Source organism: Antennarius striatus, chromosome 18, assembly GCF_040054535.1.
Source record: "Antennarius striatus isolate MH-2024 chromosome 18, ASM4005453v1, whole genome shotgun sequence".
NCBI classification, from domain to species: Eukaryota; Metazoa; Chordata; class Actinopteri; order Lophiiformes; family Antennariidae; genus Antennarius; species Antennarius striatus.
This window is the reverse complement of record NC_090793.1, coordinates 11,477,046-11,548,609: the sequence shown is the minus strand read 5'-3', so window position 1 is coordinate 11,548,609 and position 71,564 is coordinate 11,477,046. Positions and strand designations below refer to the sequence as shown.

General features: G+C 39.0%; 5 protein-coding genes across 5 annotated transcripts in view; 3 read left to right on the top strand and 2 right to left on the bottom strand.

The window, feature by feature from the left end:
- Positions 1-15,670: 15,670 nt before the first annotated feature.
- Positions 15,671-33,157, top strand: asic1c (acid-sensing (proton-gated) ion channel 1c). The gene is made up of 11 exons (XM_068340671.1): positions 15,671-16,309; positions 20,669-20,819; positions 21,279-21,406; positions 27,122-27,272; positions 27,384-27,440; positions 27,886-28,039; positions 28,257-28,348; positions 28,684-28,763; positions 29,303-29,374; positions 31,474-31,526; positions 33,079-33,157. Exons 1-11 carry the CDS (start codon positions 15,671-15,673, stop codon positions 33,155-33,157), a joined length of 1,656 nt encoding a protein of 551 aa, XP_068196772.1.
- A 4,643-nt stretch (positions 33,158-37,800) lies between these two features.
- cdk5 (cyclin dependent kinase 5) lies at positions 37,801-44,027 on the bottom strand. Its single transcript, XM_068340271.1, has 12 exons — positions 43,868-44,027; positions 43,461-43,549; positions 43,281-43,348; positions 43,084-43,144; positions 42,947-43,003; positions 41,887-41,982; positions 41,545-41,619; positions 40,810-40,906; positions 40,334-40,403; positions 40,114-40,174; positions 39,936-40,016; positions 37,801-39,733 (listed from the first exon to the last, which is right to left on the bottom strand). Exons 1-12 carry the CDS (start codon positions 43,902-43,904, stop codon positions 39,647-39,649), a joined length of 879 nt encoding a protein of 292 aa, XP_068196372.1. The 5' UTR covers positions 43,905-44,027; the 3' UTR covers positions 37,801-39,646.
- Positions 44,028-45,332: 1,305 nt separating this feature from the next.
- On the bottom strand, positions 45,333-50,703 carry abcb8 (ATP-binding cassette, sub-family B (MDR/TAP), member 8). Its single transcript, XM_068340705.1, has 16 exons — positions 50,525-50,703; positions 49,920-50,250; positions 49,684-49,839; positions 49,272-49,366; positions 49,056-49,161; positions 48,799-48,960; positions 48,119-48,204; positions 47,761-47,858; positions 47,554-47,659; positions 47,393-47,426; positions 47,167-47,303; positions 46,968-47,062; positions 46,750-46,883; positions 46,492-46,639; positions 46,158-46,408; positions 45,333-45,995 (listed from the first exon to the last, which is right to left on the bottom strand). The coding sequence occupies exons 1-16, from the start codon at positions 50,623-50,625 to the stop codon at positions 45,912-45,914; spliced, it is 2,124 nt and encodes a 707-aa protein (XP_068196806.1). The 5' UTR covers positions 50,626-50,703; the 3' UTR covers positions 45,333-45,911.
- A 252-nt stretch (positions 50,704-50,955) lies between these two features.
- On the top strand, positions 50,956-61,113 carry atg9b (autophagy related 9B). Its single transcript, XM_068340762.1, has 14 exons — positions 50,956-51,621; positions 51,747-51,792; positions 51,947-52,009; positions 52,704-52,874; positions 54,238-54,379; positions 54,542-55,290; positions 55,550-55,703; positions 55,927-56,106; positions 56,239-56,484; positions 56,702-56,940; positions 57,034-57,127; positions 57,377-57,461; positions 57,915-58,084; positions 58,250-61,113. Exons 1-13 carry the CDS (start codon positions 51,513-51,515, stop codon positions 58,064-58,066), a joined length of 2,430 nt encoding a protein of 809 aa, XP_068196863.1. The 5' UTR covers positions 50,956-51,512; the 3' UTR covers positions 58,067-58,084; positions 58,250-61,113.
- Positions 61,114-66,894: 5,781 nt separating this feature from the next.
- rb1cc1 (RB1-inducible coiled-coil 1) overlaps positions 66,895-71,564 on the top strand; it is a 16,264-nt gene continuing 11,594 nt past the window's right edge. The window contains exons 1-9 of the mRNA XM_068340711.1: positions 66,895-67,237; positions 68,421-68,524; positions 68,623-68,749; positions 68,846-69,016; positions 69,196-69,398; positions 69,549-69,945; positions 70,042-70,212; positions 70,297-70,481; positions 71,202-71,388. Coding sequence (XP_068196812.1) covers positions 68,454-68,524; positions 68,623-68,749; positions 68,846-69,016; positions 69,196-69,398; positions 69,549-69,945; positions 70,042-70,212; positions 70,297-70,481; positions 71,202-71,388 — 1,512 coding nt within the window. The 5' untranslated portion in view covers positions 66,895-67,237; positions 68,421-68,453. The remainder of the gene's footprint in view (positions 67,238-68,420; positions 68,525-68,622; positions 68,750-68,845; positions 69,017-69,195; positions 69,399-69,548; positions 69,946-70,041; positions 70,213-70,296; positions 70,482-71,201; positions 71,389-71,564) is intronic.

Genomic DNA, 71,564 nt, shown 5'->3' with positions numbered 1-71,564 from the left:
TGAGGAGTGAATGAATAATGGATCCGATGTAAAGCGTCTTTGAGTGTCCAGAAAAGCGCTATATAAATCTAATCCACCATTATTATTATTATTATTATTATTATTATTATTTCTTGCCACCAAGTGCGATAAAGGCAAGAAAAGTCAAGAGAAAATGTGACGTTAATGTGCCTTTTATTTTAGTTTACCGTATTCAATAATTTTTCACTTAATTTGTGTTCCACTGCCTATAGTATGAGTTACAGTACCGTAAACTTCTGTCCAAAAGACGACGGTAACTCGTACATTAGGCTAGTCTGATTTCGTCAATGTTTTTTATCTTTCTTTCTTTATGTGATTAGTGTTTTTGCAAAATGAAATCTTTCTTTCTTTCTTTCTAATGTAAAATTGTAAAATGTTTGAATGTGATTATAGTGTTTTTGCAAAAAAAAAAAATTATTTTACATTTCTTTGATATGTTTCATTACTATACAATTTGAGGTATATATATATATATATATATATATATATATATATATATATATATGTGTGTGTGTGTGTGTTGTGATATATAAATATTAATGAAATTATTAAATAACATGTTGAAAAAAGGTCGTTTTCTAGCGTCTTGGAATGGATTAAGACCATTTACATTACTTGTAATGGGAAAAATGTATTTGGAATTCGAACAAATCGGTATTCGAACAGCCTTCCGGAACGAATTGTGGTCGGAAACCGAGGTTTGCCTGTACAATGTTAGTGTTAGTGCGTTAGTGTTTTTATTGCAAGGTGCTAGTTCCCCTCCTGAGTACTGCTGTGGTGCACTTGAGCAAGGCACCATCTCCTTTATAAATTGCTCATCAGGGCAACCCACTCTACCTCTCACCATCATTTGCATGCCCCGTCTTGGTTGTGTGTGTGTGTGTGTGTGTGTGTGTGTGTGTGTGTGTGTGTGTGTGTGTGTGTGTGTGTGTGTGTGTGTGTGTGTGTGTGTGTGTGTGTGTGTGTGTGTGTGTGTGTGTGTGTGTGTAATGAGACTAAAAAAAGTGGAAAGACAATTTTCCCTATGGGGGACTAATAAAGGGATCTTTAATCTTTTTAATCTTGAATCTTTAACGAACGGTTGCAATTACAAAATTAATATTACAATATATTGTTGCATAGTCACCAAGAGGTCACAACGTTACCAAATGTAAATGTAGATACATATCATATCATTAAAATAGATCAATACCTGAGTTGGAACTTTGCATAAAATCTGTAAAACCAATACATTTAGAGAAACAGTTCCCCAGAGGTTGTTAGAAATATCCAAAATGCAACACGAGTCGAGGAAATCAGTAATCCATAAAATATCTGTGCAACATATTTAAATAGTAACTGATCAACATAACATAGAATGGACTTTTTAAAATATATTTTATGGATGGTTGGCAATGGTTGTGGTTGTAATCTTTGATTTTCTCACAATATCAGTTTTCCTGAATTCTGTTCTGAACAAAGTTGCCTTCAGTCATAACCGATGCACATTGGCATGAACTGAAGTAACCATAGACGTCCAACCTGCAACTATAAATCTCTGTCCATGAGTTGAAATGTATGTCGGAGAATGTACTATTAATGCTATTACAAAACATGATAGGGATGTCGTAGCAAGAAAGAAGATGATGTGTGGTGCAACTTAAAGCATCCATCTAAACACAAGGCAAATAGCCATGTGTTTAGCTGTAGACAATACATGATGCATCCAATGACTTTTCTATGGGTGTTTTTTCAGTTTGATGCATAAACATTTATGTCTTTCATGTTGGAGCTATCAAATGTTATGCAAACAATACTGCTGAGGTGTTTGAAGAAACAGTATCATGATAAATTAAATGGGAAAAGAAACTTTCTGATCCATCCACCACTGGCTGGTGTGGGATCAGGTTTTACTTCCCAAGTGAAACTCGATCTCTTGAATTCAATGTGCTTCCTTGGTTCTCATCGAGGATTGGCCGAAAGCTCTGTCGCTACTTCTCAGCTTCAGATATCCAGCCCCTTTCCATTTCTATCTACTGGGTACAAAGTGGAAACCAGACCCCATTTTCATTCGACCTCCCTCCTTACATTTGGTTTTCATGAACCTGGGACCGGTTAAGATCAGTATTCGGTGAGTCATCACTGCGGCAAGACAAAATCACAGTGCTTATCCTGGAAACTTTGGGGATAATGGGAGCACCAGAGGAGGATGTGCCACGTCCACCTTCAGACATTACAGTGTTTGGGGCGAACTGTACCCTCCACGGCCTCAGCCACATCTTCCTGCCTGGTGGGGTGACATTCAGACGACTGCTTTGGGCTGCTGCATTCAGTTTCTCCCTTTCCATATTCCTTTTCCAAGTGGCTGACCGTGTACTTGAGTATTACCAATATCCTCATGTTACCATCCTGGATGAAATGGACAGTCCCAAAATGTACTTTCCAGCCATCACCCTCTGCAACTACAACAGCTTTCGAAAGTCCCAGATCAGTAGGAATGATGTCTTCTGGATGGCTGGGGTTTTTGGTGTGGAGCAAGCAGATTTTGAAGACTTCATGGCGGCGTTGGGGCAGCCCATAGACAGCAACACTAAGTTTATCCCCAACAAGACTTTCAACATGTTGGAGTTTGTTCAGAGGACCAGCCACAATATAGATGAGATGCTACTTGAGTGCAAGTATAGAGGCATGGACTGTGGTCCTGAGAACTTTACTACAGTGAGTAATACTGCTTCTGTAGGTATAGCCTCATGAAAAATGTCTGGACTACTAAAGGTAGAACCCTGAGAGGCATGAGAGTGCAAAAGAACTATTTAAGTGTTTTACAGTTTATTGGTACAGTAAATACAGGCTAATAAATATTGAGACTAAATCATTTTTAAAAATGTTTAATTAAATTCCATTCTGAAATTGGGAGATATTAAGCAGTCATAATAATAATACTGTAGTACAATCCTTCGTTCAACCCACAGTCAAATGAAAGGCTAGGTTAGTCAGATTATGAGTACCAGGTTAGGGAGTGGTTCTTTTTATGAATTGAGCATTGCATCGAGATTAAATCTTGTGATGGATAGTGTCACCATATTCATTCAAATTATGTTGTGATTTCTGATTTTTTCCAGTAGCTCTCAGTTTTAGATAACAATGCCATGTTTGTGGAAAGATTAAATGCTCTAGGGGAACAGAAGGTATGTAGGTGTAAGTCAGCAAAGATTCCTAAAGAACGCTAATATGGTGCATATCTGTTTAAAAGAGCTTGTGCAAATAGCAGAAACATACTTGGTATTACGGTGATGCAAATATTTATTCTGTGTCCAACTCTTATATTGTGATGATATTAATATTCAAATTTCTTGGAGGAGAATGAGAGGGACTTTGACAAACATGTCCTCAGAAGCATGTAAACTATTAAGGTGCCATATGGCTCACCAAATCTCCACTGACTTCATGCATCATGCATTATGAAGCAAACATATGCTGTTTTCAAGACCAGCAGTTTTTTTTAACAAATTGTATTCCTTTGTAAATACCTGAGATCATTAGCACCAAATGTTCAAGTATTTTTGTCTCATCCCTCAAAATTTTTTCTATAGTCATTTGCTTTCAATTTCTGAAATCCCATTTCCCTCTCATTTTTCAGTCCTCAACAAAGATAGATAAAATCATGTCAGCAGAATTTGAATGGAACTTAATCGTCCTGCTGCAGAGACAGGGCTGAGATTGTATTTCGATGAAATGGGCCATTGATTTGAGTGATGAAAGCCGAGCACCAAGATGGGCTTGCCATGCTGCACACTTTTGTTGAGAACTAGCAGGAACGAAAGTGAGACAGATGGTTTATATAAATTACTTAAAGTTTCTATAGTGGTAATACTATTATTTTCTCTCAGACAATGGTTCTAATTCAAATCTGGCAAATTAATAGAGAGGATCTTTAAACAGGAAAATATAAGTAGGAGCTGTAGCTTCAGGAACAAAATAAGAAAAGAAAAAGGGATATATAAGCTTATAAGGCACTTTCTGATATCAGGTGATCTGTCTATTGACCTTGGCTCTTCTTCATCCCTATGCACAAAGGACAGATTTTTGCTAAATGTCAGAAACCAGAGATGCTCTGAGGGCCCAAGTATAGAAGTGACTAATTAAAGATTCATGGAGCTGACTGAAATCTCCTTTCTTGGCCTGCTGATCCTACTGTGGGAGGCGCAGAGGCAGGTCCTGTCACAGATGAAAAGTTGTGCTGGAATTGAGATTACTCATTACATACTTCAGCAGCATCACTGCATGATGACTCATGCAAGGTCTATAGAACGTTGGATAATTATGCACTTTGCATGTGGAAAATATATACACAAAATCATGCATATGCCTTTTCTGTTGTATTTGTTTCGTTTTTTTGTGTTTTACATTTTTGTAGGGCACTAAAAAAGTAGACCATTAGAAGAGTTCAAGTGTAGTCTCCATTGATAACAGTATGTGATTAATCAGGATTAATTAATATTTGAAAGTACTAGTATTGCTTGCTCGCTGAGTATTGGCAGTGTGTGTGTTCGTGTGTGCGTGCGTGTGTGTGTGAGGGCCTGTTCAATATATACATGCGTGTGAGATTAGACTGGAAATAGTAATTTCCCTACCGGGATCAATAAAGGATAAAGGAAGAATTGTACTTTTGGAGGTTGTCAAATTAAATCCGAATTGGGACCTGGAATGGAGAAAGTAAATTAATAGATTGCTTACAGTCATCATAATGTTTTAATATAATAATGTCTCATCTTAGTTTTTGTTTTTTTTTCTTTCTTTTTATTGATGTGAATTTTAGTCAGGCACAGTGGTGCAGTGGGTAGCGCTGTTGTCACACAGCAAGGCGGTTCCCAATTTGTTTTCCTCTCTTTGCGGAGTTGGGATGTTCTCCCTGCGTGGGTTCTCTCCGTGTTCTCTGGCTTCCTCCCACCTCCGAAAAATTGCCCGTAGGTGTGAGTGTGTGTGTGTGTGTGTCTACATGTGGCTCCGTGGTGTACTGGCGTTGCACCCGGCTTGTACCCTGCCTCACACCCCCAGTCAGCTGAGATAGGCTCCAGCACCCCACGGCCCCTGACAGCAGATGAGTCGGGTATGGAAAATGAATGAATGAATGAATGAAAAAAAATTTTGTCACTGAAAAGCCTTAGAGAGTGCATTAATTGTGTTTGTCAGAGGGCAGGGATATCACCTTACCTTCATGTTTCTTTCACAGCCTTTTATATTCAGCTGATATTTGCTTGACTAAGTTTTGCCTCAACTGTGCTTACTCCACCTTCAATGGTTTGAGAGTTGTATTGAAATGCATTGGAATATCCTGGTGGAGCAAATCCTCGTCTTGATTACAATAGCCATGCTGAAGTGACAGATTAAATGTCCAATTATTTTACTGAAGTTGGCTAAATTTAATTCTAATTTTAATTTAATTGAATAAATTAAAATTGCGAGCATACCCGCTGACACTGAGTATCATTGTGATTACCCTTTCATATGATGCATGCAGGGGCAATGTAGTGGACAACACTGCTGTCTCAAAGGGTTCAAATCCACCTGAGGACCTTTGACTTCTCTGTCTTGACTATCCATGTTCTGTATGTGGATTCCGTCCCGCAGTCCAAAAACAGGCACTATTGGTGGACTGGTGACTCTAAACTTTCTGTAGATGAGAATGTGAGTAAGAACGATCTTGTGCTGAACATGTATCTGTGCCATTGCTAGGTTCTGTGCTGTTGCAGTCATATTGTGAATAATATGAATGTTTTTACTTCAAATTTGTGCTTCAGTTGAAAAGCAGCTCTTTTGACTGACCATGACTTAGTGTGTGTGTGTGCGTGCGTGCGTGCGTGCGTGTGTGTGTGTGTGCCACTCACACTAGCAATTAAATATTATCACAGATGACAGTGGACACTCATGACATAAAAAACTTTTTTTTTTCATATTCTACCGTAGGTTTGTGTGAAGTCAGGTAAAGAATCCATTGCTGACGAGACGCCTCGATTGGAAATACCAGATGTTTGAACTCATGAACTGGATATGGGTGCAGTGAAATAGAGAAATCTTGGAGAGGACCCAGAAGTGCAATTATTCCTGCATAAAGTAATTCAGTGGTTTTTGGGAGTATGGATGGTGCAACCCACTGAAAGAGAATGAGTCTGTGAAAATAAAAAGACAGTGAATGGTAGATGATGGAAATTTCTCCACAGTGCTACAAATAATGACAGAAAACATGGCCTTAAATATACCATCAGTCTTGTGTGTGAGCTGTGGTAATGCGTTTTATTCATTTTACTCTGAACTTCTTCTGCATGTTTTTTATATGTTCAAAGCAAAAAACAAACAAACAAGTTCTGTGTCAGATACTGTGTATTACTGTGTATAACATAATTTTAATGTGAAATATCACCAGAATCACTTCCTGAGTGGAAGATTTATTACATTATTAGAATTAATGCCTTGCTCTGTCATTTCCCTTTATACGTTGTCTGTGAACTGGTTTTGATTTGATTGTCTCAGTAATACTCAAAGCATTGACATTGCAACTCAGTCTGACTCACTGCTGTGGATAAAACTTGCAAGATTGGCTTTCAGTCAATATATCATCTGTCAGTGTGTGTATGCATGATTTATACTGAAGAGATTACAATCGATCACCTGCTAAGGCATTTAGCTGGTTTGCACCAATGAAGAGACTTGATTCGAACACATGTACCCTTTTAGTGTTCATTTTGTTCTCTGTAATTGGACTTCCTGTAGAGGTGTCATCTTGAGTTGAAACCAAAGCTCGAGATACAGTGTTACATTACGGTCAGTCTTTGGTGTTTGGGGATTGTTCAGGGTATACCTTAACAGAAGCAGGATGTAGTTTTTTACTTCATCCACTGAGTTATACTCCAGTGACAAAAGAGAAAGATGAGTAAAGGAAGTAGAATCAGTGAGTTTGGCTGCAAACAGTGGGGGAGATCAGAAAAGAGACATAGGAGCAGAGATTGAAAAATTGTGAAATAGTCTTAAAGGAAAGAGCTAAGACAAAGTGGAAATAGAGAAGAGATAGAGATGGACGAGGTTGAGCTGTGCTTAGATTGAGCTGGGACTGGGACTCAGCAAAGGACTGACACCATCATTGTGATTCGGCCTCTTGTTGGAGTCGAGCCAACTCTGCGAAGCACATTAGAAGAGATGAAGGGAAGAGGTGTGTGAAGGAGCACAAAATTACTTGAGTTACTGGAGTTACTTGGAGCATGGGAAGAAAGGGAAGAGATAAAATAAAGCTCCATAGAGCAAATAATGAAGTAAGCAGATCTGAGGTGGCGAGTGCATGACAGGCTGAGTAGCAAAGGCCTGTGTTTGTATTATTACTAGTGTCTAGTGTATTATTAGTGTCAGTGGAGGCCAGTGTGTTACTGTAAATGCAGTATTGGCAGACTGATCAATAGCTCTGAGGAGGAATATTGAGGGAATTCACAAATAGCAGTTGATTTTTTTGCTGACTTGCACATTGAAAAGCAGATGCTGTCACAGGCAGAGATTAGAGGTGTTGGTTGACATTACCTCTTTAGTTATTAGCTTGTTAGGTTAAGGTACTGGACACCAGCCATGCTGTGCTTCAAAATGCTAACCATTTTACAGCCAAAACAATTGTGTCTTTTTTGTGTCCACACTGACTTCTTATTACAAATCCTTTTGATTTAAGATTGCCTGTCATATTCACAGTTATTCGCTTTTGTTTCCACTAATGGCCCCAGGGAGCTGTATCTTGCTCTATTGATGAGTAAATGCTTTGCCGTGCATCTTTTGAAGTATGACCTCCTTATCTTCTTTCAGCTAAACTGAAATTCGCTTATAATCGATTTTGTTTTTTTTCAGGGGAGGCCAGGTATGTCAAATTGTTAGAAATGTCACCACATTTGTGGATGTAATGGGGAGGATTTAATTCCTCTTTAAAACATCCTTTGCATGTATAATCTGTAATGACATTTCCTTGAATCCTGGGAAGAGATATTGTGTTCAGTCTGGCAAATATTTAGGGGCATGATTTGAATTTAAATTTTCACCTGACACAAGAAAAACTCTTGGTGGGATGCTGCTGCTTGATGGCGTTTTTGGGCCTCTGTCAAGAGCTTACTTTGCTCAATTTCCGGGCAAGCAGGCAAAATGGATTCAGGAACAGATACAGGACATCTCCAGCTAAACAAACAAGATGGAAACAAGTTTTTTCGTAATAAAAAGATTATCCTTGCAAATGAAAGCACCGGTGAGGAAATTTGAGGAGTTTGTAACAAATTGACTGCAGGTTGCTGACTGTAGGCTTGAGTGATGACACACACACACACACACACACACACACACACACACACACACACACACACACACACACACACACAAGCCAAAAGGAAAAGAAGAAGTTAGCTTTCTTTCTCCAGTTAGCCTGCTAACATTCATCTATGGCTTTGCAATGCCCGCCCAGCGCAACCCATGATTTGCCAACACAAAGTCGTTACGTCACCACGTTGATTTTTGACTATGTTGGGTGCGCTTGGTTTATAATACCAATACATTTGTTTTCATATGTTTGGTAAAAAGTCTGATATTATTGATTTATCGTTGAATTTCCACGTGTTCCTTCTAGTATATATACACAATATGTATACATTGTGTATATATACTGTGATTATATACAGTATACTGTATACAGTATATACTCTCTCACACACACATGCACACACACACATACAGGGTGAAATTGGTTTTAATATTTCTGCTGAATCAATTTTATCTTCTAGAGGCTAAACTGAGCTTTAAGCCACTGAGGTATTCCACCATGCTACATGAATAATTTGCTGATCTGCTTCCTTGTAATCAAAAGTTCGACACACCACTTTATGCTGATTACTCTGTTTTATTTCCATGAAGTTTCTCAGTTAACTAAAATGATAGTTAACATCGAATAGTAAAATGTTCAGCGTTCACTGTTCAGCAGTCAAAAACGTGTTAATGTTTCCAGGCCAAAACCTAACCAGGCCAATATCGGTTTCTACTTGTACCAGAGCACCAATTATCCCCAGGAGACCCAATACATCATTTAGCCCCTACAGGGAAACAACCCCAATCAATACCCAACCCCATCAATAATTAAAAAAAATATATAACATAACAGGCAGGTTGTAACAGTTTTCTTACAGTAAGCCAATAGTCACCATGCTGGCAACTTTCAACCTGACCTGTTATATTTGAGCGACCATTTGCATTATGCTAAATTCTCTTGCCCTGTTCGCATGATCAGCATTTATCCATGGTCCTGATGCTCAACGACGCCATCTTCCACATCATGGCCAGCAAAGAAAATTAACTGTTAGGAATTTAGGCTCATAGAACCTTCCATTAATCTAAAAACCTTTTTGGGGGGGTACAGGCCCAGCTGGGATGGGACAAGGGAGCAAAATGAAAGGAGTAGCTAGCAGAATCTGTTTTTTACTGATACAAGCTGCATCAGCCATCCTACAAGCCTGCAAGGTTGAGATATACTCCGCTCATGTTCTGTCACATTTACAATTGTTGCATATTTTAAATAAGAAACATCCCACAGAACGTCCAGCAGCAATTTAAGAATTAAAGCAATCCTAGAAAAATAATATACATAGGTTCATTAATGAAAAACAATTGTATATTCACACAGCCTACCTGTTTTTTCCTTTTGGTTTATTTTTATGAGGCATTTTTAAGTGCAAGCCCCTCTGCTAAAAATCCATTCTTGCTGCCATTGCCTTTCTTAAACAGCATACAGAGCAGGGAGCTGTGTTACTTTACAAGACAAGAGGTTAGTTTTGTTTAGATGGAGACCACAAGATGTCTCCCTTTGCTAAAGAAGCTGCCTATCCACCAGAGTGGCATCCCTGATTGCAAATGCCCTGACTCTACTGCCTATCTTTTATAGAGTTTCACTTCATTTGTCATCTTAAATCAACTCAGAATTGCCTCTCTATGACTCTCGTTGAAATGGTGACATGATTCTAGTGTAATTTATACATGACAACAACAAAACAAGTCACAAAACAGCTTGATTAAATGTCCCACATTATACTCTTTTCAATTAAATTCACACCGCTGCCAGATGTCCAACTACACTGCATTTGAAATGTTAACTGATTTGTAGTCCTCAATGTCATATATTAAAAATTTCTGAAATGGACTCCCTGGCGAACGCCCTATTTTTCTGGGTTGGCCATTAAATGTTAATGAGCTCCCTCTGTCATTGCTTGCTACACGCCCTCATTGAAGAGGTGGGCATGCATCACGTGCACTCACACATGCACCACCGTGCACATGCACTTACTTGCCGGCTCCAGTGCTTTACATATTTATCTCTTATTTTTCCTCTTCTTTTTCGCTATTACTTTTCATTATATACTGTAACTGTTGTTTTTTTCTAAGGTATTCGTCAAGCTACTGTCTCAGTCAGCTGAATGTAACTCTGTAGCTGCTTTGTGTAAGCACAAGATCAGCTGATCGAACTGAGAATGACAAGTAAGCATCAAGGAGGATTTGTGGAGAATAACACACAGTGCTTGCAAATGGGGAAAAAATGAGTGGAGACAACAGGTGAAAATGGAGAGGAGATAATAAAAAAATGTGTTTCCCGACAATTGTCTCGAACAACGAGAGATCACTGGCTAACAAGATGGAGGAATAAACAGGATGCATTCTGATGTTTTTCAGTGAAACATGGTTACAATCCCAGATAACTATTGTAAGTTTCCTCTGAGGGCTTCCAGACAGTTGGTAATGACTGGGATGGCACCAGGAGTTGTAAGATGAAACGGGGAGGTCATCTCTTGTTCTTGTGAACTACATTGAACCCTTGGCTGTTGGGCGCAGTCCCTGTAGTACCTCAGTCTGCTAATCCAACGTTACAGTACATACATACTTGTGTATACATTTTTATTCTCTTCTCTATTCTCTATTTTTTACGATTTATTTTTACCCTTTTTATTCTTCAATTTTCCTGTGTGTGTGTGTGTGTGTGTGTGTGTGTGTGTGTGTGTGTGTGTGTGTGTGTGTGTGTGTGTGTGTGTGTGTGTGTGTGTGTGTGTGTGTGTGTGCGTGTGTGTGTGTGTGTATGTGTGAGTGCGCGTGCGTGTGCGTGTGTGTGTGTGTGTTCACCATGACTCTGAGGACACACAAACGGAACCAACACCGGCGTGGAGTTAACTAGATAGCCAAATACAAGCCGACTTTATTCCGCTAAGCAACTATAAGTAAGATTAAAGTGAGATTAAAAAGATGTGGCGTGTGCGTATGTGTTTGTGTGTGTGTTTTCCATGATGCTCAGGATACACTGTATGCGGACACGCTTGCGCGCACATACAGTACATTCGCAGGCTAAACATACTCAGACCAAAGCAGAGCTAACTAGTTGGCAAAATACAACCTGAGTGAATACAACCTAACAATGAACTAGTTGTTTGTTAGTACCTTATTGACTCTTTATTAATAATAATAAAACACCAACTAATACCTAACATTATATTCCCATAATATCCTTGGCCTTTGAAGTGATTTATTATATGTAGTAGTAACTCAATCAGTAGTCATTCTCCATTACTAACTCTAGACAGACACACAGATAGATAGAAACATTGATAGACAGATATGTTGATAGACCGTTTAAACGTAATTAAATGAACCCTCCCCATACTGAACCTTCTATCTGTATTACCTTGTCCCACACTTATCGACTGTTTAAAGCACTTTTGTGTCTCACCAAAGTCCGAGACTGATGGAACAGAGCGCACTTCCGGATGCCGTCAGCCAATAGAATGCACATACGGTATCACGTGACTGCTTACTAAAAAGCAGCGATGAGGTGGAGTCGCAATCATTGATGTGTGAATGCGCAAGGGCACACTGTTTGTGTATATGTGTATCTTCCCACCTCTATATTTGAATAAGCTCAATTGAAAACTTCACGCTGTCACGTTTTAACTCCACCCACTACCTGTTAATCAAGTGCCCAACCAATCATGGTGCCCAACCAATGACGGCGCATCTGCCAGAAGGAATCACATGAACAATATGGCGTAAGGCATCGGGGAGCGAGGCTTTTTGTTGCTGTTAAGTCTTTCGTCCACATGACAACGCAGATATCCAGGACGAAAACGCTGGTGAAAATGAAGTTTTTTGTAAACGCTAGGTATGCATTGTTTTTTTTTAATCTTCATTTCTGTCCATCAGTGCTGTGTGTTTTTGATCAGTGATGTGTGTTTTCCACTATGTAAGTGTTGAACATTCTCAGTGGCCCTTGAAAGAGCTGTCCTCTTTACTCAGTCAAACCTCTGCTCCTGCTTTAATGAGACCTCTGGGGTTGAGATTGGCTTTGACATGAAAGAGGATGGTTAGTGCCATTCACTGACTTGTCTTAAGGATGACTGGGCTCCTCTAAAACTGAGCAATAAATGTGCAACAACATTTTTTACTGCTGAGCAGTAGTCACTGCCCATCTCATTTAGATGAATGTTAATACCCCACAGGCATCATATCACTTTCTTGATTATTGAGATAAAGATGAAATGTGTCTGCATCCTTAAGAACATAACATTGGAAATGTGTGAGGTGCAAAAATGTGTTTTCAAGAAGATAAAAATTTATAGATGAAATATCATCAACTCTTGCCTGGAATATTTCACATTTTCAAATGACTACAGCACAGTCTGGGGGGCAGGGGCTAATTATTAAAAGGGTCCTATTATGAAAAGCAAATTTTTTCAGGTCTCTGCATATATATAGAAGAATCACAGAAGAATCATGCTTAATTAGTCCCGAAGAGGGGAAATTCTGTTTTCACTCTCCATACAAGGTTAAATGTGCACATATACATATGTATATGATGTATGCAGGCCCCTGAACAAACACACAACACACTAGGGGCCTGTAGGCATGCAGTAAGTACACAGGGGGAGGTAGAGTGAAGGGTCACGTGAGGGATCGCGCCCCAAATGAGTAGCTTGTGGGGTCAGGGGTGCCTTGCTCAAGGGCACCTCGGCAGTGGCTGGGAGGTGAGCTGACACCTCCCATCGTCAGCTCACACTCCGGAAGATATCTTGGCGGGAGCGGGAATCGTACCGCCGATGGCTGGGCGATGTGTGGTCTTCCCTAGTGGTGTGGACATGTACTGTATAAGGTAGATGTTGGGGAAGTTTGATCAAGGCAATATAATTTTTGCCTTGCTGCTGGAAAGTGGTCAAAGCACACTAAAGAGAAATAGCTATTAACACAGTGTTGATGTTGTTACTTTGCATTTCTTTTCCTTTTCAGAAAGTAATTAATGTTTTTAGACAGTTATCACATCACTTTCGGACACGGATAAAACTTCTCTGTATAATATTTCCTTCTCTCATTGTTATGACTTGTAATTTCTTGTATTAAGTTAGCTGACAGCTGTTATTAAATTAAGTTTGTTTTTTCAATCAAGAAATATCTGTTACAGCTTTTTTAAATATTAATCCAGTATTATGAAATACTTTTGGTCAGAACCTTTTCTTCCATTCCCACTTCATTACAATGCTTTTGATAAAAATAAAAAAAATCTAGGAAAAAGGAGAAACTCGTTAATGACAAACAGCACAGAAATCTAATAAGGCCCTGTATGTATGTCATGTCATCAGCCTTAAGTGATTTATTTCCACCACATGTAATTAGTCTTTTATAATGAAAGCTCTTTTTGTAAATCCCCACAAATTTTTTAACATTTGGAGTAGATATTTAAACTTAATCATTTGAAATCTGAATGTTTTGTTCTGGCATCGTTTCATATTTCTGCATTATAACACATTATTTGCAACATTCTGTTATATAAACAGGGTGACTTATTCAACTTATTCATTCATTTTCTACCATTTGTTCCACTTATTGCAGGCCGAGTGAGTTATTTTATTTTAGTGATTTTATTCCTACCAATTATTCAAAATTACATTATAACCAAGTACAAGTACACCTCAGCTTACATCATTAATTCCTTCCAGGAGAGGTAAAGTAAGTCAAAAAACGAGGTATGTCGAATTAAATTGTCTCTGGGCTAAACTGAAGATAACCATTCCCTGTTGTGTACTGTACTTTATTTATGAATGTGTTTTCAATAATATATGGCTACTACCACTGTTTTAAGCTTACAAACAATTCATTTTATTTTTTGATATATTACAGAAAAAAACGTTGCTGTCTCATACGTCACAGTCTTGTACGTCATTGTCTGGTCTTCAGCCACTTCTTCTGCATTGCTGTTACCACATTGTTGTTACAGCCTGATAATATTGTATTGTGTGTACTTATTCTGATTTGTTTTACAGTAACATATTATGTGGGCACCACAACGGCGCAGTGGGTAGCGCTGTCGCTGCACAACAAGGCGGTTCCAGGTTCGAGTCCGATTCTGTGCGGAGTTTGCTTGTTCTCCCCGTGTCTGCAAAGCGGACAAAAAATGAATGAATGATATAATGTACTTTTAATGGCTTGCTGGTGATATTAAAATTCCGATATATGAGGCAGACAGATGTAAAGTGGAGTAAAACGACATAAACTTGATTTTTATTTTTCTGTTGTTTTTTTTAAACCGATGTATAATTGAGAATGACGTATCTTGAAACAACTTAAGCCAACCTGAAGCACCTTAAACACCATAATATAAGCTGGACCCCCTACTTCATGCAGCAGGATTTCAGACTTCGTTATACTGCATTTGCGATATTATATTTGATATTGGCAGAAATGAACAATTAGATACTGTGCTGTGGATAACTCTAACATGTTTTGGAAGTGTTTTGTAATTTTTTCATAATTTTCAAGCTCTTCGCAGTGATATATATATATATATATATATATATATATATATATATATATATATATATATATATATATATATATATATATACACACACACACATTGTCGCTATTTCTACTTTGATTAATACCTCCCACTCCGTGTCTCTATAATGTTGGAGATCTACTTCATCACTGAAGGAAAACACTTTTATCCACTGGCTCCACCTCATTCTCCAGTCAAGTGTGGAGGGGGGCAGTGAGTCTTCTATGCCTTTCTGCAGACTGCTAGTCAACAGACTAAAAAGCATCTCCTCATCTGTGGAAAAAGGGAGGAGTTGGCTTCTGGGCAGCTACTGCACAAAGAAAGAAGCTGCTGAAATCTGCAAGTATTGTCTGGCACTGAAGAGAAAGATGCTGGAGTGAAAAATCTGAGCAACAGGGGTAAGCCACTCTGGATTTTCAAAGTGATTACCGCTGGGGGTGAAATCGTCACTCCCATATATATGCAATTATCATGTCCATTTATCCATTGATGGACTGGAGGTAGTCACGCTTGATAGTTTTTGTCAATGGAGTGACTCGATTTTTTGTCCTCATAAAGGATTCATTATGTAAATCCATCATCCGTCATTTAAGGAGCTCAGTTCTTATTGTTTAGATCTTCACTAGAGAAAATTCTGAAGTCTGAACACGGAGACAGCTCTTTGTTTGGACTACCTGGAATTTGGAATACAAAAGCTTGGAGATGATGTTGAGAAAGCTGTTGCATAATTATTGGATATCAAGGAGGGACTATTAACAAGCAACATTTTGTACTCATCTGCCTTGACAAAAAGCAGTAATGGTTGATGCACTCACGTCTGAATCAACCGCCTTCCATTCACACAAACAAAATGATCCCCAAGAGACGACTCTCAAAAACACAGAGTCCAGCTCATTTAAACCTTGGAAAGAGATCACAGTGGACTTTATAATGAGGACCAAGATTCATGGTTTGAAATTTGTCTTCTCGTCAGACAAATCAAAAATACAGCGGTTCATCTGGATCATGGCCTTCTTTGTTTGTGTCAGTCTTCTCATCACTTGGTCTTTGAATCGAATCCTCTATCTGATGTCCTACCCTGCTGTCACAAAGATCTACATGGTATGGGCTCACAGCATGTCCTTCCCAGCTGTTACTTTCTGCAACAAAAATGTTTTTCGAGTCTCAAGTCTAACTAAGGATGATCTGTATCACAGCGGCTATTGGATGGACCTCATGTATCCCAATCACACAGTTATGGAGACGAGCTTGTCGTTTCTTAAAGACAGCCACAAAAAGAGTCTTCTGAGCCTGCTGGACTTCAACAATTATAGCCCACGCCCCGGTTACCACATCAACACCACTGAGATGATAGGACGCCTCAGTCACCAATTGGAGGACATGCTGCTAGAGTGCAGGTTCCGAGGGGAAGCCTGCACCTACAAAAACTTCAGCACTGTATGTACATAAAAAATAATGGCTTCTGTCAGTGGATCTCAATGTTGTTTTTAAGGTGAATTCATAATTAACAGAAGCAGGCAATCTCTCAGGATTCTTCTTGGTGTTGATGTTTCACAGATCTAAATGACAATGTTCTGTTTTTAGCTGTCAGTCTTTGAAAAGACTGACAGCTTTGTTTACCACAGTGAGGTCTTGATTCACCAGTTCCTTCACTCATTCATTCATTCATTCATTTTATCTTCTGTCCGCTTCATCCGCTTGCTCGGGTCACGGGGAGCTGGAGCCTATCCCAGCTGGTATAGGGCATGAGGCGGGGCAAACTCCGGGCGCGACGCCAGTGCACCGTGGAGCTACACACAGAGACAGACAACCATGCAGACACACATTCAGTCACTCCTATGGGTAATTTGGAACAGCCAATTAACCTGAAGTGCATGTTTTTGGAGGTGGGAGGAAGCCGGAGAACCCAACGAGAACCCACCCAGACACAGGGAGAACATGCAAACTCCCCACAGGGCGGGACTCGAACCCGGACCAGCCTTGTTGCGCGGCGACAGCGCTACCCACTGCGCCACCGTGCCGTCCCTCACCAGTTCCTAAAAAACATTTTTCTTTTGTGCCTTGTGACACAAGTATTAATAAAGACAACTCACAGCATTAATAATTCAGATGGCATGATAATTTTATCCTCTATAATTAAATAACTGGAGCACATGTGGACCTTTATGGTCTTGATTCGAAAGCTCACTGGTTAAGCATCATACAACCATTAAAGGGACGGTAAAGTTAAAATGAACCCTGGGTATTATTTGATGTACATAATTAAACAAGTGTTTTGGTGGCATTATTATTTTGTTTGACCTTGGACAAACAAAATATATCTTAAGTTACAATGCATTTCCTCACAGCGGAAGTGACACAATGGTAGACATCGGGGTGAATCTATATCAGAGCAACATAACAAGCCAACATTTTCACATTTATTTATCACGAAATCATCTAAAATCATGTCATCATCATCAGATACAGAAGAGGAGTTCCCGGTGAACCCAGCTGGGGGTGTAATTATCCCCTATAATTACAACTAGATGTTATAACTGCATTATAACTGCAAACTATACAAGCCCCTATAAGATAAGATAAGATAAGATAAGATAAACTTTCAATAGTCCCACAGTGGGGAAATTTGTAATTACTTTTGTAATTATATGATACTAATCAAGGATTCGCTGTGGCGACCCCTGAAGGGAAAAGCCGAAAAGGAGAAGAAGAAGAAGAAGAAGAAGAAGATGATACTAATCAAGGAGATAAACCCCCAAAATCTGAGGTTATTGGTGTACATTAGGAACAAGCCCCAGGGGAAACAAACCCAATCAATTGACCTGTCTATCACTATTGATAATGGTTATTTTTCGTAAGTGCCATAATTGTATGATAGTCTGGTCATAAAAAGATTTATGCAATACCTCCAGTAGCTCCAGACATTTATTTATTTATTTTTTCAGTTTATTTTTGTCTTTCCGGACATGTTATTACAGTAGACTTCACTTTCTTCAGATTTGGAACATCAGCAACATCCAAAAAAAAAAAAAAAAAGGGTTGATGGTAGAAGCCTTTGGCTTGCAAAATTCCCGTCCCCTTAATTAATTATCCGCTAAACCTTGGGAAGTCAGAATAAATACTATGGGTTGACTGAAAATGATCTTAACTTCAAATCGCTTTCGAAATCATTCGTGGTTAAGTGCTTATGGCAGATTCTCGGATCTTTGGTAATTTTGACCCTGTTTGTTCTTGTTTTCCATTTCTCTCAGATCTTTCTGGAAGGTATTCTGAAGAAAGATAGGTTCTTACCTTTGTGTTTAACTCCTTTGGTGTTGGAACATCCATTCACCTCACAGGCAACCATGATTTTATCCGATGTATTGCTTCATTGTGCTGTAATGGCTGCCCTGACTGATGAAGCGACGGGTGTCGCCAATGACGCACGACCCCACGTGACGGTGCTGCTGCAGCGCAGATTTTAAGGTTTCCTGACACCAGGGATGATGCCAGATATCTGCAAACTGTTTTATTTTTTCATGATGATAAACAAAATAGATATTAATTTAAAATGAGTTTACTGTACCTTTAATATGTATGCAAGGACTGAAGCTGCATATGGGAAATCAATAATGTTGCAAACCATAGGATTCTGAATAATAATACCTTAAAACTGGCAGCTGATAACACCACTGGGTGATACTTTATTTAAAAGGCTGCAAGTAAGAGCTGTGTATTCCATTTCAACAGATCTGAGACTATTGCAGTCTGAATAACTAACCTTTACAGATACACACACTTGAAATGCACCTATGGCAACCTGAACTCATGGGGCAAGTATTAAGCCAAAATATCAGCTGTATCAGCTGTCCATGTCATCTATGTCATCTTCCCTCTTTTGCTCAAATCAGTTTATATTTTGTGTATTCAAAATTCTTCAAAGCCTTCATGGGTATTGACAATTCCATTTTAACAACATAAGGAGCTCTTTTTTTTAATCTAAACCTAAATCTAAGCAATTTTTAAAAAATGTTTTAGCTAGTGTAAAGACCACATTTTACAACCAGCAGAGAGGAGAACAAAAATTATATCTTCGTCTGAGCTGCAGTTGGGCAATCTGGGCATTGATCACTCATTCAGATCTCTTGACATCAGCTTTGGCAGGGTGGTTGAATTTTTGCCAGCTATCCTCGATGACCTGCTGTCAATGGCCTCATCTTATTTTCTCCAGCAGAAATTTCTGTTTAACAAAAGTAATGAAGAAGGACTTTGACAGCCAGATTGTTGGGAGAGCCAAAAAACAGCATCACAATATCACCCCACCATCCACAATTTATTTTCAGGATTATAGAACAACCATAATCATTGTGTGTGGCTTTGCTCTATTTACCAAGGTACTATTTTCTAACTCGAAGTTAGAGATTAATATGGAGGCAGCAGAAGATAATAAGGTAATGATTTAATTTTAAGAGCTAATTAACCATTAGCGTGACCACATCACCAGTTGAGATTTTTATTGAAATTACCACTGAATTTTTTGCATAGTTTGGAGCATTTGTGTCAATTGTTAACCTTTATCATATTCAAACTCGTGAAAAACATCTCTGATGAACTTATCTCTGCAGTAGAATCTCTAGCCTTACTCTGTGTGTGTGTGTGTGTGTGTGTGTGTGTGTGTGTGTGTGTGTGTGTGTGTGTGTGTGTGTGTGTGTGTGTGTGTGTGTGTGTGTGTGTGTGTGTGTGTGTGTGTGTGTGTGTGTATAGAGAAATATACTGTCTAAGTGCATAGTCAGGGTTTCAGCTCTACCATTAGAGAGCATTTTTGTCCCTTTTCAATTGAGAAGAAAATTACCAGCTTTGAAATAGGTTTTCATGTTGATTTTTTTTTTATGTTGATTTTTTTTTTCATATAGGAGCTGTTGAAGTAAAATAGCTCAATAACCTTGACATTATTAGCAACACTGACTATATAGTATGATGTATAATATTTCATTGTAGTCACAATTCATTTATACTCCTTTCTAGTGTCAAATGCAAATATGTATGCACTTGTGTGTGCATAATGTAGTTTTTCATATTTATTAGAAAGCAGGCAGTTTCTTGTCTCAAACTCATGGCTACATTAGAAATTCACTGATTACATCAAGCTGTGGAGAGATTCGGAAGCTTTCTTTGAGTATGTCCAGACATGATACATGTAATTTTATTTCTACATGTTAGATCAAATTAGCAGAGGATAGTTAATTCGATCAATGGATTTTCCAAATCCATTAAAAAGGTCAATCTGTCCGTTATGATTGCTAAAGTAAGACCTGCAGAAGAATTCAGGCCGATTCAGTTACATAAAGCAGACGTGATAACTGAGCACCTACTGTAGTGATTAAACAACAGATGTGAAGTGTAGCTGAGCTTCACAGGTTTGTGCTAAGAATAACTTGAAATACACAAATGTCTTTTACAAAGCCAATTTACAGTTTGTGTGTTTGGAAAGCTTCTACCTCAGATGTTTGTTATGTAATGACAGCAAACTACTACAACCCTAACCCTCCAAGTTACTCAGGGGAAATGTGGAGTGAAATTGGGTAAAGATTGATTGCTATGCTGCTGCTACTTAGTAAAGCTCATTTACTTCTCAAATCAGAGCCAGGTGCCTGTTTTAAGCCCACGCAGCTCTCTCTGGTAATTACAGAACCCTTGGTAATGATTGGCTGTCCTGCACAATGTGAGGCTGACATGTATCTTGTGCAGTTTGCCACGGCACAAAAGAGAGTTCGACTTTTCACTTAAAGTATTCTTTTTTTTCTTTGCTATTCACAGATTTACACACGTTATGGCAAATGCTACACCTTCAACTCAGGATTAGATGGCAACCCTTTGTTGACAACATTAAAAGGTGGCACTGGAAATGGCTTAGAGATCATGCTCGATATTCAACAGGATGAATATCTGCCTGTTTGGGGAGAGACAGGTCAGTGCAACCTTTTCTAAAAATATTTTAAACTTTTTGTGAAAACCTCATTCTTTTTGGATTATTCATGAAGTGTTCCTATTGTACTTCTACTCCATCATCATTTCTATACTGTTAATGAATCACTTGACATCACTAAAACAAAATCCCAACATTTTCCAAGGTCTCCTGCCTCAGCAAGCCTCAAAATGTCTGCAGAAATTACACAGGAGTGATGTCCAGGTCTAATTCACTGTGCATTATCTTTATATGTTTCTCTATGTCTTCAGTTGACAGATCTAAGAAAAGGGGTTCATTGACATTCAATTTATGGCCTTGAACATTCATAAAGTTTACAGCATGTACTAAATTATTAGTTGTAAATCTGTTGAACGCTGGCTCAACACACTAATATATCTCTCTCTCTGATCAGTATGGGGTTTTCTTTTTGTTACATTTTCTGGCGTGCTGCACCCACAGATGAGACCTCCTATGAAGCAGGCATCAAGGTTCAGATCCACAGCCAAGAGGAGCCACCCTTCATTGACCAACTGGGATTTGGTGTGGCCCCTGGTTTTCAAACTTTTGTGTCATGTCAGCAGCAACTGGTACCTAACGTTCAGCCTCCTCCCTTCCAACCATGATCATTTTTGTTTTGCTTCATGCTGTGTTTTTACCTAAATTCTCACCAGCCAGTGCCCATTACCTCTCTATGACAGAACCAGGAGCAACATCGCATCACTGTTTTACCTTGAGAGAGAAATGTTCAGATAAGCCTTTACACACATAAGGTTTGTCTTGGTGTGTAAAACAGATCAAGTATAGCAGCCAAGGTGTCTTGACAAATCAGGGTCAGGCAACTATTACATTTAAGCATAGGGGCTATTACCTGTGCCAAAAAATAATTTCACAGCATGTTAAAATCTCTGGCAGCTCAGTGTTTTTGCACCTTTTGTATTTGAGTCATCAACACTTTTATTGTGTGAAGAATAAATATTCCTTATTTGAATGCTGGTTTGAATTGTCATGTGCCAGCTTCAAAGTACAGGCAGAGAAGAACTGTGAGGAGGACTCAGTACGATACAATACAATACAATACAATACAATACAATACAATACAATACAATACAATACAATACAATACAATACATCCATCTTCTTCCACTTATCCAGAGTCGGGCCGCGGGGGCAGCAGCTTCAACAGAGAGCCCCAAACTTCCCTTTCACCAGCCACATCCACCAGCTCTGACTGGAAGATCCCAAGGCATTCCCAGGCCAGTGTTGAGAAATAATCTCTCCACCTAGTCCTGAGTCTGCCCCGAGGTCTGCTCCCAGCTGGACATGCCAGGAACACCTCGATAGGGAGGCGCCCGGAGGCATCTGCACCAGATGCCCAAACCACCTCAGCTGACTCCTTTTGATGCGAAAGAGCAGCGACCCTACTCTGAGCCCCACCTCAGTCGCCACTCTTATGGCACTGTCCCAGACTTCCACATTAAAGAGGCATGTCATCCATGACAGCCCCTCAACACCCAGAGCCTTCAGCAATTCTGGGCAAATCTCATCAACACCCATCAACATCTCATCAAATCTCATTGCCACTGTGAAGTTGTTTAACTACCTCGGTGACTTTGCCCAGAGATTGATTTGAATCCCCCATCATCCTCCAGCTGTGCCTCTGCAACAGAGGACGGGTCAGTTGGGATAGTTGGATTCAGGAGTTCCTCAAAGTTTCCCTTCCACCAACTGACAACCTCCTCAGTCGAGGTCAACAACGTCCCATCCTTGCTGTATACAGCTTGGATGGTCCTCTGTTTCCTGAGGCGTAGGACAGTCTTCCAGAACAACATTGGTGCCGTCTGAAAGTCCTTGTCCATGGCCTCTCCAAACTTCTCCCACTCTGTTTTGCTTCCTTCACAGCTGAAGCTGCAGTCCATCTGGCCTGTCGGTACCCTGCAACAGCCTCAGAAGTTCCCAGGGACAACATGCCCCTGAAAGCCTCCTTCTTCAGTCGGATGGCTTCTTTGACCACCGGGGTCCACCGGTGGGTTCAAGGAAGGGCTACTGGCCCTTGAGGCACCCAAGACCTTGAGACCACAGCTCCCAGCTGCAGCTTTAGCAACGGAAGCTTTTAATATCGACCATTCTGGTTCAATATCCCCAGCCTCTACAGGGATGTAAGAGAAACTCCGTCGGAAGTGTGAATTGAAGGCCTCGTGGACAGAGTCATCCTTCAGACGTTCCCAGTTCACCCACACTACTTTTTTAGGCTTATCAGGTGTATCTAAAGGTTTTCCCCCGCCAATGGACCCAACTCACCACCAGGTGGTGATCAGTTGACAGCTCTTCCCTTCTCCTCACCTGAATGTCCAAAACACAGGGTCAAAGGTCAGATGATCCGATCACAAGATCGATCATTGACCTCCGACCCAGGGTGCTCTGGTACCAGGAACACATCCTTGTGTTCGAACATGGTGTTAGTTATAAACCCCAACACAGCGGCACCCGGCCGGGGGATGTGAGTATCCCCACGGCGCCTCACGCCTGACGCAACTCCAGAGTTAAAAAAAGGTCCAACCCCTATCCAGGAGTTTGGATGCAGAACCAAGCCTATGCGTGGAGGTAAGCCCCACCAGATCCATCTGGTAACGCTTCACCTCCAACACAAGCTCTGACTCCTTCCCTGCAAGTGAGGTGACATTCCACGTCCCCAAAGCCAGCTTCTGCGGCCTGGGTCTGGTCTATTGTAACCCCCTGTCGTCACTGCCACCCATATGGCAGCGCACCCAACCCTATCAATCTGTCCTGCGGGTGGTGGGTCGACAGGGGTGGGAAAAATCCATCTTCCCTTTTCGGGCTGAGCCCGGCTGGGCCCTGTGGTAAACCTGGCCACCAGACACTCGCTGATGGGCCCTCCGTCCAGGCCCGGCTCCAGACGTGGGCCCAGGCTTCCACTGGGCAGGGTCACTTTTTTCCTTTTTTGTTTTTTCATGAGATCTTCTGAGCCATTCTTTGTCTGGATATTCATCTGAGACCTTTTGCCTTGAGTGACCTTACCAGGAGTACAAACTCCTGAAAACATAGCTCCCAGGATCCTTAGGGCACACAAACCTCTCTACCACCGTAAAGTGATGGTTCCTTGGAGACGACAACACAATACAATATAAAAAAATGGATAAAAAATGCAGTGTTTGCATAGCATGAATATTTGTGTCTATTTTCAGCATTCAACCAACATGACACAACTTTAAGACTAAGTAAAGTAACTGCACTGCATGTTACTGTTTTTTAGGAATAGACGTAGACATTGTCACCATGTTTTCCATCTAAAGCTAACTTTTTGAGGATTTCTAGTGTAGCTGTCATCATAAAAATGATGACAGGTACACTAGACTCTCTGATATTTAAACCCTCATGATGACCCTCTGATATTTAAAAGTCATACTTAAACTTGATTTAGAGATACTGTACAGTAAAATGAGAGATTTAAAACAAGACATCAAGGGAAACAGAGACGGTAAAGAATACGTTTTTCATCTTTATTTCTATGCCGTTAATCAAGGTTGATAAAATAATCTATTGGCAATCCTGTGTGCATGGTCTCTCTCTAAATTTTGTGGTATTTGATGTTACCAAAACAACAAATTCATGTTATTTCCAGTACATGATAGCTTTTGCAATAAAGAATTGCAATGATTAGCTCTTTGAACAAGTGCATTTTTGTATCATGCTCCAGGATGAATAAAATCTCTACCAGATAATTAGCCCTCTTGAAGTTCTGATGTAATGGATACTTGTCAAGCCTTAATTGAATGATTTTGCTCCTTCAGTAAATGGCCTCAGTAAGTTTATGAGCATGAGATAAACGATCTAACCCTGTTTAAGCAGAATAACATGGGATGATTGAGGCAGAGATTGGTCTCGTAAAACAGACACTTGGACACCACAAAAATGACATATTATGTATTTGGGAAGCTGTTTGGAAAAATGTTATGTTTACCTCTTCATTCTCTTTCTCTGTTCAGCCGTCTCCAAGGAGAGAATCCGATTTATAAGTCACAACATTAAATTTGAGCATGAAGCCTCTGATAATCATTTTTTATTAAGACATGAGTGCCCACAAAAGTGACAGCTACAACTTGTTTACGACCTGGAAAATGTACTGAATTAATTAGACTGTCAGTTAACTCTGGCCAACATCAATTTCAGTCAGTCCTGGATGACTGTAGTGACACTTGCTCTTTGTGTCTCTTCTCTCTGCATTTATAATTTCAAGGTGTCTTCTATTGAGCATCATAAGATTTAAGTTTCCAATGTGACGTGTGTGCTCAGAGAGCCATGAAGAGGATGCAACCAACTTCTATACATGAATCGTGTAATAGCTGTAAGCTGTTCTCACTCCAGTTTGAGTAAAAGAGAATGGCTGAATGACAACCCACCAGCACAGCAATGTGGTGCAGACTCCTCACACACCGCTGGGAGTTGGAGCCTGTTTCACTCTTGTGCTGATGGCAGTCTTTCTGTCCGAAGGGTTTGGCCACTTTCTCTCCCTTGTCTTTCTGTTGCTCTTATTATTATTTTAATAATGATGTCGGCCGGTTTTCCCTCAACCCCCGCCTTAGATGAGACATCCTATGAGGCCGGCATAAAGGTACAACTTCACACTCAGTCAGAGCCTCCTTTCCTCCATGAGCTGGGCTTTGGGGTTGCCCCCGGCTTCCAAACGTTCGTTTCCACCCAAGAGCAGAGGGTAGTGTATTACTGTCTGGGCTTGCTGCATGCCATGCAAATTGTATTATTAAACAACTACACCCATCATTAAGTTTTTCACTTTCATCTGCCGTTTCCCAACTCCTTCCCCCTCCCTAAGGAATGGACCCTTCTTCTCCTCCTTCTGTGTGGCTGAAGCAACAACATGCAACGTCTGTTGTCCGTCATTGTTGTCATAGTTTCCTTTGTGTTATACTGTAGATGTCGATAAAGAGCAGTGGATTTGTTTCATTATTTCCATATCCGCATCAAACTCAGCTTTACCCTTTCACTGCCATACATAGTTCTGTTTACATTTCTTTCTGTTCTTGGGGCAATCCACTAGACCACTAGTTTAATGCCATCTTGAGGTTCCAGACAATGTGATTTATTGGGTTTTTGTTTACCCTGATGCAACACTTTATTGCACTACAGCTTTATCTCCAGACTAATTCTATTCTGAACTCAATAAAGGCTTAATTATTTTTCGCAGTTTAAGCCACCCCTTCAATGGATTTCACTCCCTTCCTTTCACCTTCACTTTTTATCAACTAAATGGCCAGCAGATTGTCAGAGTTTGCCTGGTTTGAGCCGGTGGAGATTACTGAGAATCTTAATTTGACAATAGCATTATCAAGAATCCAAATGAGCCTTAAAAGTTGGTACAAAATGGAGGGTTTTTGAGGGAGTTTTAAAAAGATGATGCACACCTTCACACACATTCCTATGCTAACCATGCATACACATAAGCACGCACAGAAGCATCGCTGCAGTTATAACATGAGCACAGGGGGCTGATATTTAGTGTGAACCAAAAACTTAAAATTCATGTATTCAGTATTCCTCATTAGTGAATTCATATAAAATTCCTTGACTTACTCATACATGCTCTTGACTTTTAATGAGAGTTTTATCTCTAATGAGACCCCAAAGTTAGTCTTCTACATCTTCACTTCATTGTTATATTCACAGGGCCATGCAGTTAGAGTCATAAAAACTCATGGGCTCAGATAAGAAAATCTTAGTAGTTAATTGACAATAAAATCTACATTTATAGCCTCTGGAGAGCAGTTTATTAATTTGAATATTTTATCATACTTGCTGTAAAATAGGTGTAATGCCCTGTGTAATGTCTGGGTCCAATTCATGTATTTGTTCATTCAAAAACTGTAAAATGTTTTTTGTTAGGTTTTCGGGGTTGCAAAATTTGTCCATTGATTGTGGTGTCCTGTCTGAAACTACGTATTTTACAGATTTATCTTGAGCTTGCCTCTATTCCCATGGTACCCTGCTTCCAACCAGGAACTAAGCCTGCATCAGTAATGTTCTGCATGGTGTCTGCTTCCTGCTACATGAGCGATTGTGTGACTGGACATTTGGACCGCTATCCTCTTTTTTGCACATTTTTATTTACTTGGCTCCTATATTTTCCTTTTGATTTTTTTAATGTATGAGCAAGTGTTGGGTTTTGTGAGCTTGTTGTCCTCCAGCTGTACTGGGCTTGCATTGTGTTATTTTTTGTAATCCTATGTGCAGACACACTGAAGGAAAACATGTGCTGTTTGCTGTTTCAGCTTCAGTACCTCCCCCCTCCTTGGGGAGATTGCAAGTCGACTCCCATAGACTCTGACTACTTCTCCACATACAGCATCACTGCCTGCCGCATTGACTGTGAAACACGTTACCTTCTAGATAATTGCAACTGCAGGATGGTTCACATGCCTGGTATGATTTTTTAAACTCCTGATCCATTAAAAAAATGGAACCATGTGCACATTTTGGGTTTGCTTTTACATTTAAGTGTAATCATATTCACTTTTACACTATTCCAAACAGGATCCTCTGCTGTTTGCAGTCCTGAGCAGTACAAAGACTGTGCTGACCCAGCTTTAGGTGAGCCAACACATTTTACTGCATGATTATAAAATGTTAATGTGATAGTTGCACATTAATCTCTAAATTCATCCAAGTGTTGAGCAGTAGAGTCGTGAGACTATTCCATCATTTATATAATACCTCTAGCTTTAATTCAGAATTGCTTTAATCTCACATGGTGCTGAAACATAATTATAAAGCAAAATTATTATTGGAGAATCTCATTAGTAAGATTTGTGATGTGTCTGTGCTTCTGCTTTCAAATGAAACCTGCAGAGCTTTTTTCATCCTATGCATTATAGCTTCATAAATTGCTTTCATGGAAAGTGAACGATGGTAGCAAATGTAGTTTTTCTATTGTGTGAAGTGATAATTTTAATGAAAACTGAGAGCCTCTGTATCCAGGTTTGTTTGATTCTCCGCAGTGATCTCTATATTTTTAAATCACTTTGATCATTCACAGACTTTTTGGTAGAGAACGACAACGATTATTGTGTGTGTCAGACCCCCTGCAATATGACTCGCTATGGCAAGGAGCTGTCCATGGTTAAGATCCCCAGTAAGGCATCTGCTAAATATCTGGCTAAGAAATTCAACAAAACCGAGCAATATATCGGGTAAGTACTGTTTGGTAGTAGTCAGTTATTCATATTTAGTTACTCTTGATAGATTGGTATACTGTTGCATAGCATAATTTTGGGTCTCCATCGTTCACCTTCAATGTAACAACATTGAAAGATTGTCACACAGGAAACAGGATACATAATTTTGTATGATATATATTCATCAGAAATAAAACTCTCTTGGGCGTGCTCTTGTTTCTCCTCTCTCCAGAGAAAATATACTGGTCTTGGACATCTTCTTCGAAGCCCTAAACTATGAGAAGATTGAGCAGAAGAAAGCCTACGAGATTGCAGGTCTTCTCGGTAAGACTCTCACAGTTTTTAAGCTTATTGTGACAGAAAATGTGATTGTCCTCCGGCATCGAGCGCACATCACTTATTTCATTGTCTGTAACCCGGTGCATTAATTTTTATCTTTGAATTTGTGAAACAGAATGAGCATATTATCATAATCTGATGCTCTTGGAAAGGCAATTGAGTTGGCTCTGAGAGAAGTTGGTGATGGATAGGAGACTTTGACAATTTTGTGTAAATTACTCTGAGAGAAAGTAAATTTGAAGCAACAGCAAAAGAGAACTGTTTCACTCATCAACGTTCAGTTACTAGACATGCTTATATCTGTTCATTTCTTTTTCTAGGTGACATTGGAGGTCAGATGGGGCTATTTATTGGAGCCAGTGTTTTAACTATTCTGGAAATATTTGACTACCTATATGAGGTCAAGTGATTCTAAATTTTGAACTTTATAAATGTTTCAAAATATTTGAATTTGCATATTTGCCATATGTAGTAGTTTAATTCTGATGTAAGAGTTCAACATTTTGGGAAAGAAGCTCCTTTAGCTTCATATTTTTTATAATTATGAAGCTGTACATAATCAGTTAGTTTAGCTTTGCATAAATACCTGAAATGAGGAAAAGCAGATTTCTTCTGTTCAAAGATAAGAAAATTCTATGTACCAGACTACCTGTGGTAGCAGTGAACACTTGTGGGAACTTATCTCACTAAGAAATAATCCAACACATAACCTGCAGTAAAAATACATCTTCAAATTTTGCATGGATTAAATTAATAAACCATACATTTTTTAATTATTCCTGTATCTCCGTTCCTATGAAGAGCCAAGCTAAATGGATGCTATCATTGTTAATTATCTCCACTTTGCTATGAAATATAAATTTATTTGTAGTGGTAATGCTCTCTGACTGTGATGTATCACATTGGTGTATAATGTGTATTTGCTGTTATTGCATTTAGGTGTTTAAGGATAAGGTTTTGAGCTACTTCACACGCAAGAAACGACCTCAGCGTTGTCAGAGCGACAATCTGGTAATTCTATCCTCTCTGACTGAGTGAAATGAATGAATGTGATTTAAGAAGAGCTTGGGAACAACAGTAGCAACAAACACGTTTGCTTACACTGGGAATGCTTTTAATGAACAGCACCAGGGAGACGGGAAAGCCACATTACATTATGTCATCATTACCAACTACATCCCGTACAAAAAAAGATGCATTGTCTTGGAAACTATCACCGTTGCTAATGCATGGACATTCTTTGTATTGCAAAGGAAGGCACATTCAGATCTACATACACACATACATACTCTTTATTGACATGAATATTTTATACGATCAGAACAAAGTATTCCTCCACACATAGACTTGATTCACACTCAGTCATCCAATTATGGTTTACTGTACTAAGAACAAAACAAAAACCTTTTTTTTAACTTGCATTTTATTATTCCTGTCTGTCAGGACGATGAGAGCAAATTCACAGTGGATTCATTTGAGTACAGAAGAAAGAGCTGAAAGCAGAACAACATTGAGAGGTGTGGGGATTTCACTGACAGCTGATGATCAGTTTTTATAAAGTACATTTCATCATCAAACTGAATACTAAACTGAGCATTTCTAGCCTGCCCAGAACTGCAGCAGCTTATAGTGGCTTATAGGTGCACTGACTTTGCCTGCAGACTTTTTAAGCTTTGTGCAGAGCCATTAAGCAATTATTCATGTCTATAAGAAAGATATATTGTATACACAGACTAGATGTGCATGTTTAACATCTAAAGCTGATCTGACACAGTAATACTAATATTCCTCTATCAACAGCATGTGAACAATCTGGAGTCCTTGAGCAGTTCAACACTTTAAAATACATTGTGATATACACATAAAAACGTTTTTAAAAAATTACACATTTTTCAAAACAAAACAAATCCAGTTATTTCTAACTCATGGGGACAACTAATCAAATCTCAAGTCAAAAAGCTAAAGTATTTAGTTTTCTCTGGTGCTGTTTTCATCAAAAACATTTTAGATTAATTTTCTTACTTTAAGGTTGAAAAGTTTTTTCACTGAATACAGTCCGTGTTTGCATCAATTCTTTTTATCAAAATATTGAAAATGCAGTTTCTCATTACACCCCACTAAGCAGTGATGTATTTTAAGTGTCAGTGTTTGTGTGTTCATCCGTCTGTCTGTCCACCAAATATTCAAGGAGGCAAGGGGATGAAAATTAGATCACAACCTTGACCTTGAAAAACTAGGTGATGGTCAAATTTTCACTTTTATACCTTTTTAGGTACACATCTGTGAAACCTGATGAGATATAATCACAAAACAAAAAGCAAATTTTTCAGGAAGTCAGAGGCACAGAAATGTGACGATGACCTTCACCTTTGGAAAAATGGATCAATGTCATCTTACCACTTTTGTATCTTTTAGGATGCAAAATTCTGGTGACGGACGATAAAAACTGAAAATAATCAGAGTTCAAGGAAGCAAAAACAATATGATGACCTTGACCTTGGGAAAACTTAAAAGATTGTCTAATAATAGTAGCATGTGGCGGGATGTTGCAGTCTCTGACTGCCTTGTTGTTTATGTGGCTGACAGACCTTTTCATTGGTAACATTTCAATATATGAAAAAAACACCTTTTTTTCTTAAAATTGGTGAAAAAGCCATCGGTTTATCTTTGCATGTCCACTGTGTTAGTGCATGCTTGGTTGCCTTTAATTGGGTAATTGATTTTTGTGCATGATTATTATTTAAAATATGGCGGAAGAAGAACCATTGATTTACTGGGCTGATCTTGCAGTATGTCAGACTTTCATTGGAGTCTTATGTAGAATATCTTCTGTTTTCTTACGCATTTGTGTCATAAGTTCACCTTTTTACAAATAACCATCTATTTGTGTTTCTTTTCTCATTTTCAATAAACCCAATTTAACTAGTCATTTGTCTCATTGCCACTCATTTTGTTTTCCCAGCCTTTTTAGAATTTTTTATTTTGGATACCCAGGGATAAAAAAACAAACAAGTTTCTCTTAGTTTAGTTTACCTGTTGACATTTGCATTGTGTTTTATTTTCATTTCAGTCACCCTCATCCATATTTCTTTTCATCATGTCTATTCCAGGAGTTTCCAGAGAACCCAACCAGCCTTGGTGTCACGACTAATCATGCCCCCAGGTAGCAAACCCCATTGATAATAGATGCTCCCTCCCATGCTGTCACTCTCTTTCATACATTATACCATTTCCTCAGTCCTTACAGATGATTTGTTTGGCTTTGGTAGACAGTCAGCAAGTGGTTACTGCCTAAATGCAATGTGCATTTTAATATTGGGTTGTGTGCTAGTTTGGTATTTCTGTATTTATCAACTCAACAGAAGACATGAGTTGGTTGGTTTCTCTCAGTAAGCATAAAGGTTTGCGTTTCTGCACTTGGCACAAACTTGCTTCTTCCACTGAATAATGATGCTTTCTTTCCTATGGGAGAAAGTCCAGTACTCCTGTGAAAACAAATTATGAATTTATTGAAATTTTGTTCAAAACGTTAAAACTCATAAGATCTCATGAGATTTTGAGGGGCAGCAGTGGCTCAGTGGTAGAGCGGGTCGTCCAACTTTTTAAGATCAGTGGTTTCTATTCCTGCTACCGCCAAAAAAACAAACACCCGGTGTGTGAGCTGACAGTGGCAGGTGTCAGCTCACCTCCGGAGCACTGCCGAGGCGCCCTTGAGCAAGGCACCATCCCCCTTTACAAGTTGCTCATTTGGGGCACTCCACAAAGGGCCTGCCTGCCACTCTACCTGCCCCTGCATGCCTACAGGCCCCATCGTGTGTGTGTGTGTGTGTGTGTGTGTGTGTGTGTGTGTGTGTGTGTGTGTGTGTGTGTGTGTGTGTGTGTGTGTGTGTGTGTGTGTGTGTGTGTGTGTGTGTGTGTGTGTGTGTGTGTGTGTGTGTGCTACAGGGGCCTGTAGAAACTGACATGTATGCATGCATTTAAAGAATTTACTCACTAGAGTGTGCTCAAAATTTCCCTTTGGGGATCAGTCCAGTATATAAAATTAAATTAAAAAAAAAAAATCTATTTGTGCCCCTGCAGCAGTGCTCCATTTAACGGCAGTACGTTTGAGGCTCGTGCCAGAAAACATCACTAGATGCATTGCTTTGTGATGTTACCACAGGTCTGCATGCAGTGAGTTTGCACAAAATATAAATGGTTCTTTGTCTGCTGAAATAGCCATCCTGCCAGTGGGACTGGCAGTGCTTGTTAACCACATGTCAGCAGTGATATACTCGTAGTGAACATGCAAGGAAATGCAGACTCATGTGGATATTTCCACTCCAGTTAATACAAGAGTTTGACATGCCAGTGTATAAACAGGACTAAAATATGTTTTCTTTCTCTTCTCCCTCCTCTCATTTATCTTCTCTGTTGTATTCCTCAATGAATCATTTTCCACATTTGTTACCATTTATTTTCATTATTATAAATCATATAACCGCATCTGATACGTTCATAATGATGAACCTCATTTTTGTCTGTTCACTTAATTTGTTTTTGCCATGCACATTTCTCTTTTACCCTCTACACCCCCCCCCCCATTGTTTTGTTTTTTTTCCCCCTGTGGGTCATTTTTTTCCCAACATCAACATCATCTTCATCACTCCTTTCATCGCCCATCCCCTAACCTTGTTGAACTCGTCTTCCCTCCTTCCCTCCCGTCTTTTTTGCAGAGCACCTGTGACACCCTCAGGAGTCACTCGGACAGTCTCGGATTCACGCCGAACATGTTACCTCGTCACCCGACTCTAGGCAACTTTGAGGAGTTTGCTTGTTGACAACATAAAGTAGGGGTCGTGGATGGGGTGGCACATCTGGGGACTTGACAGCAAACTGTGAAATGTATCTAATGTAAACTGTTGAGAGTAGATCTCAAAACCATATAGTAGATTTTATCAATGCCTGAATAGAAATAGAATACTATCATCAGAAGAAAAAGAAACCACTTCCAGAACAGTACTCAGGTTTACCTGCCATGTCAGAGCATCAGTGTTAATTTATCCATGTTTTATTTTGTATATAATATTTTTATTCTATGTGGTCGCTTGAGAGTACAATCAGTCAAGGTAGATGTGTCCAAAAAAGGGTTTTTGACCTCCGTGGAGATGAGTTCCAGAGTACTGTTGTAATAATTTGCTGTACATCAATCACAAAAACAGTGGATTGATATGTGTAGCATTGTAGTTTCTGATCAGTGTTATATCTCCAGCTTGTAACCAATGCTGTACTGAGTGACCTTACCTGTCACTAGTTTGAACAGGAGAGCCCTTTATGAAATGTGCTGGATCGATTGTCGATTAAGAGCTGCTCACACCTGAGTCATAACAGTAGGCAAGTGTTTCATGTTGCCTTTTGCTAATATGAGGCTTTGCCTCATCAATTATGAGACTGTGCTTATTCATTCAAAACCAGAAAAGGAACTTGATTATATGTATATAGATACAAGTATCTAGTTTTCTTCCTTGTGTATCCCAGAACAACAGAAATGACTGAATTGGATGTTTTAAGTTGTTTTACATCGCAAAAGAGAACCAAGAGGCTGTGAAAAAAAACCGCTGTTTGTATACACTATTTCTATCTTTATGAAATTGATTTTTATTGTTTTTTCGTCAGTGTTATTAGCATGCACCTTGGTGTAAAAATTGGTTCTAATTACATTGAATTACTTACAAAAGAAAACAAAATTCACCTTCTGCCTTTTATTTGATTCTCAGTTTCTTTTTTTCATTGCGATGACTTAAACATTTCCATCTGAAAATTACCCATGATAGTAGTCTGTTCTCTATGGAACACAGTGCGCCCTCATTCCTCGTGGTTAATGCGTTCCAGGAACCACACGAGATTAATGACTTCCGCAATAGAGCGACAAACTATTTATCTTATTATTTATGGTAATGTAAACGTTTATGAACCCTCCCCATACTGATATTAAACCACCTCCTACCTGTGTTACCTTTTCCCACACTCTTATTGACTGCTTCCGGATGCCGTCAGCCAATAGAATGCATTTGTGGTATCACGTGACTGCCTAACAAAACTCCGCAGAGGTGAAGTCGTGAACGTTGATTCGTGAATGGCCGAGGGCGCACTGTATACGTAGAGCTGAAAAGGCTTGATGGTGACATTCCCTAACAGACAGAAACCTGTAAATACCCATAATCTAATGCCATGAAGAAATTCTGTACCACTCATGTGAGACATCGGTCAAAATATATCTATCTACAGTGTATATAAATAGAGATACAGAGATTTAAAAAAGTGTTTCTTTATCTGTTCTTAAAAATTCATTAGAAATAATATGGATTTTTTTATCTGGGTGGACCGTAAGTGTCTTTGAGTTTTTGGTGATTATAACATGACTGGAGAATTAATAGACTTCATAAGATACAAGAGAGTTGCCTCAAAGCATCAAAACCAACTCAGCCTCATGCAGTTCAGTTGATTTAAAACAGAAGTGCACTGTAAATTTTAGCCATAGTGTCTTTTTGTTACTATCAATTATTATGAATATCCAATATCATGTTAAGTCACAAATAACAATTTGTGATGTATTAATGATCAAATATAATAAACACTATATTTACCCATCTAACTTACATACACAACTTTTCTTCTTACCTTTGTGTGGGTTTACTTCCTCTATTGTAAATGTTCACTGTTCTTTAAATTCTTGACTCTACATTTCTGGACTTGTGGTTACATATTCTCTCTCTACAAATGCACACACATAGACATTTTTTTTAATTTGAAATATTCAAATATAATGCCTATTAAGTGATTGGTGTTGATAACACTGTAGCTTTATTACTCTGTTGTTGTGTGTTAGATGACTGTTTATGTGAAGCACAAACCCTGGGAGATCAGCCATCACTGAGTGCATGTTTAGAAAGCCAAAAGACTGGACGTCTTTGGGTGTGACTACGTTGAATGGATAAAATCATTAATGGTCAACTAGTCATCAATACATGTCTGTGCTTTTATTGTTACATATAATAATGTTGAAGTAAATAATTTATAATAAAAAACTGCTCAAAAATGCTCAAAAGACAAATAGAAAAGGGGTAACACAAAAGAACAAATAACAAATTGCCTTCCCATGTTCATATACTGTACAATCTAGTAAAAGCTAGTGGGACATTGAGTTGTATTGTTGGCATGTGAAACATTATATTTAAAGTATGTATTCAGTTCTGGTCTCAAGATAAAACGAAGAGGTAGGTATTTAAATATTTCTGCCTAAAATTTTCCAAACAGGTTTCCAGACAAAAAGCTCACCTGAGTTCTACGTATTGGAGATATTTTGAAGAAATTAGTATCAATTAGACTTACAACCAGTCTACATAATGTTATAATCCTAGAAAATCATAATTTTATAATAATGTAATCCTAAAACAAAGGAAATTTGGACTGCAACTCTGAAATAAACATTTGCATACAAGTCAGTCAACTGTGGTCGTAAAAATGTAATTTAGTTAAGAGACAAAGAAGCATTAGCTGCTGCCATCAATCTATGAACCCCCTCCTCCAATCCACTCCAACATATCAGATATCAGGGATGGTTCAAAACACAGCTGTAGATGTGGCAGTCACTTTCTTTTTGTATCATCTCTCTCTCTCTCTGTCACACACACACACACACACACACACACACACACACACACACACACACACACACACACACACACACACACACACACACACACACACACACAGCAGTTTTTTAATGTGAAATATTTAAGTATAATGCCTATTAAGTGATTGGTGTTGATAACACTGTAGCTTTATTACTCCGTTGTTGTGTATGATGACTGTTTATGTGAAGCACAAACCCTGGGAGATCAGCCATCACTTGAAAGCCAATGACTGGACGTCTATGGTTGTGACTACCTTGAATGGCTTAACTTCTAACAACACACCCTACTAGACACAGTGCTTTCACTGCCCCATCATTAATGGGACATAAGCATGTATTCCACCGGAACCAGAAATCATTATGATAAGTCTGTATCAACAAGTTGAAAATTTACATTTCAGGAAAAAAAGGTGAAATATCTCACGAGAATGAGTGCACTGAACTACATCAAATTGAACTGTTATCAAATTGTAATAAATAACCAGTTTGGGGCCCCCATTTTCCATGTAGACTAAACAGCTGTCTGCTGCAACACTGATGTACAGTATGATTGTATATTCACCATCATAAACCAAATAAAGGGATATAAATGCCAATCCATGTTACCCAATGATGCTATTCTAATGATGCTATTGCCATGATAATTTGAGTGTGTGTCAGATTTACAAAGAAAAAACACACACGCACGCACACGCACACGCACACACACACACAGAATTTTACCGCAAACTGTGGACGAGGACTTTGTAAAACGCCTTGAGTCTTTACCTCTCTTTCCCCACCCCCTGCCTTACTACAGGTCAAAGAACAGCAGAGTGTATGTGGACTGGCAAAGCTATTACTGAACTGTGCTCATTAGGTCTGTGTTCATCCGTCACTGATATTTACTGCATATATATGACCTGGTGTGAAACAGTAGTCTGTATATTTCTGTCAACTAAACCCTTAGATTTGAACAATTGTATTCTTACAGATAAAAATGTCACATCACCTCATTTTCTTCTTGCATGACTACGCTTGTTCCTATTATCTCTCGATGTAAGCTTAGCCATGCTTTTCACTTTGTAAGGTCCTAACTGGAGTTTTGGTGCCAGGTGAATCAAAATTTAGTTCTCCACATCATGTGATCAAAGATGACATTTTGAATCCTTAACTCCAAAAGCCCTCCTTTAACTAGGTTTGGGACTGTGCAACACTCAAAAACAAAAGATAATCTGTAGATGTGGAGAAAGTATCTTTTTCTCAATTTTTATGGGTTGAATAAACATGACTTGAAAAAAACCTAAATTGTGCCTTCATGACTGATTCTGACAGGTAACATTGGTATTTTCACTCACACAAACATCTGGAGAACAGAACTTGCTTCATCTGGCTCTGAGAACTTTATGTGCATCTTATTGTAGACTTGCAATTTTAATTCTGAACTGTAAATTAAATTGTTAATACACACTAGACTATGTCTTGACTAAGTCTAAACAGCCTCGAAGTGTCATAAACCAGAGGACAACCCTCAAAACACCGTATATGTCCATAAACTACAGTTAACACAGCTTTGGTCATTTTATCTGCGATCTTCATCCTCTGATGAAGATCGCAGGGCTCCAAATGAAAAATGAGTTGTCTTCCTTGAACTAATCAGAAAATGGCAACAGTCGAATAAGAATCTAATGAGTTGCTGTGCTGTTTATTTTAGTCCTGAAGGAATACATTAGCTGTATGTTACCATCTCAGAAATACTTATTTTACAGAAAATGATATTTACTGTAAAACCTGATGTTAGACATGGTGCCATGTAAATGAAACTCAAACCAAGAGTCTTAGTATCTGTTCAGTAGTTGTTCTGCAGCGTTAAAATGCTGCCAAGTTCAAAGATGAACTTCCAATCTCTAGAACAAATGTATTTATTTATCTTATTAGCTGAAATTTACACAGATGTCCATCCAAAATTCAAACAAAAGCAAAAAATATACTAGCAAAGTGCACAATTAACTTTCCATTGAAAAGTACATTTACGCTGTATATATACTCGACAGCAGTTGGTCTTAAATGTGATGACACAAGATGATGGAATATGCTTTTTTTTCTTCATTATAACTTAATCACACCATCTCCTAACATTAAATCCTAAAAACAAAAAGTCCTAAAAATAAAGCCCCATAATCAAAGGAGAGTCTTACTAAATCAAATTGTGCTACATTTGAACAAATGAAAACAAGCATGAGCGGACATCCCACCATTAATAAATACATGCATCCATTATCTTTCCTTATATCAGCAAAATGAAATATCTTTTCCCTAAAGTCGCTTCAAACAGTTCATGGTGTAAGGTTTTATGTATACAGTAGCACCATAACAATCTGGAGTAAAATAACACTGCAAGCTGCTAATCATGTTAACAGAAGTAGCCAAAATGGAAACAGCTAATGGTGCAAAACAATCAGGAAAATTCAGATTATCAGAGGGTTTTCTTAATCTACTACAAGAGACAATAATGCTAAACCCATTAATGGTCCATGAGTCATCAATACATGTGTTTTTTGTTGTTACATTTAATAATGTTGAAGTAAATAATTTATAATAAAAAACTGCTCAAAAGTGCATAAAAGACAAATGGAAAAAGGGAAATACAAAAAAAAAAGCCTTCCCATGCTCATATACAATCTAGTAAAAGGTAGTGGGGCATTGAGTTGTGTTGTTGGCATGTGAAACACTGGTAAAGTCTGTATTCTATTCTGGTCAAGAGATAAAATGAAGAGGTAGGCCAAACATTTTCCAAGCAGGTTCCCAGTCAAGCTCGCCTGAGTTCTACATATTGGAGATTTTTTAAAGAAATTAGTATCAATTAGAATTACAACCAGTTTACATACAGTAGTTTTATAATCCTAAAGAAATATGTTAAAATAATGTAATCCTAAAACGTGGAAATTTGGACTGCAAATCTTAAGTAAACATGTGCAAACATGTCACCAGATATCACAAGAGATGAATCAAAACACAGTTCTGGATGTGGGAGTCACTTTCTTTTTGTATCATCACTCAGGAGGAAGCAGGGATCTATTTATGGCTGCGAGGCTACAAAACTAAGTTCCATTAAATTTTAACTGATGACACCCACAATGTTGACAAACCACCGGTCATTAAAATGAGCCAAGGGAATATGCTGATTTCCTTCTGCATGATGATATGGCATAATTCATTTGAAAGAAAATAGTAACTGTGTGCTACATTGATCACCACAGATTCAAAGGAACCATTTTCATTCACAACTTTTAAAAGAAACTGCATAATATCAGTCTCCTGGTGCAAAGTGACATCTGGTTGACAACAATTTCCACAGGTATAAAATTTATTCAATGCAATACATAGTGCACCCTCCCACATTAGAGTTAATTAACTGGGAGGCATAAATTATATAGCAACTTAAAGGAGCCTCAAACCTTACAGAGCCACTAGGACGTAATTCTATTCAGAGGCACAGCAGAATTAAAGCATGGGGAGGTGTTTGAAGCCAGTGAGGCATATGCCTTGTTGGGAATGGTCCTAATGACCTAACAGATGAATATTTGATTCTGACAGCTGAAGTTGAATGAACCAATATAACGTAGCATCTAAGGTGGACAGAAGTCGGCAAAGTAAGGGTGCTGCAAGGCCTCCTCTGCAGAGATCCTCTGGACAGGGTTACATTTCAACAGGTTCTGAGTGAGATTAAAAAAAAGCATCAATATCCAATTTAAAGTAAAGAAAATCTATCTTGAAAAGAACTAGCAAGTCACTTACACTTAAGTTTCTACACCACCATTCAATATGATGTTTTCATTTTGAAATGCACAGAGTAGGTGCATATAGTAAGTGCCAGACAGGAGCACAGACACATTTATTCTGTCAATTTAGAAGTACCTGGAGTAGATCGCGGCCCGTGTTGCTTAGTTTGGGGACCACATTCACCAGTGAGGTGGTGGCTGGATACATGGGATATGGCTGCAAAAGAAAAAGAAATGGTAAAGAATATTTCAGAAGGGAAGAAAATAACAGGACTAACACGAGATGACCAGTGTAACCTATGAGGAACACATACCTTGTAATCAGGGAGTTTTGTCATCGTCTGCCACTGCTCTTCTGTTGGTGTTCCCAGCAATGTACCAGGAGGTTAAAGAATGACTTTTTTGGAACAGAAATGTGCTTCTAACGTGTTGAATACTTAAAATTAGATCAGTGGCACCAATTAAACTTCTGGGTTTTTTTCTAACAAGACCCATTTTGTAAATAACTACAAATGATTTTTAAAAAAAAGATATCTGAAGATTCTTTTCAACTGGTCGTCCACATCATTCCCAGGGAACAACGGCCTTCCAGCATTAGCCAACTCTGAATGGGGCAAGAAGTCCATATGAAGCACAGTTAATACTCAATATGTTATGGTCACATGTTTACCAAAACAAAACAAAAAAAGACAAGCTAATTCAGTAAATAATAATCATGGAGAGTATTAAACAATTCACTAAAAATGAAATCAAGGCATGACAAAATAAGTACATTAAAAACCTGACCTACCTCATTCTAAAAAAAATTCTAAAATTTAACTACTAAATAACCACACTTCCTCCTTCTGTCTAAACAAATAACATTTTCACAGATGACTTTATAACTTGTAGAATATAAACTTGTTTTATATTTAAAAGAAAATGACCATGTTTACTATTAGTTTTAATCCCACATGAAAGACATGAATTGATTGAACTTTAATCCTTTGCATCAACAAACACAAACAAACCTGCAAATATGCAACCAGCAGACCACATATCAATTGAGGTAGAATAAAGTTTAGCACCAAATAGCACGTCTGGAGGTCGGTACCACAACGTCACCACCTACACACAAATCACAGTAAAGAACTAGAATTAGACCAATTACCCCAAGTATTATAGCCAAGCTGCTTTATTAACCCAAGTACCAGGCACTCAGTGTAATCAACATTTTCTGTTATGTTAGTGGAGTGGATCCTAGACCACTGTGTTTCAGAGCCACCACCCACCTGTGGGTCAGGGGAGACTTTTATATTATACAAGTGAGCAGTTTTATGGATCACAATTTTCACACCGTAGCGAGGAAAATGCATAGCATTCACATCAACCTAACAGCTTTTTTATATGTGTTATCCAGAAATAAAACACAGCATCAAAATTTTCATCACAAGTTCAAAATACATTGCTTCATGTTCCCGAACAACGAGCAGGAAAAACTCCCACACCGTTGACGTTTGTAGCTACTGCAGCTAATGCTTCTTTTCTCTGTGTGTGTGTGTGTGTGAGCAAGACTGCGCAGTCAGTTACCAGTTACATAAAGAAAAAACTATTTCATCAATCAGTCTGCCAGCCAACCTCTCTTTGCACCTTGTTTGGTTTTAAAAACAGAAATTACAGTAATCATTTTAAAGCACATGATAATTCTCATTCGATATTTAATGTGTCATGTGTCAGTAACACCTGATTTGCTCAAGAAGGATTACCTCTGCTGAGTAACACCTCACAGGAATGCCAAAGGCTCGAGCCAGACCAAAATCTGCCAGCTTCAATTCCCCATTCTAAAGACAGAGACACAATTCATCAAATCTTTCCACATGATAATACAGCACACAATTAATTAAAGCCTCAGATTTAGCCATATCTCTCTCTCATTCACATGCCGCGTGCGCGCACACACACACACACACACAGATTTCAAGTTTGCGTGGCTTGTTTCTGTGTTTGTCTTTTGTTGTAAAACAAAACAGTGGGACAAAATCATTTACTTATACACCTTAAAATATTTCCAGCCTTCAGATCAAAAACCAATGCTCCTGAACACTCACTCTGTTTATGAGGAGATTCTGTGGCTTCAGATCTCTGTGAAGAACATTTCGACTGTGACAGAAAGCCAAGCCTTTCAACAGCTGGTACATGAATGACTGCATTGGAGAGAAAACTTTCAGATTTAGAGAGAAGAAAAAAAAAAGTTTCATAGAAAGAAGTTCATTCAAGATTTCATCGAACATACTGATGATAATCAGAAGGCAAAGTGGATGTTATTACATCCCATTTCAAAGCGGTGATGTATGTAATTGTCAGAGTTTGTTCGTCTGTCCGTTAGTATGTTCACCAAATATCTTCACAACCGTTCCAGATAGAAAGATGAAACAAAAAGCACATTACTCGGGCAGCCAAGGGGATGAAAATGAGATGATGACCTTGACTTTGAGAAAACTAGGTCAAGGTCAAATTTCAACTTTTGTACACTCAGGAACTGAATAAGATAGAAAGATGAGGGAGAACGCCAGTGTAACACCATAGATCAAAGCACTAGTTTTGATCTATGTTCAAAGCTAGTGCATGGGTTTGACCTTCCCCTGAAAGGTCAAAGCTATGCACTTGTCAGGTAATATTTATTTTTTATTTTATATACTGATAATAATCCCCGCAGGGAAATTAGTAGCACACTCTAGTTAGTTCAAATCAAATCATGCATATATATATGTGTGTGTACAGGCCCTGAACACACAAACACACACCCATGGGGTCTGTACGCATGCAGTGGAGGTAGAGTGGCGGGCAGCTCCTTTATTGGTGCGCCTCAAATGAGCAACTTGTAAGGGGGACAGTGCCTTGCTCAATGGCGCCTCGGCAGTGCTCCGGAGGTGAGCTGAGACCTCCCACTGTCAGCTCACCTCCGGGTGATCTTTTTGGGCGGGAGAGGGAATCGAACCGCCGATCTTTGAAACATTGGATGACCCGCTCTACCGCATGCTCTACCACTGAGCCACTGCCGCCCCGGGTATTCTGACCTACCCTGGAAGTAGGTTAGGGCAAGTTGTGGGATGTTGCTGTCTGACTGCCTTGTTTAAAAATAAGAGTGTAGTATCAGGGATTTCTGACCTTCACAGTTTCTGCATCTAGATCACCATTGCAGCTGTCAAAATACTTCTTCAAATCCTGAATAGAATTAGAGAAATGTGTTAGTCTAATAGGATATACATAAAAATATACAGTGGTATTTGGGACGACTATCTCACCTGATCGCAATATTCAAAAACCAAAGTTAACTTCTTGTCACTGTGCAAAACATCATGTAGCCTGCAAGAGACACAGGAGCTTCAGGTTGATATCGGGTGGTATCAGGGCTATATACCACCCACTTTTTGTATTTTTTTTACTCCTTGAAGTAAAAAAGTAAAATGAAAACCACAGAAAGCGATTGTAAAAGGCTGACCTGACGATGTTTTTATGCTTCAGCTCCTTCAGAAGACAAATTTCTCTCAGGGCAGAACTTGGCACCCCCTGTCAAAAAAAAAGAAAAGTATATATATATGTATGTATACCCATCCTCATTAGCATCATCCTGCTAACAACTTGCTAGTGGAGAATGAAATCAATAAGAGCATAACGTTACCTCGTCGTCATCGTCCAACCTGACCCGTTTCAAAGCCACGATTTCATGTGTTTCTCTGTTTTTTGCCTTGAAAACTGTCCCGTAAGTTCCTACAGAGTAAATAAATCATAGTTGTGGGATGGATACGCGGCATAGCAACGATATGCTGTCCAAACATTCGCTAACGCTAGCTACCTTGCTAGTCTGAAAGTCGCAAAAACTGGCAGGCAGAAAATGTGTGACTAAAGAAATCACTAACAGAATTAAGCAGAATAAAGAAGAATGTAAAACGAGTCACATAAAGCCTGGTAATTCATTAACGCAGCCACAGAGCAAACAATCCAGCTAGCGGTAGCCATGAATGCTACTGTGGTAAACCTGGATGGCTAATACACATATTTTTTACTTTTCCAGAGACGGAAACTTACCCTCTCCAATTTTTTCAAGCTTTTCATATTTCTGCATGTTTGGCCAGGGAAGCCAACCTCTAATAAGTTTTACAAATGACTTACTGGAGTCACAAATGAGGAGTTAATGTTGTGACAGCTAGCGTTTGTTGGAGCTACAGTATCTCCAGTCGCTGATGCCGCTCCTCCTTGCAGTGTTGCCAGATCTGAATGCAAAAACAAGCAACCGGGTAACAATCCTAAGAAAAGCGATTCTGCTCTTGGTGCCATTTGATTCATTTTTTAATGTGAAATTATTATATTCTAAACCGTGATGAATGAAAGAAAGCAACAACAAATGGTGCCTTTTTGTATTTGTGTTCACTCCACAACAAGTGATCCCTTTCTGGAATGCGCTCACTGCATGATCCTCCCTGCAAAAACGCCTGACTGGGTATTAGTATACAATATTAGGGGAAAAAAAATAAAGGAATGTGAAAATTCAGGCACTATATACTATATACAAATATCAGAATAAGTAGCAAGGATTTGGAACTTTATTTGAAAGTACTGACTTTATCAACTCACTTTCCTTGCATCAAGAGGAGGAACAGAATGGAGCTGGTGTGCGAAGATGGTCATCTCCAGCTCCAGCACCATCTGATTTTGTAGCGCTTTTGACCAGTGCTGGCTTACTTATGAAGTGTTTTTGAAATGTTTATGACCTAGGAAGAGCATTTGATTCATGCCTGAGAGTCCTGATTTATCAGTGAGGGCCCATCAACCTTACATTCTGTCCTTGATGCCCAGGAAGAATCACCCAGCCATTTCTGATCATGGCAAAATTATTGTTCGCTTTTGTGATGATGGGCTGAGCTGTGCAGATGGCAAGCTGTGGACTTTTACAATGATTTGGAAAGAAGCTTCATTTATTCAAGCATTCATCTTTCAGACGTTTATCCGAAATATGAGTCACGGGTTATGCGAGTGAGAGGTGGGGTATATCCTGGACAAGTCACCAGTTTATCACAGGGTCACACATACATTCACAGTCATGTTCACACCTATGGACAATTTAACATGTCCAATTTGCCTAAGTTGCATGTTTGTGACGGTGGGGGTAAGTCAGAGAACCTGAAGAGAACAAATTCAGGCATGGGATGCACATGCGAACTCCGCACAGAAATGCGGTGGCTTAGAACTTGAGGCCTTCTTGTTTTGTGGCAACAGCATTACCCCACTGCCTGCTGCCCGGAAAGAATCTGGCAAGAGTAATTTTAAAAAGTATGAATTTTGTTGTTCCACATAAAAGTAAGCAATAAATTTAAACATTTTTTCTACAGGTTGATGTCTGCTCTTTCACATCGTCAGAAATAGAACTGACTCATTTTAATCACAACAAGGTGTCTATTTCATTACCACATAGTTTGACTGTCACTGTTTTATATTTGACTGTCACTATTGAAGGCTGTCTATAAAATGTTTGTTGTCTCCAACAGCTGTTGTAACAGATTTAAGTGACACCAAGTTGCTCCAAAGCTTCACTTCATAGATAATTACAGTTAGAGGTAGAAACCAGCTTTTACATACAGTTAACACACATACAAGGAATACTGGTGCCAGATCAGCGGTTCATCACTAAACATCATTTCTAAACATAATGGACAACAAGGGAGTAATGAAAGCAGTGTAGAAATTACTTTTTTTTTGTGTCACCCTGTGAACAAAACAGTTTCATCTATAAATTCATAGCAAATAACTACAGATTTTAAGATTTTTTAGCTCTGTATATGTGTAAAAAAAAACACCCCCGAAAGGAAAAACACAATATACACTATTATCTTTTTTTCACTTTACTATTCATCATTCTTTACATATTAAAAAGTTGAATGTAATTCTTTATTACTTAGACATTGCCCAGTACTGTGGTTTCACATGTTGAACCAGTTGTTCCACTAATAACTTTACAAACTGTACATACATTTGGGTTGTTTTTTTTGTTTGTTAAGACTTCAGTTCTTTCCTAAGAATTACACTAAAAACAAATTAGATTACTCAGTGTAGAGGTATAAAGGTTTAAGAGCATTTATTTTTGCCCCTCTTTCCGTTGTCTGCGAATAAGGTCAGAATAAACTCCTCCTTTGCTTAGCAGCTCCAAGTGAGTCCCAGCCTTGAGAGAAAAGAGAAGGCTATGAGATGTACTGTAATAAAATAATTGAGTCAGTAAATTAAGAATGAAGTAACCATTATGCCTAGCTGTGGTAGTCTTAGTGTAAAAGTAACCAAACCAAGAGGACCTTAGAGTTCCTCCATTTTTCTGAATACTCCTCACCTCCACAATGCAGCCATTGCTCATGACACAGATGAGGTCAGCCCCTTGAATTGTGCTTATCCGGTGTGCGATGATTAGTACGGTGCGACCTCTTGTGGCCCTGTCCAGAGCCTCCTGCACCACCCACTCCGATTCTGCATCCAGGGCACTAGTGGCCTCATCCAGCACCAGAATTGTGGGGTTCTTGATCAAGGCACGGGCAATAGCAATGCGCTGTTTCTGACCACCAGACAACGTCACACCCCTCTCACCTGATTTTACACATACATTACTTAGTATTTAAATAGAATACCGATTTTAACATGTTTAAAAAAATGTCGTCAAAGACACATACCAACCACAGTGTTGTAGCCATCTGGGAAACCTGTAATGAAGCGGTGAGCATTGGCTTGCATGGCTGCATTAATGACCTCAGCATCTGTGGCCTCTGGCTTCCCAAAGCGGATGTTCTCCATGATAGATGATCCGAACAAAACTGGCTCCTGTAGAAATACAGGGTAGGAGAAAACATAAAACATAAGTGAGAAACTATGAAAGCTTAGTATTCATATCTAATTTTAAGGACTTGGGAAAATCTGTGATTGGTCCTTACCTGATTGATAAATCCAATAACTTGTCCCCTCAACCAGGACAGATCCAGTGTTCGAATATCAAGTCCATCCACCATGATGACACCACTGGTCGGATCATAGAAACGCTCCAGCAAGGATGCTACAGTGGATTTTCCTAAGATGTATGAGAATAATCTTTATAGTCTCACCATCACATTATTTAGATATTTACAGTCTGAGTGAGTAATGAAGATTTTACCTCCTCCAGATTCTCCAACAATGGCAACAGTTTTACAAGGAGGCAGGGTTAAGTTAAATTTCTTCAAAACCTGGTGGCCAGGTCTTGTTGGATATCTGCAAATAGAAAACAAAAAGAAAGCAATCAATAGTATCCTCTGATATTAATCTTTAGTAAATACGTGAGAAGGTATTGAAATCTACTTTTCTTTTTAACTCACCTGAATGAAATATCCAAGAAATCCACTCTTCCCATCAGAGAGTGATACGGGATGCGTCCTCCTCCAGACAAAGAAATGGTGGGTTTCAGAGCCAGGTATTCAAAAACCCGAGCTCCAGAGCTTAGTCCCCTCACCATCTGTGGTATAGTAGAGACTGGTTAGATTTTTAAGGCATTCACAGAATAAAATGTCAGCCAGATGGTCCAAATGATCATTTTTCACTTACCTGTCCAAAAAGGGTAGAGATACTGGCCAATGACCTAAGTTTAGAGAATGCATGGAATTATTTCAGGTACATTCATCCTGATAAATGATTGTGTAAATGGTTTCAAAAAAAGAAGAAGAAAAAAAAGAAACACAGATTGAAGAACAAGGAATGACTTTCACCTCTGAATAGTCTGAGAAGCAACTAGGAAAGACATGAGGTCTCCGGGAGACATTTCATTGCTAGCAATTAATTTCCCTCCAGCAAAGATAGTTCCAAGGACAATGCCTGTATTAAAAGCACAGAACATAAAAACATAACTATACTGGATATCATGAGGTAAAGTAGTGTTTACATTTATATATAATGAATATGTAAAATACACTCACTGTTCAGGGCAACGTTTGACAGCCCTTGGAAAACTGCTATTCCTGAGCCGAGATTTTCATTCATTTCACACGATTTGTCAACTTCATATGAATATAATCTAGAAGTAGAAAATTTCAAAATTAAATTTTATTATCTCCTGCATCATGAGAACACACCTGATTCAAAAACATAAGATGCTGAATAAAAACAGAACCTAATCAGTTGTAAAAATAAATAAATAAATAAAAAACTACTAAAAAAACAAGAGAACAATGTATTTACTGAGAATAGTTATGCAGTAAAACAGAGCCCATATGGTAACAATCACCTGATTGTCGACTTTAATTGAAATGTGTCATCATAGTATTTCTCACTTACTGGACCTCCCACTCCTCCATTGCAAAAGCCTTCACTGTCCGTACGTTTCCAAGGGCCTCATCTGCCACACCCGTAGCTTTTGACACCTTAAATTAATTCAACATTAGTTCTAAAATTGTGCTTGCTACAAGTACTGTATCAACAGAGAAAAGGAGGAACCTGACTTTTCTGTATATTAAAATGTGTATATTTCATGGTAGCTGTGCAAAAAGTAGTTGAAAATATGAAACTAAAACAATTTATGTCACTTCTGACTTCAAGTTATTTTGAGTGTAACTAATCATAATATCTATCGCTCATAATATAAGCTTTAGATAGAAATATTCTCCCAAACAACTGCTACAAGTCTGGAGGTAGAAGTTGACATTCTCTTTAGTGCATACCTCCATTGAGGATTACACATACAGTATGTATTTGGCTTTCCTGACTTAAGCACCATCTCTTCACAAATTTTTGCAGAGGTATGTTTGTTAGATTTTTGTGGATATTTCTGGATAGGTCCAGCAGTTTTTAGCATAATCCATCTGTCAAATAAACCAACATGGTTTGAAGCATAACCTCCTTGGTGGAAATAAAACAAGACTGTTATGTTATTCAGCTTTCCAGAATTATAGTCAGTCTGACTTTGCAGCCCCTTTTAATAGTAAAAGCTTTACATTAAAATGAAAACGTTACTTTACCTGTTCCTGAGCCAAACGGGATAGTTTGCGTAGGAAAGAGCCAATGAGAGCACCTGTTCCCACGAGACATGGAAGAACGATGACTGTCAAACCTGTCAGTTTGGGAGAGATGACGTAAAGGGAAACAAAACATCCAACTGTCTGAGTAATACTCCGCAAACCCTGCAATAGAGCAATGAAAATTAATTAATAGGTAACACTACAGACAACTGAATGTTCCTTATTACTTTTTTAATACAAATCACGAAACTCTGTACCTGTGAAATGACCAACTTGAAGGATGACTTGAACTCTTGAACATCAGCAGTCAAACGATTCACCAGGTGCCCAGTTCTAGTGGCATCAAAGAAAGCCACATCCTGCCTTGACGTAAAAACATAAACATCCTCTGAATTCAGTAGTTGTGCAGTTTTCTGTTTTTTGACCATTGGTTTTGCTGCATTACTTTCCCCATATGTTTTGGAATTATGTACCTCAATAAAGATGCAAAGAGGGTTTTCCTCATGTCAGCTGCCACTCTCTCCCCGACTCTTGAAAGAAGTAGGATGTAGCCACTCGTCAACAGGCCCTGCACAAAACAAATTATTAACCAGTGCAACAGATCTTTGTAGATTTTTTTTTTTTAAATTGCATTTCTTTAGGTAGTCAGGCATACGTTGACTGAATTGGACGGTACTTCATCTTCCAGGTTTTACTACATGTACCCACTCCCTGCCTTTCTTCTCAGTGACTATACATAAATGCCCAGTTATGAATCCATTTGCAAATAAACACCCTGACTGAGTAATTACAGTTATATTGGACATCGAAATTGACTGTTTTGAAGCTTTGGCCTACTGTTGTAAGTAACTGCTTAAGACATTAGTAGAGTTATTGTGTACTTACTTGTAGACCATACAGTCCAAGTAATTTCAGTGCAGGACCTCGTATCTTTTGGGCATAATTCATAGTCTGTTCTCTCAGGTAATGTGCCACAACATTTACCAGTTCCCCAAGCATCAAGGGGATTTTAATATTCAGGATAGCTGCACCAAATGCAAGCTGAAAAAGAAAACACTCACGTAACATCCTATTTTATTTTCAAAATTACAGGTAGGTAATGTGATTTGCTGTAAACTTACCACAACAGCACCAATGAGTGCAAACATCTGAGGTTTGACAAATTCCCACAGGATATGCCATTTGAAGTCGGGTATCTCGTTTTTGGCAACAACTTCCAAAGAGTTGTTCTTATTCACATCTGCCTCACAGTAAGCCACATGAGAGAACAATCGTGCTGAGACAGTGAGTACTGCTGGTCCCATGATAAACTTTAGAGCCATTCTAGGAGATTTGGATGTATGAGCAGTGGACCGGCACACGGCTCTCTGAGTCCGGCTCCAAAAACGGCTGACGGCATTTCCAGGCTGCTGAGAAGAGCTGTATGCACTAGATCCTGGACATGTGTACCATCTGCATATCAGAGAGAAATATGAATACAATAAGGTAGTCATTAACTAAACAACTGATTAAAAATATAAAATTCCCACAATATTTATTAAACACAAGCATTGTTGTTCTACAGTTTTTATGATCGATTAATCGTTTGTTTGTCTGTTTCTAAACATTAGTGGAGACCAAATATGTTAAAGTTAACCAATAATAAAGCCTTTAAAGTCAGGGTTCATTGACTGATAAGGTCGCCAGTCATTAACTAGGATAAACCGGTTACTTATAGTGATCTTACCGTGAAAGGTCCCTGATTGTTGTCTTGTAACATCGCGGGTGTAATGAAAATGACCGCACGGCAGCATCGATGCTTACTCTACAACAGAGAAACTGAAACATGGTTTACACTTGTTTTAAATGTAACAAGAATAATTGTTAAATTCCATAGTAATCCTGAGCCAATCTGTAGGTTGCCATATTGACTCTGACCCACAGTGCATTTCCGCAATCGCTGCTGAGTATTATTATTATTATTGACGATAGACTTTTTATTTAATGAGAACAACTGAATCATGACCATTTAGAAATCTGTGTAAGACTACAAATAGAAATTCGACAAAAATTACAGACTTTCGGAAAAAACTGATTACTAATAATAGTAATATCCGGAAATGACGCAATGAATACCGGAAGTTGTGCATGTGACGTTTTGTTGACATCTTTTGCGAAACAAAAAAAAAGAGAGAGATTACAGTATTCTTGGAAACCAACTCTCGGACCTTGATGTACACTTTGGACTTTTGTATCATAATTAACACACAGTTTGTATGAAACGATCTACGGACACGTTTGGACTCTGAAAGGGAAGAAAGCGCATCCACATCTGCAGATGGAGCGACTGAGTCGGGAACAAAACAAACCGAGTCACCCCTGACCGCCACAGGCTGAATCATTCATGGCTAACTAGCGAGCAGACAGTCGAGTTAAGTTGTAAATTCATTTCTAATATTTAATGTAGGTAGCGACATTTCCCTGTTAATCGTCTTGCCAAACTGATTTTTACGAAGTGATTTACTTGTCACTGTCGGAGTGTAGTTACACGATCGTCTGTTGGTCAAAACAATTAGCCAGCAGCGTTAGCTGCAGCTAACGTTACGTTAACCTGAACTGCTGAAGCGGTCATAGAACGAGACTTTATAGAATGTCGTGAGAGGTGACAGGACTTAAACAAAAACCGTGTAGTATATGTAGCTCATCATTTGAGAGCGATGCTAATGTGAACCACAATGGCCAACTTTGAAGTGTATCAGGAGTATCAGAGAATTGAGGACTTTGAGGAAGACTCGCCACCCGGGGAGGAAGATTTACTGGTGCATGTGCCCGAGGGCCTGAGAGGTAATTATGTCACTATGACAATGTAGCGTTTCAAGTCTAACAGAGCACGAAATGTTTATAAAGCGACACAAGGAGGCCAGTGTTGTGCAGTGTTTCTAGCTCCAATGCTGTCCTTTGTGTTACAGACTCATGGCACCATATCAAGAACCTGGATAATTTCTTCACAAGGATATCCTTTGAAATTGCAATGAAACTAACCATAGACTTCCAGTAATAAGATCTATAATTTTAATTATTGATTACTGTATACTTTTATAGTGTTAATAACGGGGGAAAATGTTGTCCTGATGGTGTTTTATGCTTCACCTTAACCAACTGTTCACATCTACCATTTTCATCAAAAGAATGGCTTTGCTTGTATGATGTTGACCGAGTTCTTTGAACTTGTGTGAGTATGTAGTAGAACACACCAGGATCACTAGTGAGCACTTGTTTTTAATAGGCTGCTTGTTCTGAAGTAAACATGATTCGTATATGTCTCTGTCACAAGCACTGATGTTGTGACAGTTACGCAACAGAGTAAATGAAGTGTGCCTCAGGCTTCAGCGTGAACAAGTTTAGCCACATGATTTCAGTTCCAACTTCTCTTGAATTTCATGAAATAACTACTCATTCAAACACTAGAATTTCAAAATTCATTTACTATTTGTTGTGTTAGAGTTGAATTCATATTTTTAATAAAATATGTTACATTCTTTCTCTTCCCATAATCAGTATTATTTATTCTGTTAATTGTGCCACCAGGTCAGTGGCATTGCAGCGTTTTGTTTATTTACCACCTCTGCAACCAAAACGTCTGGATTTGAATGCTAGAAGGATTTTTTTTACTAAATCTACTCTGATCTGCGTAGGGTGGGAGACCATTTTGCAAAGTGGAAACAAGGTTTATAGGGATAAAGTTTAAACATCAGTAGTGTCATTATTCTATAGCAGTTAAATTGTGCAATCGGCATTTACTTCATAATAATATAATAAATCAAAAATCCAGTTGAGTCTTTTTCATCTACAATTGTTTTCGGTGGTCTTTACTTTTAAGGTTAATGCGCAACCCACTTTTCTTTTTTCCCTTGTCATCCTAACAGTCAGTTTTTGTTTGTTGTCACCTTCACCACCTTCCTTGTCAACTGTGTGGAGTATGATGTCCTGTTTGCCAATCGAGCCGTCAACCACTCCACTCCAGGCCAGAACCCTTTTGATAGAAATAAAGTTACTCTGCCAGATGCCATCCTGCCGACCCAGCAGTGCACACAGAGGTACTCGTGTTTAAAGTGACCTTGTGGAAATGCTTTTCCTACGGTGGTGAAATGAGCGGAGAAGTCATGTTGAGTTTTATAAAAGGTCTATACAGAGAAATAAAATGATGCCTCTGTCCTTTGGATTGATTCTAAAGCAGATATGTCAGTATTACAGCCTTTTTAAAAGCATTTTCAGAGGCATGTACTTTATTAACAGTATTCTGTTTAGTTGGTGCCAGTGAGTTTCTTTATGTATCCCAGATATTTAAATGAACTCTCTTGCATTTATAATGTCAAGAAATTAGCCTTCAAGAGCTTTGATTATCTATCAGCACTCAGCAAATATTAAAGTTTTACTTTGGATATTTATCAGATTGTGAGCTTGAATTAAATTTAGATTTGTTTTTGTAAACACTTCTATCCCAGTATTTACTCAGACTTCTCTCTGTGAAATGTATTTATTTCTCAGTTTCATTATTGATGTCTGCCAGAATTCCTACATGCCTTGAACTGTTTGTTATTAGGAGACTTGGTGAGGTTAAAGTGGCCTGATGAAATACTGACAACTTGGCTACATAAACAAGATGACAGGATAGCCCCTTTTACCAAGATTTACAGCTTCTGAATGTTTTCTTCTACAAATCAGTTTGACCTGCTGTCATTTTGCACTGGTATTGCAAGTTGCACAATAGTTACTTATGTCAATATCAATGATGTACAACTACCTGGAATTCTAATTTTGGAACAGCTTGTCTCGCAGTGGACCGTCTCTGCCCTCATTATACCCCTTCTCTAATTTCCCACCAAAAGCCAAATGCTTTTCTAACAGTCTGGTATTTTGTTAATAATGCCTCAATGTGACCCTTAGTGAAATTATATTTAAAATAAATTGAAGGAGCAACAACAGTTTTACTTATTGGCGGTGATTCATTATAAATTCAAGTCTGTACAAAGTAGTCTGATTTTTGATATTTAATGCTGTGTTTGAATTTTCTGTCTCTGATCTGTGTCACTCACAGCCTGTAAACAGGACCAGTTTAATTACAGTATACACTGGAAGGGGCAGTTGCTGTTTGTCTCATCTGCTGTTCATGTTATAAGAAAAACACTGAATAAATTGACTAAACCCTTTGTCATAAGAGCTGATCGGATGTCATGTCTGTCTCTGAATACCTCAAAATTACAAAAATCCTGAGTCCCAAATGTCAAATCAAGTAGTTTGCTATGTTTCCAAAACTTTTCAAATGTCACATGAACATCTTGCCATTTTCTGTAAATGTCTTTACGACCATTTCAAACATTTGCGTTGTCTGACACAAAACCATAGTTATCAGATGCCTACGGCTGAGAGTTTCTGAAATGACCTTTTGTTTTTCTTCAGTATACAAGAGAACAGCTGGATTATTTTCCTCCTCATCATGGCGGCTATTTTCTGGATTTATCGACTTGCCAAAGTGTTTTGCAATGTTCTGAGCTACTGGGAGATCAGACAGTTTTACGTCAAAGCACTCAAGATCAGAATGGTAAGTGATGCACACTGGTATCATTCAAGTAAATAACTTCTTTGTGCTTATGTTTATGAAATGTTATTATCAAACCAACCACACATTAAGTGTTTGTCATGGATCGTTTGGATAATACAGTACTAGTCAGTTAATTTTGTCCTCCTTGCTTTCTTGTCCTAGGATGAACTATGCAATGTCACATGGCAGGAGGTCCAGGACCGGCTCATCAGCCTGCAGCGAGAACAACAAATGTGCATACACAAAAAAGAGCTAACTGAACTTGATATTTATCACCGCATTCTGCGATTCAAGAACTACATGGTGGCCATGATAAACAAATCATTGCTACCAGTGCAGCTTCAGCTCCCCTTGCTGGGCAATGTGGTGTTCCTCACCCAGGGCCTCAAATATAACTTTGAGCTCATCCTCTTCTGGGGTCCAGGCTCTTTGTTTCAGAATAAGTGGAACCTGCATCCCAAGTACAAGCGGAGTGGAAACCGCCTAGAGCTCGCACAGAAGCTTAGTCGAGTCATCCTGTTGATGGGTTTGGCCAACCTTCTTCTCTGTCCCTTCATTTTGGTGTGGCAGGTGCTCTATGCATTCTTCAGCTATACCGAGGTAATCCGCAGAGAGCCTGGTAGCCTGGGTGCACGACGCTGGTCCCTTTATGGTCGTTTATACTTGCGTCACTTCAATGAGCTGAACCACGAACTCCATGGACGCTTGGGCCGTGGATACAAACCCACTTCCAAATACATGAACTCCTTCACATCACCGCTTATGACTGTGCTAGCTAAGAATTTCGCCTTTTTCTCTGGCTCGGTCTTGGCTGTGCTCATTGCACTGACAGTGTATGATGAAGATGTTCTGACTGTGCAGCACATTCTGACTGCTATCACTGTGTTGGGGGTCATTATTACCATCACCAGGTGAGCTATCAGAGTAGTTTTTATTTTTCTTAGGCCAACATTAGGTGTATAACATATTGCATGATTACTTTGACTGTTAAAAAAACAAAAAACAACTTAAACCATCCTTATCATACTTTGAAAAACTTAATGTCACCATTGTTTCCTAACAGTCATAGATTGTTCTTGACAAAGCTAAGCTGGTTTCCTAATGTGCCCCATCTGTACAGGTGTAGTTCAGCTGATAAAATGTCTATATTATGTACCTGTTCTTCATTAGATCCTTCATCCCAGATGAGCATATGGTGTGGTGTCCAGAACAGCTGCTGCAGTGTATGCTGGCACACATTCACTACATGCCTGACCACTGGAGAGGCAATGCTAACAAGAGTGAGACCCGTGACGAGGTGGCACAGCTGTTTCAGTACAAAGCGGTGAGCAACGGGGAAATACACTTCAAAGGAACACATTTTTCTTGCCAAATTTAGATTATGGATGTTTTTTCTGCTGGATGAAGCTTTCTATATGGGGGTTGGTCAGTGATGAGCTTTATTAGACTGGATGCAGACTCTTTGTCCCAGCTCTCAATCTGTATTTAACTATATTATAAGTTGGAAGTTGAATATATGCAATTGCTGTTGTTTCTGTCCAAATCAGGTGTTCATTTTGGAGGAGTTGCTCAGTCCTATTGTCACGCCATTCATTCTTATCTTCCTGCTGAGAAATAAGTCCCTGGAGATCATTGATTTCTTCAGGAATTTCACTGTGGAGGTGGTTGGAGTCGGAGACATCTGTTCTTTTGCACAGATGGACATCAGACGTCACGGAAACCCAACAGTACGATTGGATATACCACATTTTAAAAGTTCATAATGTTTTAGGTTATATCAAAGAAGAAAGATTATTAGATTATTAGTGTAATGGTTAATAAATGGATTGTTTATAAGATTGATCTTGAATGTTTTACAGTGGATGTCAGAGGGCCAGACAGAAGCTTCCATATACCAACAAGCTGAAAATGGCAAGACAGAGTTGTCTCTCATGCATTTTACCATTAAGAACCCACGCTGGCAACCACCACAGGAGAGCTCTGTGTTCATCAGCCACCTGAAGGAGAAAGTGCAGCACGATGCCCTGGGCGGGCCCTCCACCCAGCTTCTGCTCTCCGAGGTTCCTCTCTGCACCTCACTTCAGTCCAATGAGTCTGCAACTGGGGTAAGAAAGCTTCAGGCCCACAAGTCATAATTAGATCAGTTATCATATGTGAAGATGTGTCTAATATATGAAAAAGAAATACATTTTACAAGAGAGGAGCTTTTTAAAGGTAATACCTTAGAACTACAAGATAATTAAGTTATCCTTCATAAGGGAGTACTTTTGGAACTACAAGCTACTTGCTCTCTCAAAGAGTGGTGCATGCTAATCTCTCCAGCCTGATGGTCTGTTGGCAAGTGTCCTGGCCCACCCCATTCTTACTGCGTCGGGACTGCAAGGGCGAGATCATTGTTTCATCCCACCGAGCACCGCCGCGTCTGCTGCTGCCAGCGTCCTGGCGTCTCTCTCCGCCTCGCAGCTCCCGCATCATAGCCGTGGGCGCCCACATGGCCTCCTGCCTTCATCCATCCACCCAGAGAGCACCATGTACCGCAGCGACCGCACCATGATCGACAGGTACTTAACCCAAACTACATAAACATATACTGAAGTTAATGGAAATCAATGACTGCAGTCGATTGTTTTTGCTGACGTGCTTCTTTTTTTCAGTTTGACTTACAGTGATTCTCGCACGCGGAGCAACACACTACAGTCAGAGTTTGCCTCAGCAGAGATGAGTCTCCATGCCATCTACCTGCATGAGGTAGTTTTCTGACCATGAGCTGTTTCCTTCAACTTTAATATAAACATATTTTCTTCCTATTATACCACCCTCTTCCCACCAAAAAAGCTTTTAAAATCTTTTGAAATGATTTCAGACATACATCCCTGGGAAGATCTTAAAAACCTTGTAGTTTTGTCAATCTGTTAGCTATACTTTAGTATTCTCAGCATTTCTTCTAGATTTTTCTAATGCTGTGTTCCTGTATACACTGAACATTTGTCTCTCCAGCTCCACCAGCAGAGCTCCCAACCACAGAGAACTCTGCAGCCCCGGCAGAATCCTGTACCACTGAGAGATGTGCATATAGCCACCGGTAATTATTAAGTTGTTTTTCTATATTGATGCTGAATAACCTTCCAAAAGCTGTACAGTCAAAAACAAGTGATAAGAACCTGTTAGGAATTTTTGGTGAGTTTGATGTTAGACACACTTTTAATTGGCCTTAATATCACCGGTAAATGAAATGACAATGTACTATTTAAAAAATTCCTTGGAGAGCTGACATCATTGTCTTGACCTACATCTGCAGCACATAATTACAACTTCCAGGCTAATCAGGAACTAGAAACTGAGCAAACTATTAAAATTATTCCAGTTAAATTAGAATGGTTTCGGACGCAGCATGTTTACTGTGTTAGTAGAATGTTTGAAATATATACTACAAGATAATGCAGAAATTGAATATCAAATATTGTAAGCATTTATATGTAAACACAGGCTGATAATTAAATCTGAATTTTACTACAACCTGATGTTGTATCAACAGGATCGGGATTCCAGCCTCGTAGTCGCGTTGGTTTCAGCACCTCAATGCCAAATCCTGCCCTCCTTGGTCACTGGCAAGTGGAGGAGGAATATGAAGATGATCAGGAGATGATCAGTGGTTCTACTCTGAAACAGGGCCCTGGGAGTAGTTGAAATGCCTTATGTCATAAGGTATATTCCCTCTTATTTTCTAAGATTGTAATCTAACATATATCTCTAATGCATACTTCATGGTTCTACATTCTGTGAAATTGTTGAACCTTAAAAGAATAGCCTTTTATACTACAAGATAAACATTGTCATGATAATTTCTCCTTTCTCTTTTTTTTTTAATAGTGTTTACATTTTAATTTCTTCTATGAACATCGTGGCCTTAGATGATCTTTATGAAGAATTTAGCATGGACCTTTAAAACACCATTAAGAACAAGAGGGACTCCTATTTTAACCACTGTCACTGCACACCTCTTCGCCTCATCCTGTCGCACCAAACTGTGGCGTCAGGGAAACCGTGTCTTCCGTCCTTTTCGTCCTGATGTTGTTGCTAACTCGTACAGACAGATTGTGTGTAAAGTGACTGACAGTTTGGTGGATTCATGGTATCACTGTGTGATGGTGGGTGTGGCAAATATTACTGCAGAATGCAAAAGGCACATACTGACTTCTGCTGAGTCTTTGCGTGCACAGTTTAAGTATTTGTCATCACAAAGTGTTACCACCAGGTCTAACTGAAGTTGTTGATCTGTCTCACCATGACTGCAGACTGTATTGTAGCTGTCTGAACAATTTTGATCAACTAAGAAATGTATCAAATATTTGAAGTTGTGCTGCTTTAACAAGTTCATTTGTAAGTACACTTTTACATCCTACTTGTCCTTTAAAAAGTCCTGATTTTATTACCATTTCTAATTGCTGATATAGATACTAGTACTGCTATAAAGAGCTGAATATACATTAGCCATATCATTGAAACACCATGCATACTTGGCAAAAGCCCTATTTGGCTTGACAGGACATGTCTTTAAAATAGACACATAGACATATACTTTGATGCTGCTGTCTGTGTTTAGTAACACACAGATTTCATTCAGTGTTAAGAGTATTTCCACAGCTGATGTATCCAGACAATACTGAAAAAATGGGCTCCAAATATACTTGGCATCAAAATCTGATGCACCTTTAAGATGTCTTTTTAAGTCTATTGAAGGTAGACTTGAAGCTTTATGCCTTAACACCAGTAATAATCATATTTATTTTAAATCCTAGTTTTCTGCATTACCTCAGCAGTAGGGAAGAAATAAAATACTCCAACCAATACCTCCTTGGTGTAAATACTCATGTAAATATTTCTATACTTTACATATATGTTAATTTGCATTGTACAGGTGTATCTTAACTACATTTTGATTTTATTAGCAGGTGTTAATGAAGGCTGTTTCAATTAGTGGATTTTTTGCCCAGCAGATGTTTTGAGTTAAACATGAATACTTTTTTGTTTGATTTGTTTTTAAACAGGGTGGTATTTCTTTTAACAAATTGTGATTTTGCAAAAGAACATCAATATGTCTTCTAAATTTTTAAAATGTTCACATGAAAATTGAATTTAATGATAAGGACTGACTTTTTAGTGTGCATCATTGGGTTTACGTTACAATATTTTAGCACAGCTCTTTCTCCTTGTGATGGCTGTTTGATTTCAAAGTAGGAGCAAAAAGAAAAAAGCCTTTTCCAAAGCAATCATTATTTCTTAGGTTTAGGTTTCTTTGGTTTATTTATGTCCCTCCCCACATATATTTAATTGATACAGAACATCTAGATTATTTATTTGAAAATAAAATAGGCTGATTATTGTGTTAAATCAGTGTCTTCATTTAATAACAGAAAACCCGTGCAACCCCCACTGAGCATTTAAAAAATATTTTGAAATTTAATTTTTTTTTAAACTACTGCAAGAATTAAATGGGCATCAGCATGATTATGAATGAGATTTACTTTTACACTAAACTCTGACTAAATCTGCTTGTTGATTCAGTCAAAATCTATTTCTGCTCATTTCTTTTATTGCCTTCTACATATATGACAACCATCCTCCATGGCTGCAAAACCTGAGAGGGCACAAATGTGTCTTTGTCCTCTTGCATGTTTCATTACCATTTCTGATATTTTTGAGTGTTTGTGAAAGGAATTTTTTTCAACACCTGTGTTAATATGGTAACATGAACTCAGAATGTTTGCACTGAAAGAAAGGCATTTTTTTTATATGCGTGCATATCGATATATTTAGTCCTTGCAACAGCTGATATTTCAGAAAGGGCAAATCTCAAAAGGGACTCTGACTTAGTGTCCATCTGTAGTGATCTCTTCTCTTTGTATATATGTAAAGCTTCGACTCACATTCATCTATCATTGTCCACAGCAGACAACCAGAAAACACTGGACGAATAACAGAAGGTCATTTTAATTCTGGTCGGGGAAAAGTTCGACTTGCTGGAGATGTGTCTCTGTCAGTGTTAAATATGCTTACATCGGTATTGTGGCCACTGTCCTTTTAGTACAGTGCGTTTATTATTGTTGAGACACTGGAGCTCACCTTTGTGCACAGGGTTGATTTTTTCTTAGTGTCCACTTTTTCAAATCATTGTTATGTTTCTCATTTTGTTTTACTCAGCGCCTTAGTGTTAATTATGTCCTCTTTATAACAGCCATGAGAGTTCCTTTCAGAGATTTAGCACCACAGACTATGTACAGAATTTTTTTTTTTTTGCAAGCTCATCTTTTGTTCGCCTATCATGTCTGGCAGCACACTTGTTTCTAATATTCTACATTTGAACAGTCCTTAGTGTCCTACGAAAGCAAGAGTATGGCTTGTATTTGGTAATGTCATGATAGCCAGACATTGATCTGTACTATGTTTCAAATACACTATACAACAGTCAAAAAGTCACAGTGACTGGAACAAGGTGCTAAGTTTTTGTCTTGAAATGTTCGATATGTTTTGAGATGCGTTTTTCTACATTTCTGTGTTTTTTTATGTAGATTTAACACTAGTTGCAAATTCAAAACATGCCAAAAGACCTTGTATTGGGCACAGCTTTATGAAATGTGTTGTTTTCTGTGTGAGTAGGGATGCAAAGAAATCTTATTTTGAGTGTCTTTAATCATTTCATGTGTGATTGTTTGCAAAATAAACTTGTGACTTGATATGTTTTTATTGCTTTTTTGTTTCATCATCTGTGTTCTGTTTTTAATTATTTACTTTTTTAAAAGGACATTTTTAAGTTGTATTTTGTTTTTAGATTTATAATGTCTGTCCTTACAACAGTGTATAGTTTTCCGTCTTACTTATGTTTGTGAAAGAACCTGCTGCTGGCATTGCTAGTGTTACTGCCCACAATCATCATTTGCCCAGTTTGCAGTGAAAAGTCCACATCATGCATCCGGAAAGGTCCTGGCTCAGGGAGCAGAAATCAATGCTGGAAAATAAATCTGGACGCTTTGCCCTCATGGTTACTGAAAACTTAACACTTTCTAATTATTTGAAATTTGTGTTCAACTGCACACCGGGAGAGTAGGATTTTTTTTTATGTACAACTCTGATTTATTTTTCTTTCAGTTTACTAACACTTTTTGAAAAGTGTCTATGAGAAGGTCACATTCATAAAAATGAGGCAGGCCTTTAATGACTGATTAATGTTGCAAAAGACATAATAGTTTTACATGTCAGAAAAATGTATACCAAATAAAAATAATCAAAATACTGTTTTTCCAAAAGTTTTCATCATCAAAGACCGGTAGTGATGATGGAGCTTCATGAAGCTTTAAAGCCTTTCATCAAATTGGTTCAGTCCAGCTCAAAGTTGCCTCAGGCTTCATTTTCCTCTAGTAGGACATCTACTGGACAAACAAAATATCAGTTGGCATGAGTTTGGAGTGTGTGTGGCATTTTGCAGAAAGCCTGTGAATAAAACTCAGCAAAAGAAAGAAGTAAAAACACATTTTTGTGATGGCAGTGCGCACACACACACACACGGGCACTATGGAAAATTATCATTTGGAAATGATGGAAGTGGAAATTGGTCATTTACAGTCAGGTGAGGGGGGTTGTGGTATGGACAGTGATTGTTCTTTTGTAATGTTGTGTGGCCAGTGATTATGGTTTAAGTGACACATCATTGGTTTTTATTTAAGTATCTCTAAATCTATTCAAACTGTCTCAAAACCACACTTTGAATGGAGCCTGACGGTTTGTTTGGGGTTTTTTTCATTCATCTTTTTACCGCTTCATCCGCTGTCGCAGGTTGCGGGAGGTGGGTTTTTGTCGCTGTCAAAACTCCCGGCAAAATCCAAACCACTTCCTGGATCAGTCAGCTGGGCAGCAACATTCAGAGCTCATCATTTTCAGCTCCTTCCCTAAATGATTCAAACCTCAATACACACGTGGCTGATGTATTTTAATCCACTGCTTAAAATTTCCCAGAATTGGTGTTTATATGAAAACAATGAGTACAGCAACATGGGAGAAGTACAAGACACTCATCAGGAGGATGCTTATATGTTGCATGTTAAATGTGTGTTTTTATTTATTCTCTCACTGTCATTCTGTCCTGAGCCGAGACCCCCATATGTCTCTGTTTCAATTTCTTCCCAAGGCTGCCAGTGAAACTTACAAACCATGAGGAGTAAGCTGCTGGAAATAGACTCAAGCATTTTTATGTAGACACTGCTTCTCTGGCACTCATCTTGTGATATTTTTCATGCAGTTTATTGATCAAGCTTGATAAAATTCTGTCAATATTAAGAAAATAGGGTGCTCTGCCCAGCAGAGCTTTCTCTACATTGAGGTGTGGTCCATCTAAGGAATTAGTAAGCTAATTATGGCCTTTTACACAATAAATGCTTCGGCCAAAAAGGAAACTCTTATATTTGCAATGTCCATCCGTTTGCGAACAGCAGGGGGTGAAAACTATTCTAAATGGTGTCGTACCGTTGTCAAAAAAATGGGCAAAACTCAACTGAAAAGGATAAAATCAAAGCTTCGTTTTGCACGTTTATTAAGTTTCCTTCCAGCCTTGCTCAAGTACGCAATCAACAACCAATCTATGGTCAAAACAACAACATCATCAGACCGTCCAGTTGTGTTTCTGCTGTACACTCTTGAGTTTATGAATGCTCATCCGATGAAGACTAGCTGAATCCCAACTGTGATCTCATTCTGTACAGATGATTTTGAAAAGTCTCTCCACCAGATTACAGACTCAACGGAGGTCAGGATGGCATCGGCACCGTAATGGACATCCTGCTGATTTTGGTTCCTGGTGTCCAATGATCGCAACAGGATGTTTCCAACTCTGGAAAAGTTACATCATCAAAAACTTCAACTTTTAATGTTCTAATAAAATGTAGAAATCACTGTTCAGGTAGTAAAGTAAACTAGAAGGAATATGCACTAGCATACATGACATCACTGTGTCTCACATTGTGTTGCAGCAAAAGGTCGACTAGCATCAGTTGGCTATTGTTCAGCTGGAGCTCTCCACGTTAACAGTGTAGCGTTAGCTCCACAGAACACGGTAGCTATTTAATCTATTCATATGTTTGGTATGAAGTCTGATTTTATTGTTTTATCGTGGAATGTCCACGGGTTCCGTCGTGTTACAGTTCATGTCTGTAAAGCAACTGCTTTTTCAGACATGAAGTAAATAACATGTATCTTCTTTGTGTCTGAGTAAATTAAAGGATGGTGCAAGCCCCTATCTTGAACCCTTATTCGACAGTTATTATGCCTCATGTTGTGACTGTGGGATAGAGTTCTTCATCCTTCATAGTTACATACATTTATTCATATACATTTTTTTAAAAATTCTGGACAACTTCAATTTTCACACTCTAAACCTCTGGTCTGATTGATGATGCTCAAACTAGCGCAACAAATAACAGTTACTAACACCACGCACTGTTAAAACATTGTTTTATGAGAGAAGAGAAGGAATGGTTTTATAAAATACAAAAATACATTTATTTCTTAGGGCTCAGCTTCACTTGTATTAGATTAAGCGTTTCTTGAGCAAACTCCATCTTTTGAAGGAGGATGACAGAGGAATGTCTAATAATTGTCTTTAATACGTAGGCACTCTCAGATCCCGTCCACATACTCAGTTTATACAACCATGTAAGGATGCAGTCAGTGCCGTAAACAGAGTCACTGGACTTGACAACATAAGGCATCCCAGAGATTTCAGATAGCCTTTCCTCAATAGGTCCAGTGACCTTTTTGCTAATTCTGCCGCTCAGGTTGTTGGAACCATTTCAAACACATTGACCTAAATTCAAATTAAAGGTCATGCAGTGTGTTTTCAGCAAAACAAAACCTTTTCACAGTGTAAACCCAAAGCGTTCCGAGAACAAGGACATTGCTATGTTTGGAAGAGTTTTTGTGTTAGCTCGGACGTGCTGTGTTTGTTACAATGCTATTTAGCAACGGCATGTTGCTAAACAGCAACATGGAAAAGGTTAGTACACTGCGGCAACCTCTAAACTCCTGTCTCATATTTATATAGACTAATGGTATAGAATTAAAATGAAGATTTTTGAGCAATGAATGCTAATATCACAATTTTATTATTAAATCTCTGCAAATAAAATGCTTTCTTTATAGATTAAGGATCATGTCCTGTCTTTAAAAACTCAAAAATAATACTAAATCTTTTAATAAAACATGTAATTAATAGTAACATCTCCTTAATTAGTAGAAACTTAAAAATCACCTCTCTACACAGTAGCATTGCAGCAAAAAGAAATTGATACGGTATATCACTTATAGTGTATGACAGAAATAGGTAGCCACATCATGACAGATGCCTTTATCTGTTTCAATATATTATGTGCACGCGTGCACACACACACACACACACACACACACACACACACACACACACACACACACACACACACAGACACACACACACACATACAAACACACACACACACAGACACACGCACGCACATAGACACACACACACACACAGACACACACACACACACACACACACACACACACACACACACATCCAAAGCTGTTTAAATCAATCCACTGGCCACTGCCGCCCGTCCACTGGACGGGCGGCAGTGGGTCAGTGGTAAAGTGGGCGGTAGAGCGGGTCGTCCTATGATTTAAGATCGGCGGTTCGATTCCCGCTCCCGCTGTGAGCTAACAGTGGGAGGTGTCAGCTCATCTCCGGAGCACTGCCGAGGCACCCTTGAGCAAGGTGCCGTCCCCTTTACAAATTGCTCATTTGAGGCGCACCAAGAAGGAGCTGCCTGCCACTCTACCTCCCCTGCATGCCTACAGGCCCCTTTGTGTGTGTGTGTGTGATACAGGGGCCTGTACTCACAAAAAATTTAAGAAAGTTTCTTGAGATGTTTCACCTCTCATCTAAGAGGCTCGTCTTGTTCCAGCTTATTAACCCTGTGGGGTGTGGTCAGTGCTATTTACATTTCAATGCTTCTGTCCCCTCAACCCAGGTGATGCATCACATGAGAATGACCCTCATTAGTATGCAAAGGCTCGGTGAAACTCGCATTTCAACGACCCCCTTGGACACCCCCCAGCACCCCCGTCAACCATGGTTGAAGAGCCAGATGGGTTTCAACTACGATCATTGAAATGTGGGTAGCACTGACCACACCCCATGGGATTAATAAAGTGGGACGAGACCAGCCACCATCAGAACGGAAGAAGCCTCTTGGATGAGAGGCAAAGCTTCTTCAATAAACTTTTTTAAAGTCCAGCTGATTGATTTAAACAGCTTTGGATAACCATGATCTGGATAATTGAGAACATACACAGACAGACAGACAGACAGACAGACAGATACATACATATAGACAGACAGACAGAGATTAAATATAGAATAAGCATCTCATTTTACAGATCATTTCAAGTATACAATAATCATGCAGTAATGACATTAAAATAATTTAATGTAGCCGCAAGAGGACACAAGCCAGTGTCTTATTGTGCCGGTCATGTGTGTGAATGAGAGGGACCCAAGTGGAAGAGTGAGGTCACAGGGAGAAGAGATCAAGAAGGTGGAGGATTTTAAGTACTTAGGGTCAACAGTCCAGAGCAATGGAGCGTGTGGAAAAGAGGTGAAGAAGTGTGTACAGGCAGGATGGAACTGGTGGAGCAAAGTGTCAGGTGTGATGTGTGATGGAAGAGTTTCAGCTAAAAGTCAGTCAGAGAGGCCAGACTGAGATGGTGTGGACATGTCCAGAGGAGAGATAGTGAATATATTGGTAGAAGAATCCTGAGTTTTGAACTGCCAGGTAGGAGGCCTAGAGGAAGACCAAAGAGGAGGTTTATGGATATAATGAGGGAAGACATGAAGGTAGTTGGTGTGAGAGAAGAGGATTCAAAGGACAGGGCTAGATGGAGGAAATTGATTCGCTGTGGCGACCCCTGAAGGGAAAAGCCGAAAGGAAAAGAAGTTCCCTGCTCAGAATCAGAGACGTAGATAAAAGGACGAAACGCTGCAGTGTACTGTAGCTGAAAAAGCCACATGAAGTCCAACATAAAAGCATACATATTTGCTGAGTTATTTTGACATGACATGTAAAATCGTAATATATGGGGTGTTAATGTTACGTTTTACTGACCGTTCGCATTAGACTAAATGTCCTGTTGCCATGTTCGTGTGATCCATGGTCCTGAAGCCTAATTAATATATCTTCCACATCTTGGCCGGCACAACATTTTAAATATTTCATTTCTTTTTAAGTTGGTGTTGAATATTAGTGGTAAACTGTTCGCATTGTTGATTGTTTATTTTTTCATGATAAAAAAAAAAAAATCCCCCGATGTTTGACAAATCGCACCGTCCTCACAACCCCCCCCCTCCTAAAGTAGCACTTAAGCAGACCTAACCAGCAAAACAAGTGACGTGAGCTTCGCTTTCGGTCGCAGTTGAACTGATCATTCACGGACCGCCCAGGAACAGATGACAACAAAACGGAGGCTGTTAGCGTAGCTAGCTACTGGATATAAACAACTGGTGGTTTTGTTCGAGTGTTACGCTATCTCGACTGGAGTTCCTTCAAGTTTATGCTTTGTTTACAGCAATATGATCATTGTTGACAATTAACCATGGTTGTCAACTTATCTTAATCTAGTTTAGTTTAGCTAATGTTAAGTGACTTGCCAAGCTACCTCTATGTATACTAATCTGACACACGTTAGCTAGCTAGCTGAGCTGCTAGCTTGTTAGCTAGCCAACTCGCCAAGGCGAGGTGGAGACCAGTGAGGACAGGGAGATGCGAGGAAAGTGAGGTATGAAATTTAAATCATTTCTTGAATTGATTCTTTGTGGAAAGTCATCCTTCTTTAAATGTAGGTCCAAGCAAATGATTTTGATTACTTTTGATAATCATATTACTTTTGTTAAATCCATCGACGTTATAAGAGGTGCACAACGCTAGCCTGGCAGCTGTGTTAGCTAATAATCAGTGAGTAATTACTGGTCAGCTAGTTTACTAGAAGCTGCATATGTACTCATTATTAGCATGATACTAATGCAGAGCTGGTGGCCTCGATGTGAACATAACGTGGGAGGTTTTGGTATCCATTTTCTTTCAAAAAGTCGCTATTAAACGTAACCATTTACAGTCGGGTAACCCTAAGCTATAGAGGCCCAGAGACGTGTAACCCGTTGTTAAGGACAATTAGCTAACCAACATTCGGACGGCATGCTGTGATACTATCTTAGCAGCTACATACTGACTGTACTTTCAGAAGTTTAGCTTTGTCTTACGGCAGACCAACATACAATAAGATGTCTTATATGTCGAACACTTTCCAGCAGTCTGTAACAGTAAACATTATGACTCAGTAAGTGTTGTCGTTGTAAAGGCAGGAACTTGCAGCTGTTGGGAGAATTTATGTCGAATTGAAGTTTTTGACTTGAACGAAAGAATAGGATGAAATCGTACGAGATAGAAGAACAATCCTCATTATCCCACCGATGTGAACTTTCTGCACTCAATACATAATATATTTCCCCACATACACGTAATAAGCCATTATCGACACAAATACGCCTTCATTCTCTCACGCACGCACCCGCACACGTGCGGGCAGACGCGCTCAAAGGTCCTGTACACAAAGAGAAAGGTAGAGGGATGCAGTGGGGGGTCAGCCACATGGCAGTACTTATTCAGTACTTTGCTCAAGGGCATCTGGAACCTGAGGAGGTGAACTGACATTTCTCCATTCTGTGGTCTTTGCTGGTCTTCAAACAGTCACCCTCCAGTCAGCAAGTGAAGTCCCTGGTGGACTGAGCTTTGACATAGCCCATAATAGACTGTGTTAATCACAATATTCTTATTATATTCTTAACTTATTTATTTAATGATGTTATTAGTTGATTATTAACTATCATAGTCAGGCAGCTTATGTACCATTCTGTTGCAAGTGTTATTATCATTCTCATGTTCTTGTCTGTCTGTTTTCACAGCGTGAAAGCGTGAAGAACTCTGGGAGATTCAATATGAAGTTGTATGTGTTCCAGGTCAACAATGGCATTACATTGACATTTGACACTGATCTTGCTGTCCAAAGGTAAGAAACAAACACTTATTCAATTTTATTTAGACATGAAGTTAGGTGACCCCAAGATATTGTGACATGAATGTTTTTTGTTTTTTTTATTGTGCTAGTGTACTGGAGCTTAAAAATGCCATCCAAGCCAAATACAAGATTGCTATTCCACATCAAATCCTTGTTGTTAATGGAGGGGAGTGTATGGCTGCTGACAGACGTGTCTGCAGCTACAGTGCTGGCACTGTAAGTTCATGCAGTTTCTTTATGTCCTTTTTGATTGCCCGGAAGGTATACTTTTTGCATATGTGATTTTCTTGTTAATCTTGTTTTACTGTCTAGGAAACCAACCCCATATTCCTGTTCAACAAAGATATGATATTGTCTGACCGGGATCCAATAATCCCTAAAACCACCTTCTCAATTGAGAGTGAAATTCAAGTTAAGGTGGAGGAGTCTCTGCTCATGCCAGCTGTCTTTCATACTGTTGCTTCTAGAACACAACTTGCTCTGGTAGTTATCTATTCATTTTTAAAATTGTCTTTCATGGTTATGTTGCTGTCTTTATTGAATTTATGCTTGTCATTTAATACATTAAGGTGAACATCAACGTTATTCATGTCTCTCTGGTAAATTAATTCAACATAGAGTGCATGTAGCTTGTCCTAACATTGTTATTTTTTTCCTTCTAGGAAATGTTTGAAGTTGCCAATAAACTTTGTTCTTTCTGTGAACGTTTGGTTCATGATGAACACCTTCAACACCAAGGCTGGGCTGCTATTATGGCTAATCTGGATGACTGCACTCTGTCTTATCAGAAGTTGCTCATGAAATTTGAGTCTGCTTACTCAAACTATCAATCTGACTTGGAAGATGTAAAGATGAAACTTACAAAGTAAGAACGTGGTACTTTGTACTTTGTTAAAATGAGCTGTTTTGAATTTAGTAAGACCATTACTATTATTAATTGATAATTCATAGTCTTTTCTCAATTAATGATGTGCTTGATGATGAAGTGTAAATGTGCATTTTGTTATGGTTGCAGATTAGGAACAGCAGTTTCTGTAATGGCCAGGATACCACTGCTGGAATGTTTGACACGGCACAGTTACAGAGAGAGTATGGAAAGATCCAGCTCAACCCCTCAAAAAGATTCAGATGAGACAGAAGAAGAAAAATCAACTGATTCTGTACGCTGCACTGCTAATGTGGGGAGGCCCTTCTCTACTTCAGCAACAGCAACTTGTGATCCAACTGGAGACCAGGAACCAAATGTAATGACTGACAGTGGTGGACGTAGAGCTGTGCTTTTGGATGATAGCACTCCAGAGTCTGCCAATCCACCCTACTTCAATGTCACATTATTAGATTGGGTCAATGTACAAGACAGGCCCAATGATGTGGAATCAGTTGTGAGAAAATGCTTTGACTCCATTAATAGGGTGAGTCAGTGATATATGAATGGACATATCTGGTCTGCTGAAATGTGAAGTCTTAAACTGTGGTGGTAAGAATCCTAACTGAATCTTTTCTTGCAGCTTGACCCAAGGATCATTGAACCCTTTCTGGCAGACTGTCATGACACAATTATCAAGCTAGATAATCAAAATATGAAAGCTATCAAAGGCCTTGAGGACAGGTTATATGCTCTTGACCAAATGATTGCAAGCTGCAAGAAGTTGGTAAATGAACAAAAAGAACTTGCTCAGGTATGTAAAGTTAACAAACATATTTAAGTTGCTTTCTTTGTCTTATGTTTGTTTAAGAGTTGTGCTTACACCTGTATCTTGCAGGGATTTTCGGCCAATCAGAAACGAGCCGAAAACCTGAAGGATACATCTGTTCTGCCTGACTTGTGTCTGAGTCACACCAACCAACTTATGATCATGTTAAACAACCACAGGAAGCTGCTGGAAATCAAAAAGAAGTGCACCACTGCAAAGCAAGAACTTGCAAGCAACCTTCAAATTCGACTCAAGTAAAACTGAAAGCCATCTCTTCCCAAATATTTATTGCCTTTTATAACCATTAACTTTTTGATCTCTGTTTAATAAAGTCAGCTGGACTTATAGGACTTTAAGATAAAGCTTCAAGCCATTTTATCTTTCAGCCAAGAGGCTTCTTCAATTCTGAATGGCTGGTGGGGGTTTTCAAATATTTAACAAAGAGGGGATGGTCAATAGTGTTAAGTCAGTCTGGGAGTCGTTTAAAAACACAGTCATGTAGATTTCACCCATGGGCTGTAGGCTCCCACCCCCGAGTGTTTGGAGTCATCTGGCTCCAACACACCGGTTGTTCGGGTGATGGGTGTGTTGTTTGCCTCTCACAGTCATGCAAATGAGATTTGAGCTTCCTGTGGACAGAACCAACTACCCCCAGCTGTTCAGGACTGAAGAAGTGTCTTGATGGGAGGCAAAATGTCTTCAAGCTTTTTTCTTTTTTACAAGTCCAGTTGACTTTATTCATCAAAGATCTACCGTGACTACGATGACTGACAATCTTCAGAGACACCTCTAGTTTGTCTTGTTCTATTGAATTTAGGCTTACATGTTTTAAACATAGTCAAAGTCTATCTGCAACGGTTGCGAAGATATTTGGTGGACTAACTAATGAACGGACAAACACACAAAAACTGACAATTACAATACATTATGGCTTTGAAGCGGGATGTAATTAACGTCATTGCGTTTTCCCTTAGGTGGTGCTGCTATGTAATGCTTCATGCAGACCAGGATGGTGAGAGGCTCCAGGCCCTGTTCCGACTTCTCATTGAGCTAACAGAAAGAGTGAGGGTGGTTGAAGCCCTCAGTAGTGTGCCCCAGATGTATTGCTTGGGAGTGGTGGAAGTTGTTAGGAGAAAAATGTTTATGCGCCGCTACAGAGAGGTCAGTACAAAATTCCTTTATTTACCACAAAACTCATGAGTAGATGTAACACACTTCTTTGCTTCACTAAATTTTGTACCTTTCAGGCTAGTTTAGCACTAAGAAGACAATATACACATTTATTTACAGTAAATGAGTTGCTTTCTGACATTGTCACCATAATTAAGTGATTTTAA

Excerpts from the sequence above, each read along its gene's own strand:
- abcb8 (XM_068340705.1), bottom strand. The coding sequence starts at position 50,625 with ATGTTTCAGTTTCTCTGTTGTAGAGTAAGCATCGATGCTGCCGTGCGG. Across the intron at positions 50,251-50,524 it reads ACAATCAGGGACCTTTCACG|ATGGTACACATGTCCAGGAT; the intron begins GTAAGATCACTA and ends TCTGATATGCAG. Across the intron at positions 47,859-48,118 it reads ATGGAGGAGTGGGAGGTCCA|ATTATATTCATATGAAGTTG; the intron begins GTAAGTGAGAAA and ends TTCTACTTCTAG.
- asic1c (XM_068340671.1), top strand. The coding sequence starts at position 15,671 with ATGGTTGATGCACTCACGTCTGAATCAACCGCCTTCCATTCACACAAA. Across the intron at positions 28,764-29,302 it reads TATTTGACTACCTATATGAG|GTGTTTAAGGATAAGGTTTT; the intron begins GTCAAGTGATTC and ends TATTGCATTTAG. Across the intron at positions 31,527-33,078 it reads ACGACTAATCATGCCCCCAG|AGCACCTGTGACACCCTCAG; the intron begins GTAGCAAACCCC and ends TCTTTTTTGCAG.
- atg9b (XM_068340762.1), top strand. The coding sequence starts at position 51,513 with ATGGCCAACTTTGAAGTGTATCAGGAGTATCAGAGAATTGAGGACTTT. Across the intron at positions 51,622-51,746 it reads TGTGCCCGAGGGCCTGAGAG|ACTCATGGCACCATATCAAG; the intron begins GTAATTATGTCA and ends TTTGTGTTACAG. Across the intron at positions 57,462-57,914 it reads AGATGTGCATATAGCCACCG|GATCGGGATTCCAGCCTCGT; the intron begins GTAATTATTAAG and ends TTGTATCAACAG.
- cdk5 (XM_068340271.1), bottom strand. The coding sequence starts at position 43,904 with ATGCAGAAATATGAAAAGCTTGAAAAAATTGGAGAGG. Across the intron at positions 43,349-43,460 it reads GGTTGGACGATGACGACGAG|GGGGTGCCAAGTTCTGCCCT; the intron begins GTAACGTTATGC and ends TTTTTTTGACAG. Across the intron at positions 43,004-43,083 it reads TTTTTGAATATTGCGATCAG|GATTTGAAGAAGTATTTTGA; the intron begins GTGAGATAGTCG and ends AATTCTATTCAG.